This window comes from Sylvia atricapilla, chromosome Z (genome assembly GCF_009819655.1).
Source record: "Sylvia atricapilla isolate bSylAtr1 chromosome Z, bSylAtr1.pri, whole genome shotgun sequence".
Lineage (NCBI taxonomy): Eukaryota > Metazoa > Chordata > Aves > Passeriformes > Sylviidae > Sylvia > Sylvia atricapilla.
Window position 1 is genome coordinate 68,005,208 of NC_089174.1, and position 55,988 is coordinate 68,061,195.

Below are 55,988 nucleotides of genomic sequence, written 5' to 3' on the forward strand. Positions count from 1 at the left end.
GCGGGAGTCACACATAACTCACCACTTCTTATCACTTTTATTAGCAAATCTGGATGGTCTTTCAGGAAAAGGGGCCTGATGCAGCCATCAGAGAGCACTGCCCTGCCAGGTGATATGCTTGGCATTAGCTGTCCAGTCCTATCTTTTTTTCTTCTTGGCTTATGATAAAAATATGGTTTATGTCCTGGTGGAACAAAGTCTGAATTCTTAGAGCCTCTTATTCACATAACTGTGGGTGGTGTTGTTATCCAGCCAAATGTCTTGTCCTACGGAAAGGGGAAAGAACAGGCTATTGCAAATTCTGTTGTGAATTCCTTTATCCTTTCCAAGTCTTATGTTGCAATTTCCTTCACAGTCTAAATAGCAAAATGTCTCCAGTCTCCCTTCACAAAGAACTGTGAAACTTTGGAACTGCAAAGCCTTGAAAGGTCTATTTGCTTGTAATGAAGTACTCATTTTAGAAGCATTAACAGAAGCCACTCTTACTTGCTGCTCATCCTGTTGAAAACTTGCCAAATCGGTGTTTCTGGTGGTTTTTTCTTTGTGCATGTTTATGTGTTCGGGGTTTTTGTGTTGTTATTGTTTGGGGTTTGGTTTTGGTTTTGATTTTTTTTTTGGTGGAAGCTGGCTGAGACTGTAGCAAAAGCAAAAAGCAGTAACGGACATACTCTTTTTTGTATGCCATTCGGTTCGCTGTGAGAGCGTTCTTCACTGGTTAAGCCTGATCATCATGTCACAGTGAGATTTTGGGAATGCTGGACTCAGAATCCAGTCATAATTTTACTTCTGCCTTGTTCCTTGAACTCATAAACATTAGAATGTTTGTGCCTCTTTCAGTGGGATTGGTAAAGAGTTTTGAAGCCAATTCTCTGCTCCCTACAGAGAAGAAAAAAAGTCTCCTGGCAGCCTCAAGCTGTTTTTAAACGAGACAAATGCCCATGGTGCCTGTCTGCCAGAGCCCCCGGCCCCTACGACGAGTCTCTTTTTAGCGCTTCTCCATGCAGCTATATCTGGCTCCAGTTCTTTGCTCGGGGAACGTGACCTCATCGTTGTTTTGATATTTCCAGTGATTCAGCCTGGTCCGGGGCAGGGAGGAGTCATTCCTGGTGCAGGCTGACAGGGTGTTTGTGCGTTTCTGGAATTCCAGAGCAGTGCAGCCTCAGCCCTTCCGCTGCTTTGACAGCTCGGCTGAGGCTGGGCTGGTGTACGGCATTCCTGCTTGGCAAATGGGCTGGGCACAGCTGGTAGAGGGATTGATGCTCGTGCTTTTGAGGGTAATGGAGATCCCAGTCTTTGCAGGGTACCTGCTGTGGTGAGGGTGGAGAAAGCTGCAAGTTGTAGCTTGTATGTCAAGGGAAGCCACAAGGAATCTCTGCCGTATGGGTGGGAAAAGAGTCCCACAGATTGCTCGTTCATGTTTACAGGCTGCCAGCATCCCATGACGCAGTAAACTTTGCAACATCCACAGCAACTTGGTAAGTGTTATGGTCCTTGTTTTTCAGGGGGGTAAACTGAGGCACTGAGCAGGGAAGTGGTCTTCTTGAGGTTTTACACTGCTGAGCTGGAGGTCCCCTGCATCCTTAGAGACTGTGGTTGCTAGAAAACCACACAGACTCCTTGTTCTTCATTTCTGGTTTCACCCAGAGGTCACTGGTATATGTCTGCCTGGCACAGGGCTTATAGGCAGTGCTTGCTGTGCTGTGAAATGTCCTGAAATAGCTCAGTCCCAGTCTTTTCCTAAGATCTCCCAGAGCTTGTTTAAGGGGCAGTGGTTGAAACCTGCAAATCTCTCCTCTACTGCTGATTCTAGTTGAAGGTACAGTGAAGGAAAAGACCCAGAACCCTTTGACACCTTGCTTCTTAACCATGAGATGAGCTCATTTGGTTAGAGCGTGATGCTAATAATGCCAAGGTTGTGGGTTTGATCCCTGAATGGGACATTCACTTAAGGGTTGGACTTGATGGTCCTTATGGGTCCCTTTCAATTCAGAATAGTCTGTGATGCCAACCTGGTCTCTGTCCTCCCTATTTGCTGTAAATTCAGCTATAGTACAGCTTGTAAATTACCCTGAGATGTCAGGGAAATAATGCTGGCAGGAGATACCAAAGACATTAAACTGGGGAGCGGGGTTAAGTGTCAAAGATGTGGAGACCTGGAGCCTGGGGAGAGGGCCTAGACAACAGAGGTGGGTCTGAGCAGGTGAATGGAGCAATGCTCCTACCAGCCTTTCTCCCTGGCGTGGTGGGTTGCTGTCGCACTCTGCACCAGAGAAAGTGTGGGCCTGAGGATGTCTCGTCTGGAGTTCAAGAATGGGGAGTTAGATTGCATTACTGCTAGCACATACTGCATATGGAGCTTAGGATCTGATGGAGAATGTCGAATTGAGAGGTCTCCTCTCGCTGGTGGTCACTTCACCTCATGGCCTCCCCTGGCAGGCAGCTGCCCCCCACCCCCTGTCCGAGCAGGCAGGCAGTGAACCCATCCCGCGCAGCCCTGCCACGCTCTCCCCGCGTTCTGTGCCTGCTGTAAATGGCTCTCTGTAACATGAGCTGCATTTCTGCCATAGCCCTCTCCTGTGCGCATCTGTATTTACACTGGGGCTTTCATTAGCAATCTGGCCATCGGCCTCGCTCCTCTTTCCTGCCCCCATTCTCCCTGAGTGAGACCCTGGCACCTCTGTGCCTGACGCGGGGCAGGTGTCTGGCAGCAGGAGGAATTTCTCAGCCAGCTCTTGTCTGGAAGAAGTGCCTTGTCATCTTGCCTGCTGCCCGCCATCCTGCATCCACCGGGAGCCGGCGGAGACTCCTCGCAGCACGGCTCGCTGATCCCTGAGCCGGCACGGGGACAAGCTGGTTTTGCTTTGGATTATCGCTGGCTCTGCATGCTGTGTTCCTCCTGTGGCTCTCATGCCAGTGCTGCTGCACTGGGCTTCCAGCTGCGGTGACTGAGCCCACGTCCTGGGGTGGTTGTATCTGGCAAGGTAGGAGCTGATCCCTTCTGTTTGTTCTGCTAAAAGTAACATGACCAGTCCTGCCCCTGTCTTTACAGCATATGGCAATTAGTGGGTTTATTTTGCATTGTTCTGTAGCTCTGATAGACAGCCAGTATGCTGCTCAGGCTTTAGCCTTTTTTCTTGCAGAGAAAGAAGATATGTATATATATTTTATTTTACGTACATACTGGAAAAATCAAATTTTGTGTCCTTTTCTGCTTCAAGATGGAGTCTTCTCTGTGTTGTCTGTTCTCATGCAGCATCCTGCACGTTCTTCAGGTCATGTCACCTGCTTCTCCAGGAGATGTGAGAGTAGAGAGCAGTCTGATGTGTCTGGGGAGAAAGGTGGCAGGAGGAGAAACTCACTGAAGACGAAAATCAAGGAAGTTCAGTAGGCTCAGAAATGGCTTTAGAGAAGTTATTTTTAACTGAGAAAATCAGACAAGGGAAGAGCGTCTTTTCCTTGGACAGTTTCAAAAGGGTGGTTTGCTTTTGATTTTTTTTTTTCCTTTCGTGCTTTAGGGCACACTGTTTTGATATGGAAAGGCAAGAGGCTGCTACTGTCCTTAGGGATAAAGGACAGTCAGTCTTGTTAGTTTGGTGCCTCCTTTCCAGTGGACCTTGCTGACATTAGTGCTTTACTACCCCCACCACTGCATACCTTTCCTGCTGTCACATGGGGAAAAGAGGTGATGACCAAGAAACCAAATCCCTGCTGGATTTTCCTGCAGCAGCCAAGGAGAGACAAAATAGGAAGGCATCAGCATTTTCTGTGTCTAGGCACAGCTGTTCTGTTTTTAGTCCACAGCAGCTGGGATGTGTGCTCAGCCATCCATCTTCCCTGAGCATAATGTACCTGGGCTTCCCTCCCATATGGACAAGAATCTGTCTCCTCAGCAGGTTAAACAGGGATACCAGGCCTCCTGCAGGTGATGGCTCACTTCTGAGGTGTACCCCAAACAGCAAACCATGTTTAGGGCCCAGCTATATCCTTGTGAGGAGGATAAAGGGGTGCTGTAGCTTTCCCCAGCATATCCTGCAGTGCTGCCAGTGGGTGTATAAATAGTGCCCACAGTGTACTATTTTGGTGACAAGCTCTTCCCAGGATTCATCCAAAGAGTTATATGAGCAAGTGTTAAAAATAACACCAAGCCCTGCCCAAGTGCTGGCATCATTTCAGCCAAAGTGTTGGGAATCTTCCATGGAGAGCAGCGTTGGACCCTTGGGGGGGGGGGGGGGGGGGGCGGGCAGCAGGAGGGAGTCTAGAACAGCTTCCTGTATTTTCATCCTCTTGATGTCCTGCTGACTGCAGAGGACTGTGACCCTCAGCTTCAGCAGATGTTCTGGTCACCAAGAAGGTGTGAGACTTTGACTTCTAATTAGGTTATTTGCCACTGGCTTTCCCTGTGTATTCTGAGTATTACTGCTGTGTCTAATAAGAGGTACAGGAAATTTATACTAGCTTAAATTTAGACTGCTGCCAGGTCCCTGCTGGTGGCCAGAGCTTGCTGCCTCATTGGAAAGTCATGGGCTGTGGAATGGGATATGGAGGCATTCTGGTTCTTGGTTTGGTTTATTCTGAGGACTGGTAGCTGGAGATTAGTTTAACTGTGGAAAGGATATTGTATCTGTGTGTTGCTTTATGGTGTAGCTCTGGACATTATTTGCATCCATATAAACACAAATGCTATCCCAAAGTTCTGCCCTTTTCATGATGGGTTTGATGTCTAAAACTGAGAGTTGGTCCGCACAGCAGAGAGATCTGGGGGGGCCACACATCTTGAGCTGTGCAGCCAGTGCAGGATGTAGCATCCCACTGTGAAGCTGGAGCTGTGGTTTGTTCCCCTCAGGCTGGGTTTTGCTTGTTGTTGGTCACGTTGTATGCTGCTTATACAATTCAGCTACTATCATGCTGCAGCAGCATCATGCTGTGTGCTGGAAAGCAGGAGACTTCACTGGAAGGCAGCAGACCTCACTTAGTCCTTGTGCTCAGTGTGCGAAGCCCAGAGCTCACAAAAAGGTTCTTGAGGGGTTCGTGCTCAAAGAAGCCCTGTCTGAAGAAAGAGCTAATGCATCTTGCAGATGGATGATGTGGATGCATGCTGGCCTGTTCTCATATGGGATGTAGAAGCCCCTGGGGGAGTAGAGCACGCATTGCTTAATTACACAGCTTAACATGCAAAACCTCGCACATAGGAGAAGAGAAAGAGATGAGATGTCCTCTGGATGCAAACACAGGGGCAAAGCTGGGGCTCACATGTTTGCTGTGAGTTGACAGCAGCAGTATCATGGATGGAGGTGCATCTCTCTCAAATGATGACAGTATAAATCCCCTTATAGTTACTTGCCCCCTGTGTTTGCATACCCTGATACATCAGTTCCAGTTTCTGGCTTTATAGAGGAAGGGCTGGATGGTTACAGCTGGACTTGATGATCTAGAGAATCAACCTAAATGATTCTGTGGTTCTGTAGTCTTTAAACACTTTCAGAAGGGCTGCATTTATTTTAAGCTGAAAGAGAAGGTTGCTGTGAAAGCAGCAGGCATGTGAAAATTGCTAAAAAGGTTGCAAGTGCTGTTGGACTCTATGCTTCACCTCCTCTGAAATGGGATTACTAATTCTGGCAGATGTTCCCAGGGATGAAGAACATGTCTTGTTCGAACATCATGACCAAGCATTTTCCCTGGCTCCTTCATTGAGAACAAGTGGGAGAGCACAGCAGATGCTTGGCTTCTGGCTTGGATTTTTGTATCTCCAGTGCTCCACCATTCTTGCCCTCTCACCTTTTGGTTGGTCCTCTCTTTTCCAGGCTATGTGTGTGCACAGAATGGTGTGCTTTCTTAAGCTTGTATTGAAAGCACAGACTTCAGGATTGTCTGGACATGGAAGTACGTCACGGAGATGAAAAGCACGTTTCTGTTTCTCCAAGGACGTGCTCTGGGCAATCAGTCCTTCATCAGGGGCTTCCTGCTCCTCAGTTATTCTGTTCCTTCCTGCTGCTCCCTCATGTCCAGCCAACAAAGAGCTCTCTGAGTCACCGTGGTGGCTGCTTATTATTAGGCCTCAGCCAAGGCTCTGTGTATCGTCATATATTACAGAGCTCCTGAGGGCTCCTTCAGGGCTCTTCCTACCCTGGCATGCACTTGTTCCTCTGACTGGAATGCATCTGGAGTGTGTGGGGACGTCTTTTGGGTGTCCTTAAACACCTCTTTGCTGGATGTTTCTTGATAATTTTCTAATAGTTCATCTATCTAGAATAGCCTTCTAGACTATTCTTTGGTAGTCTCTGTGGTGCCAGAGCCACACACCAGAGATTCCAGAAATTCCTTAAATGCCAAGATGTCTCCACAGGGGATGTGTAGAGTGGTCTGCCCCAGCTCTTTCCCCTGCCTCACGGGAGCCTGAGCCCTATTTCAGTCTGCCCCACACAATCCAAGCTTGGCAAATTTGTCAGCCATCTCCTGTGACCTGCTTTGCCTTTGTGGCCTGCCTCACCACTGCTGCCTGGGCTTTGACTCTGCCAGCTTTTGTTTTCTATTTTAAAGAACAGGACCGGATTTCCTCCCACACACAGATCCCCTTTATCCCCATAGCATTTCCTTCACTGGGGTCTTTCTCCAGCCTGAGCAAAACCATTGCCCACAGCTAACAAATTTCCCATTTCTGGCTCTGTGTGTCTATCTGCATATAGAATGGCTGCCTGTTGTTTGAACATGACTTTTGGAGGAGGTAGACCTTGCACGATTTGCACAGCAGCTGGGAGCTGTGAGTTAAGATTATTTGTGTTAATTAAATGTACACCGATAAGCACATACAGCCACAGGGTTGCTTAATCATGGGCTGACCTGACATGGAGACCTTGAATACAGCTGACTGATGATCCATGACAGCTTGCCCTGGTAGATGTGAAGATGTTAATAATAACCAGAGAGAAATTTAGAAGGGTTCTCAGCTGTGACCAAGGATCGTCTCCAACAAGACTGAATTCTTGAGCAACAGGTCTCTTCACTGTGGTAGATGAAAGGGTATGAATCCACTTGCTGAAAGCTCACACAAAGCATACTCTGCCTAGGGAAAAGATACATCTGGAGTATGTTTTTAACAGCCAGGTGGATTAGCAGCGAGATCAGCTGACACAGGATGGTTTTCTACTCTCAGCTGCACCTGCACATTTGCTGTGTCTTTCCAGGAGTGTGTTTGTATTTCTCCAGGTATTCTGCCTCACAGAATAAATTGCTCTCAGCTTTTAATCCTCCATTGGAGGCTTCCTGTTTCTCTGAGTCAAACGGGAGTCACATGACAATAAGACCTCCAAAAGCCATGTAATAATCACGTCTCCCTGAGCAGGCACAGTGAACTTGGGATATACCATTCCTTGGGTTTATTTATTTAATCTCTAGAAGCTCCCACTGATCAGGACATTACCTGCTGCATCCTTCATTTTAGCAATCCAATCCCTTCCTTCTGTTGATAGGAATGAGGATGTCTTGTCTGGAGTTCACTGATGCCATGAGTTGACCAAGATGGTAACATGGCCATTTGTTTTGCAGTAAAGTTGGAAAAATACATTGTTTCTAGTTTTTAACAGTAAGGGCGTGTGAAGATTAACAGAGGTGCATGCCTCCAAATAAGTAAAGCAACGAGCTTCTGAGATATATAAGACCATGGAAAATTTAAAGAAAACCAGTTTACCTCGTGACTGTTATGCTTTTTTTGGTGGAATAGTGAATGGTTAGTTTTATCTGTTATACCTATTGTCTAACCTCCACTCCCCTGTGTGGCCCTCGGGAATCCTCTTCTTATTGAGAATGTGAAGAGCAGCTTGTCCACTTGCTCTTGGCAGCAGCCTTTTGTACATCTTGGAACTGCTTTAATATACCCCCTGGTTTTCCCCTGAGATCTAACCCACTTGCTTTGCAGTTTACTCCTTTCTGTCCTTTCTTCCGTGTTGTCTTCAAGCTCTCAACAGTTTGTCCATTTAGGATACGTCCATGAGCTATGTGCCAGTGTGGGCAGAGGGGAAGGATGACTCCAAGTCTTGCACATGCAACACATGGCTGTTCACAGCCCTATGTGTTGTTTGCCTGCTTCAAAGCAAAATGCCATATTGCTCAAGCTCAGCCTGTGATCTGCAGTTACCTCAGAACCCTTTTGAATTAGCAGGCCATGCTCAGTGATTAAGGGTGGAGATATGCAGTCCATGCTGTGTGAGGTGCTATAATGGTTATAATTTATGTCAGTTTGCTGTTTGTGTTTAGGCTTTGTCCCTTTAACTAGCACTGCTTGGACAACACGGGTGAAGAGTAAGAGACAACTGCTCTGTCTGAGAGCCAGCTGGTTAATGTTCAAGTGGTGGACAGGGTCTCAGGAAGTTTTCAGTGGTCCTGTTCCCTCTCCCCTTTGCAGCTTTTCTGGGTGCCTGCTGGAATGTAGGTGTTCAGAAGCCCAGGGAGTCTCTTGTGTAGGTAGCACTGCAGCCCTGTGCCTGCCAATATTGTGCTGTTCTGTTGCTGGTAGGTGGGCATGGAGTGAATCTTCAAGTTTCTTTTCATCACAGAGTGCTTCGCCACTGCCAAGACGCTGCTCTCTTTGCCACTAAAACATAGCCTGCTGGGGCTGGTAACAGTGCAGAGCAGCACTGTGTGTCCAGTTTGAGTGGTAACTGGAGAAACTTAGAGGGAAAATCAGTATAAACAAACATAAAGGGTATCGTGTGTCTCTAATAAATCAGCCAGTGGTTATGTACTCCCTGGGCTTCATTGTAAAGTGGAGTGAGAATTTTTGAGAGCTGGGAGGTCTGTTGGGAACTTTCTGGTTTTTTTGTGGCGAGTTCACAGACATCTCTGTTTGACTTTTGCTGTTGCTCAGAATGAGGAGGGTGAGGAAGGACTTTGGCACGTGCAGAGTGATGTGGGTTTTAATGTGGGTTTTCTGTATGAATCATAGGATCATAGAATGGTTTGGATTGGAAGTGACCTTACAAAGATCATTTAGTTCCAGCCTCCCTGCCCTGGGCAGAACAGTTTTCATATTTACTGTTGCCTTGGAAAACTGAAATGTTTATGTCTCAATCTTCAAGCAAAGAGAGCAGGAGGGTTTTTTCCCGTTCTTGGATGTGGCCTCTTCTGTGTCCAATTGTGATGTTTTTCTTCTCTGCTTGCCCTTTGCCTGCTTCATCCCTTCCACTGCATTTCCTGTGAGCTGGGCCTTGTGTGCTGTGCAGTCACCCTTGCTTTGAGTCAGCCCAGCCATGCCCCTGGAGTGGGAAGAAAATGTCACTTTGCTGCGCATGAAGGGAACCATTAGCAGTCACTGTCCTCAAGCACTGCATGCTGTGTACACAGTGAACCATTTCACGGCTGCAGATTCAGCTCAGCCCTGCAGCTTTTCATCTGCTTAACTGGAAGTACATAATTTTTATTTGAGGTCAGAATGCAGCAGTGCTGTGGATGCCAAGTTCACCAGCCCCAGTGTAATATGTTATGTGGCAACTTAAGGCTTTCCTCATGGCAGTGGGGAACTATTAAGTTATTGTGAAACTAGTTATTTAGGTAAATGGTGCTTTAGGGGCAGCATTGATCTTGCTTTGAAAACTAATTTTAATAGGAGTGAAGTCATAACACTTTAATATCCATTGTTACCATGGCTGCTCAGAGTGATTGTTTGCCAGATTAAAAGGCTTTTTAAAATGTTTTTGTTTGGTTTGGGGGGTTTTTTGATTTTGTTTTTGCTTGTTTTTGTTTTAATATTACCCTTTCTGCTTCTTTTGATGAGGCTTTGACTGGTAAGTTTATATACCCAGTCAGTGTAGCATCAATATCTGAGTGAGTTCTTGAAGAAACAGCTTTGCTCCTAGAGCTGAGCTCCTACTTAGAACACCCTGAAACCTCAGTGTCAGTCAGTTATGTCCAGGATTTTCTGTGCAGCTTGATGAGACTGGTTTGTCTGATTGAAGCTGAGCCTGCAGACCTGATTCAGGAGGTGCTCTGCTGTTTGTGTTCTCATTTCCCTCTGCCTAGAAACATTCAGCTTTTTTTTTTTTTTTTTTGGTGCTCTTGCTTGGGCAGTACTAAGTATTGGGAGTAGAAGATGGGCACTAAGAGTTGGGTTGTAGGGTCATTTCTGCCTTTCACACAGAATTCCAAGTGATTCACATCTCCCTGTTACCCTGTTACCCCAGCCTCCTTCGGGGTACGAACATACTGGACTCCTGGGCTGGAAGGGACTGGAGACAAGATAGCTGGCTGTGGGCACAGTTTGGTTTTCCCACAGATGCCTCAGTAGTGTGGAAGTATGTGGAACAGAGCCCAGCCCTGTGTGGAGCTGTGCCAGCACTAGCTCTGTCTGGGAGTTGTGACTTTTTATGGAGCTTGTGAGGGCCTCTGTTCCTGGGCAGTGAAGCATCAATTGCCAGCACTAGGAAGGATTCGACCTCAGTACTGGAAGTTGGGAATTCAGATGCTGATGGGAGTGGAGGAATCACCTTGCCCAGTATGATTTTTCTAGAAGTGGTTGCAGGTCATCAGCAAAGAGGGGGAGCAGGACATACAAGTACCTCATCCTGTCTGTTTGTTCTGGGATATTTGCTAGTATTTTGTTTGTTTAATAACCTGAAATAAATCTCTCAAGTGCTTGTCCTACCTCCCTTTAGTCTGCATATAGTTTTTCCATTCCTTTGAGATCTATGAGGCAGTAAGCAGACTAGAGGAAGATAACAGGAATGTTGAAAGAGGGACTACTGCTCTGAAGGGAAGTTGTTGATGGAGATCAGCCTCAAAATGGAAGCTGTTCAATACATGAAATAATGCTCTGTGCACCAAGAAGTAAGACTTCAATAGTGATATTTCCTAAAGACACAAAGCTAAGAGAGCCTCATCAGAGACTGTTCACTGTTATTCCATGGGAAGAGCTGAGATTATTCCTTAATGGAACTGAATAGTTCAAAGTTTCATGGTTGTGTGCCTGAGAAATGAGCAGAAAGTTCAGCTCTGTCTGGAAGCTCACTGGGGGAGAGTGGCAGTGGGGGAAAATTCAAGGTCTCAGAGTGGTGTACAGGATAACTGAGCATCTAATGTGATGCAGCCATGGAAAAGATGCGTGTCATCCAATGTGACACATTGGACAAAGCATTTCTATTAGAGATGGGGAAATTTTAGCATATTAAGGTGTGGGAGACCTTGCTGGGAAGACTGTGAACATTTCCAGTCACTCTCTGAAGGCTGTGTGCAAACTGGGTCAGATCCAGAGAAGGAATATGGGTATGATCAAAGAAATGGAAAACCTACCTAATGTGAAGTGATTAGAGAACTCAAATGGTATGACTTTAAACACAGGCTCGATAAATGCTGACGTTAAAGCTCATTTTTGGAACATGAGTGAATAGGGGTGAGCTGTGCATGGATAAAGATAAGCTGGAAATTCAGAGAATGTTCTTAAACATCAGAGGACTGAACTTGGGGAATTAATACTGTTAGAAGACAGCAAGCAACAAGAAATGCCCAACTTTTTTTAAAAACCAGCAACTTCAAAACAGCAAGTGTTCTGAATGCATTTTGTAATTTGGAGGTGTAGCTCTTGGCTTGGGTTGCTAGCCCTGAAGAAATCAGTGCTGCTCTTGTGGGCAGTGGGCTCACCCTGTGGGACACAGGGTCATAATGGTGGGCTGGTGAATTTGGATGTTGAGAATGTGTCTCTGACCGGCAAAACCTCACAGACTCCTGTGCCTCTGTCCTCAATTCCCCTTGGAAGGCAGGCTCAGTGTGGATCAGTTAGTGATCCCCCAGGGAAATGTGAGGGCTAAGGGCAGGCATTTCCACTGTGCTAACATATGTTTTTACCAATCTGCTTGGATTTTCGACCCCTCGTTCAAAAGCTCCTGTATCTGTTCCCACTGAACAGAAAAGGTGTTGAGCATGTGTTGGTAACAATCAGCCTGTATTGATATCTGTGTGTCAGAGAGATGTTGTCTGACCTTGAAGTACAGAACTTGAAGGAATGGGGAATTATTTTAGTTTTCCTTTATGAGAATTTTTATAAAGTTTTATCATCTGCTTTCCTGTTGGCTCCTGTTTTCTGTTTCCCCCTTGCTCCAGTTGAGCAGACCCATGCTCTTAGTTCAACTCTGACCAACATCCTTCTCTCTGGTATTTCCCAAACAGCCTGGATGATGTTGGTGCTAGGTGGGGTTGCCATGAGATTTAGATTTCTGACACAAACAATAAGTAAGCAGGTGAGAAGACACTGAGTTGCTTTTGTGTTGCTCCTGAGTGGTCCAGCACATGGGAAAGAGTGAAGATGTCCCTGTGGCCATGCTGCAGATGTCGCCAGAATGTGTATCCTAGGTGTGTTACTGCTGTTACACCTGCAGAAAGCACAGGTTTTCTGCTGTGATGGAGAGCTTGCTGTTGCTTGTACCACTTTCTGTTTGGTTGAGAGGCGTGGGCACACTGAAGGTAATGAGAGATTGGTCAAAACACCCACCCTTTAGGAGGAGGTAGCAGAAAGCTCCCTTTGCTGGGGTACTGCTGTGAGCTGGAGGCAGCAGCTGGGGCTGTCTGGCAGTTTTGAGGGTGCTCAGGCTGTGCCCCACACCTGATGGTGAGGGATGATTGAAGACCTGTCCTAGCATAGTGCTTGATGTCGGAGCTACAGCCGACAGCTGACTGGAATCTGGGGCTGAGCTGTTTCCAGTTCATGCATCACTGGAGCAGCTTTGCAGCAAACAAGAGGGAGGCTGGGTCAGCTGGTGGGTGATTTTACTGCACAATTGCAGCAAAATTGGAAAGGATTCTTCTTGTTCATGGGCATGTGCTGACCTTAGTAGCCAATTCCTGCATAGTATATGAAGGAAGAAGCCCAAGCTCAAGACTGAAATGTGTTGGTCTTTCTAAGACCCAGCTGATCTGTTTATGACCTAGCTGCTCTCAGGAAGAACTCCAGGTACATATACAGCTCATGTCCAGTGTGAGTGGAGCACCTGTGACACCCCAAAGTGGTGGGCTTTGCTGAGTCCAGGAGTGGGAGGAGGATGTGCCTCCTTACTGGTATTCATAGGTGGGAGATTCTGTTGTGCAATCAGTTCTGACAGCCTTGGAACAAGGGGTAAGGAGGCAAGAAAGCAAAAATCCTGCCCAACACCTGAGGTGCTTGTGGACAGTGAGACTGACATTGATTGAGAAGGAATTTTCTCCTGCCAAGCTACCTACACTGTAGAGTGCTGGAGTCTGTGGGAAGCACCTATCCCTGCCCACCCCGGTGAAGTTAGGTGGGAACCCCTGTTACTGTAGGGGCAGGCATGTGTTGACACCTTCATCTCGCTCACCTTCCTTCTCCAAGGCATACAGTCACCAGCCTGCAGAATCCCTGCTCCCTCCTTGAATCACACCGTGGAGTCAGCCATGCTCCACTTCTTGCACTGACTCATCTCTGTGATCAAATAGAAGTCATCTCTTAGAAGACAGTCTGCAAGAAAGAGCTTTGTTCTCCCTTTTTAGTGCCTGAGATCTTTGCTGCCTGCAAAGCTTTGGGACAGGCCATCAGTTTCTAGTGCTGTTGCTGAGTGAGGCAGACTGGGGAGGGAGATGCAGCAAAGGGATGTGTGCTGCAGAGGGTTGAGGCCATGTGAGTTTGAGATCTGGGGAACATGCAAAAAGTTTGGGGAGGAGGGTACAGGCATTTATGTTGGGAACAGACGTGTAAATAGGAGCCTTTCTTTGGGAACTCCTTGTCTGATTCATTGCTTTGTTTCATTTTAAAGAAAATACCCCCCTAACTGCATCTGCTCTAGTGTGTGTATCTGTACCCCAGACAGGCATTGCTGTCAGTGAATTGGTTAATGCCAGTGTCCTGTGGCAGGGGCGGGGATGAAGGCAAGCTCTCAGCCTGCCAGCATTTATACCTCCTGGCGTCAGCACTGGCAATGCTTGTGGAGGGCTGGGGAGGGCACTGAAATAGTTTCCATTCTCCTCTCTGCTGTGGGAACGAGTCTCCTGGGTAACAAATGCTCCTTGTTTTGCACAGAGCTCCACAGCTGAAACTCTCCGTCTCTTTCCTCGCTGTTGCTCCCTGACTGTCCCAGCTGAAGGGGCTGGAGATGTCTGCTTGGGCCTGCCTTAATTAACACTGACAGTACAATGGGACTGGCCATACGGGGGTCCTGGGGCTGCACATTAATGGGAACACAGTAAATATTCTCGTTTACAGCAGCTTGGTTGGAGCAGAGCCTGCCAGAACTGGCCTTCTGCTTGCTGTAATGGCCAGGCATGGAGGTAGGTCCCTCACTCCTGTATCTTTCTAGGGACTTGTCCCTGCCTCTTGAACAGGACTGGCTAGTGGACTGGGTCCTGACCATCCCAGGAAAGGCAGGCAGTGGGCTGGGGAGCATAAAATGCCACAGATAGGACCAATACATTGACATCTCAGGAAGGACCTGACCTGTGGGACCTGTGGAGCCTGACCTCTGGGACTGGTGGAGGGATCATTCACTGTGATTTAGAGGTGAGTAGCAGAGCTGCATCTGTGATGCTGGCTCCAGTGCATTGCAAACAGTCTGCATAGCCTATAGCCCGAGGGTCTTTCTCTTTTCCCAGTGGGATGGTCTCTTTGTGCTGGGGGGAGTCCTGGACTCCTGCCTCTGAAGCCCTTGGTAGGAACTACCCCCCAGCCACATGGTTTTCTGTCAGAAATCTGATTTCAATGTTACTTGAAGGGATATATTAAAAGTTTGTAGTGTTCTTGGATCTGAGCTAATTGGCAGCCGCTCCCAGTAATAAGTCTAACATTTTTCTGTCATAGATTTTTATGTTGACCTCTCCAGAGGCAGAAGCTTCTGTGAAATGTTATATTGTCTGGGTTGTTGTATTTGTGTTACTTTTTTGTTGCTTTGGGATAATGGCATAAATTAAAAGGTGTTCAGCCATGTGGCAGTTCTTAATTTCTTAGAATTTTGTGTCCATGTGATAATTTTACAGTTTCTCTGCCTTGCTCTGATGGGCTCACTTCCCACAGAGACTCAGTTTAGGAGATTTAGGCTCACAGGTTTGGCCTTTTCCAGTATGGATGCTCCAATTTCTGAGCTGTGCCTGGCTCTACACAGAGCTGTAGGTGCAGGGCTGGATGAGAAGGGGCAGTAATGTGAGTGGTCCCTCCAGGATGGGTGCTGCTCCAGTGCTAGAGGCCTGTGTTGTGCCAGAGCACAGCTAAGTTTCTGGGGTATTAGGTTATGCCCTAGTGGGTAGAAAAGTAAAAGTAGCCACATTTGTACTTTGCACTGCTACTGTGCCCTGTTACGACCTGTACAACTCTGCCTCTCGAGCAAGTTCCGTTACCCGTTCTCACCAGCTGCCTCTGGTGAGAAAAGATATGGACAAATCCTTCCAGATAGCAAGAGAGCCTGAGCTTTGCAGGCGCGACCCCATGTTTCAGGTAGGAAGATCTGCTGTGCATTACTGTGCTGAGATGCTGGGATCTAGTGCAAGTCATGGGCAGCACTTTAATCACAAACTGCGGCTAAGAGTTGGCATGATCTTGGTTTGAGGTCCCCTGTGGAAGCAGGGACTGCAGACATCCTGCCTCTGCCAGGTGGGTTCAGCAGTGTGGGAAGTGCTGGTGGTTGTGTCTTGCTCTGTAGGTGGCTGCATTTCAAGGATGCTGTATAGGTACTGTTGATGAAGCTGTCTAGGACAGGGCACTACAGAAATTTAAAGAAGCTTCAGGAAGCTTCTTGCAGGCATCCCATCCTCCTCCTCCTCTGCTTTGCAGACTGCCATTTTATCTCCAAGGGTTCTAGCTGCCATTATCAGCAGTAGGAACACTCCTGTCCCTTTTGCTTTCCTTTGCAAAGGCAGAATTAAGAGATCAGGCAGCCTGAAAGCACACAACATCTGAAATCCAGTCTCATCACACAATAGGATGCTGCAGCATCCTTTTTATTTCTCCTCATGCTGCCTTCCTGATTTCCCAGTCCACGTAAGAATCAATCCTCCATCATCCCCTCCTTTTCTGCTCCCTCCCATCCCCTGCCTTGTCTGAGGTTCCACAGGGACTGATTGCGAGCTGAAGCGGCAGTGCTGTGGGCATGCTTGCTCCTTCACACGCAGCAACGTCACAGCAGCAGCAGCAGGAGCATTGGAGATGTGATTGCGCAGACCCTCTGCATTGGCAGGGATGCAGCTGTGAAGAAAAAAAAAATTCAGAAAAAAAAATTGACTCTGTGTTTCCCACAGCATCCTGGTGAGAGAGCACGGAGCCTTCTGGAATCTGAGCACTCAGGAGTGCCAGAGCAGTGTGTTCAGTGACAGGCGGCGGGGAACGAAGGATCTGTGGAAAGGTGAGATGGACAAATTATCAGGGTGGGTGTCGGTTGTGCTGTTGGTTTTCAGGCCGCTCGGTGGCCGGTTTGTTTTTGTGGAGGATGCCAGCTAGCCGATGAAGCTAAGGATTTTAGGGTTGCTTTGTCTCTTCAGAGGCGGCATTGCTTTGGAGCTGGCTGTGGCTGTCATGGGCGTGAGCGAGCAAGGAGGCTGTGGCTGCTGCGCAGAATGTGTGTTTGTCCATTGTAGCTGTGAAATAGCAGTTGTCATGTCCGGGGCTGGCTGTGCAGGGGCGAGTCGTGCTTCTCTCTGGCAGTGCCTCCGCGCAGCTCTCCCTTGTGCCTGCCATGACAGCCGAGCCCACACGGATTGTTGTGGTCCCGCCAGCTATCATGCTGTCCGTGCATCCCTGGCGATGATGCTGCTGTGCAGCTCAAAAGCTGCTTTGACAGACAGCGCTTCCATGAAAAGCCAGAGACAAAAGGCTCAGACAGAGAAAAGGTTGCTGTCACTGTGGCTTTTGCCTTCCTTTTTTGGCTTTTTTTTTTTTTTTTTTTTTTTTCCTTCTTCCCCCTCCCCGTCCCCCCAAAATACCGGTGAATAATTTGTTCAAACAGCATTAGGGCAAACATAACGGCGTGTAAAGCGCTGTCCTTCTGCTAAGCGATACATGGGCTCTGTGCAGGCTGGAGTCCTTTGTGTTGCCAGGGTGTGTCTGTGCTGGCGGTGTAGATGGATGCTTTCTCCCTGCCACTTTTTGCAGATGAGATGAGAAGGTTATCTAGGAATGGAGGAATTACTGCTTTTAATTGCTGAAATGAGGGGTCCAGGCTGGGTACCAGTTACTGGAGCTTAATTACATGGTCTTGTTACAGCCAAATCCCTCTTTTCCCTCCCAGCCTTCCTTCTTCTTCCTCCCTCCCCCACCCTCTGCACAAATCCTTCCATTAAATTGCCTCTGCAAATAGGAGAAGGGCTTGAACAAAGAGAAGGATGTATCTGGGATAGGGATGTAGATGCTGGAGGAGCAATGTTCAGCATGACAGTAAGAACAATGAAGCAAAAGTATAAAGAATGGTATATGTGTTTGGTATACGTGTTAAAGTGACGTGGTGGTAGGGGAATGTGCAAACGGGAATGTCATAACAAAAGGAGATAATCAAATAGCAGATTCAGTCTTTTGGAGTTACGGAAAATGCTGAGCGTGTGGGGCAGCAATTACAGGATTTTGGGCGGATGTGAAGTAAATGGGAGTCACAGAGTAACATATCATATAAGGTGTGGATTGATGGGTGTCATAAAGGTGTATTAGAGTACAAGGGAAGTAGAGATCTGCATTTTTATCTTCACACACCTGCAGCTTTTTATACCAGCGTTGCTAAAGAGTGAGCTTGGCAGGTCTAACCTATTCACAAAAATTTTTTGCCATTTGCCAGTGATCCAGGAATCATTCAGACAAAGCTTTTAGGCCTATAAAGAGCAACAGGATGACAGGAAAAATGTAGATAAAATGGTAGATGTTTGGCAGAGCTGCAGAGAAACCGTGGAAAGGAGAGGCAGATGAGAGGCATTGCAGAGCTGGGGGAGCAGGACGTTTGGGTCAGAGACCAGTGGGAGAGTGCACAGAGGGGAAATTCAGGGTTGTCATTGTCAGGGAATGCAAATGCATTGTTTCTGTTGTCATTCTTCAGCCTCTCACTGTGTTCCCCGAGACGCTCAGTGCTGTGTGCAGCCCTGCAGGGTTTGTGGGGGTGGGGGTGATCCTCAGCGTAGCCTTTTCTGCAGTAGTTCTCTGGAGGAACCATTTTGCTGCTGCAGGTTCTCGTTTGGTTGCTCCCTCTCCATCTCTATGGAATGACAAGGCTCCACAGCCTTTGTGGTGGTAATGAAGGCAACCCCAGAGTTTCAGTGCAGGGTGCCACGGGAGAAGGAGAGGGCTTCCAGCAAAATCTCAAAGTGGCATGTTGTCTTCTTCCAGATCGATGACAATGTCCTGGAAGCGCCATAAGGCTTCCTGAACTGCAGCTCCTTCTCTCCCCTGTCTTGCTCTTGGACCTGGGAAAACCTCTCTGTGTCTCCCAGAATCCATCCCTTTCAGGCTGATGGGAGCAGGGAGGGAGATGTCCTGCAGGTGTATACCAGACTGGGTTTGTGGTGCTGCTGCAGAGCAGGTTCCTGTGGGAGATTGGTGGTGGGTAACAGCAGCATGACTGTGTGCAGCACATCATGGGCTGGAGGACAGAATGTGCAACAGAATGTACAGGACACACATGCCTGTATCAGCATGTGGAAGAAAACTCATGTATATAACATTTGTGTCTACAATGCTTGACTAAAGGAATAAAAAGAAGGTGATGCGTCCTCCTTCTCTGTGTGGGGTGGAAATGTCCCCGGGGCATACAGGCTTTGCCTGGCTAGGAGGTATACCACTCTTACAAGAACATCTGTTAAGCAGTGAGAGTGCACAGATAAGCTCTGCCTTGAAACACTTGAAAGATGGGCAAGAGGTTCTGGTGATTGGAGCTGACACAGGATGAAATCATTCTGTGGATGATTTCACAAAGGAGTGTGTCTTCCTCACTGCATCGATGCAGATGATGGAGATAAAGTGCAGCAGGATCTTTAGATATGAGGAACCTGGACCTGCATTGCAGAAAGTGCAGGTGGTCCAGGAGAATATACTGTGAACTCAGGAATGGCCTGCCCACAGCTCCACTCTTGCCTGTCATGTCTCAGAAGCTGTGAGAACAAAGGAGGAACAAATTTTTAGTCCTAGACATCTTTGTTTTCTTTCAGTTCTTGGTGAGTCAAGATCTCGCTCTGGTGTGGTTCCTGTTACCCAGACAATACTTTCGCAACCCTTGTTGTGCTTTGCCCTGTTTTTAATTTATTTCTCTGTCATATTTTTCTTTTCTAGTGTTTTCTAAAAGACTTATGTAATAGTAAGGGAGGTTGATAAATCTCACATGGATCACTTTCCATGCTCTTGCAGAACAGCTACAGACTTTTACCTTTAATATTTGTCAGCCACATGGTTTCACCTTCTTCCTTTCTTTTCTAATGGGTATTTTTATCAATAGTGCAGTTGCCAGCTGCGATCAACCAGCTATTCTTTCATTGTTCTGGGATCAAGAATATCTTGTCCTTCTGACTTGAGTGTTTTCATCTTCTTGAATTTGTTTCCACCCAAAAGCTCATTTCCTTTTCTGCACCTTCTTCCGCATGTATTACCTAACCTGTCATTGATGCAGGTTCAATATTCATCTTGCCAAAACAGCACTGAAGGTGCTGTGTTTCTTACCTCTAATGTCTTTCTTGGTGTGGTTACTCATTCAGGTTAATCAGGAGCCTTTCTCTTCTAATCTTGTCGTCTTTCTTGGTGAGTTCAGATTTTTATTTTACTTAAATTCAAAGTATTTTCTGCAGTGCTTCTCCAAGCTGTTTGTTCTTGTTTGCATTATAATTGTTTATCCTGATGCATCAGAGATCTGCTCTTTAAAAATTAAAAAGGTTTCATTACATCTCTGTTTGCTTTTTAGCATTCTATTTAATATAAACTGGGTCAGTTTGAGATGTTAAATCCAAAGCCACTTCTGTACCATGGGTGCTGTGTGAAAACTCATCTCAGTAGGCATGGTTCTGATAGTTGAACCCAAGAAAACTAAATCCAAAGTAAGAGATGTGGAGATCTCTGCAGGTGGTTGAGACATGGAGGATTGGAGGTGGAGGTACTTTCCTGTCAGCTGTGGAATCAAGGACCATACTGGACAAGATTTTGTACTCATCCTTGTGGAAACCATTCAAATCTGACTGGTAGTGGAAAACCTCACTTGTCTCCTACCCCGGCTGCTTCATGGGTAGTGTTCTGATGCGGATAAAATGCTTCTGGCTGTCCAGTCCATAAGGCCAAAAGAGCCAGAAGCCCACCAGCACATTCCAGGTGTGTGAGAGGCTGCTGGATGAGGCTTGAAGAAGCTGAGAGAGTTTGGCTGACGGGGGTGAAATCTGTATCAATGATCAGTGACAGTTATATTGGTAACAAGCCTTAGCAGGGATTTGCCATTATTATTACCTGCCAGGTAGGTTCCCTGCATGCCCTCACACTCATCTCTTTAGTTGGTTACTCTCCAATAAGAAAGAAAAGGGCTGTCAAAATACCCCTGGTCCCTGATTCTGCTCCAGTTTTCTCTCTTGATGAAGAGGATTTTAATATTCATTTTCTGAAAAAAGTGGGTCAAAGCCAGAACATACATGTTAAGATGAGCACAAAAGCAGGTTGGTCCACAAGCTCCTTCTCTCCTCACCACGGCTGTGTTGCATCCTCAGGACCATATAGACAGTATTTTTTCCTACCCCTCAAGCACGTGCAAGTACTTTTTACTGGGCAAGGCTGATGGTTGCTAAATTTACAGATACTGGGATAAAAAACCCAAACAAAACCCACTGTGTTTGTTATTTGCTGTAAATGGGATGGAGGTGGAAGGCAGAGCTGTACTGTAGGTGAGTTGCCATAAGGTGGCTGATGGCAACTTCTCACTCAGGCTCAAGTTCTGAGTTTGGACTCTTGGAAGAGAGACTGTGTGTTGGTCTTTGGGCAGTGCTGAGGCTGTGGGCTGGCAGTACCTTTGAGTGATAAATAATCAATATTTAAGTGATGTTAGCAAAGTTTTGTACTCACCCTTGGCAAGTAAAAGGAAACTGGCCTTGTCACCAAACTGCCACTCTCTGCTCCGACACAAAATGCTCTCTGGAAGCAGAGAACAAGTGTCAGTCCTATTGCGCTTTTGAGGCCAGTGTCAGAGACATCTCAGTGTTCGAATGCTAGCAGTTCCTTCTGGGAAGAGGGGAGTTTCTGTTCCAAGAGTTATAGGGGAAAAATTGTCAGTTAGAGCCTATATGGAAAACCCTGGCAAATAGCAGGTTTTCACCTGATACTTGCCTTAGACCCACGGTTACCACAGACGAGTCATTGCTCTGTACCAAATTATACTAATCTCATCCAGAACCACACCTTATTTATAAACTCACAGTAGCTGCCATTGCTTCTGGAAGAACATGCCCTAAATGCTTTCAGTGGGCTCATTCTTCTCTGTTATGGTCTGTCTGCACTGGTGCAGGACTAGCCACATGGCTACTTTGCCTCCTCTTGCCTATATGCCCAATTCACCTGGGCTGTTTAACAAAATAACTTCTTTTGGTCCCTCTCTGGGGTTCTCATGGCAAACAGCAGGGATGTGTGCCTTGGGCTCCACTGTCATGTGTAAGCTCAGATAGTGTAGCTGTACTCCCAGATGCCCTTCTTAGCAGGAAGAATGACCTGTCTTGATTATTGTGCTAGTGCAATTTTCTGCTCTTAGCAGGCTGGTTCATTACAGTGTTTGGTTACTTAGCATTTTTCCCTGTAGTCCTACTCTCAAACCTTTTCCAGTAACTCAGGTGGCAGAATGATAACCCCACACAAGGAGAAGATCTAATGGAAGGAGTAAATATTTCATATCTCTGGTCCCAAGATGCTGTTGGCCCACACAGTGTGTCTTCCTTGGCTTTGCCTAATTCATTCTGATGATGAATACCTGGAGTGACATGTGTGCCTGGGGTTAGGCTTACTCCAGTTGACCTCTCCTTCACCACTTGCTCTCATGTGAGTTGCTCTAGTGGCTTTTAAGGGATTTCTTGCCAAAGTGTATCTTAACCTGAGCAGCGATTGTAGCTCCCTTCAGGAAACCAACAAGAGGATTTCAGGATACATCTGCACTTAGCCATCTCCTACTGGTTAACAAGCTGTTCTCACTTGTCCGCAGTCAGTGGCACCTAACTCACCCAACTGCTGAGATTTGTCCTCCAACTGCAGGTTTTAGTGCTTGGAATGGTGTTGAGAGCATTGTCCTTACCCAGATGTCTCCTCCTGCCTTCAGCTCCTTGCCATATGCCTCATTTTCATTTCCATAGGCACCTGCTATTTATAATTACTGTCTTTATAAAGCACTCTGAAGGTGGTGAGTCCTTATTACAGTAAGCCTGGCAGCCTGTTTGTTCCTATGTGCTCCACAGAGTGACTGTTTTTGGTGGAGCACTGGGTCAGAGGAGAGGTGAGGCAGCATGGAGCGCAGGGTGACCTTAGGCATCCCTGACCCTGGTCAGGAGGGATAGCCAGTCCAAAGCATGATAGGAGAAGAGGAGGGGGGAAACTGCAGGAAAGCAGGTGTGTCCTGGCACTGACAGGCAATGGCATGGGGGTGGTTAATGCACAAAGGTGGCAGTGCTCCAGCCACAGCAATTCAATTTATACTTGGCCATATCTGGTTAAGATGCCAGGAGTCAATTTTGATCCACTGGGGTTTCTCTAATCTCTGGTTTTCTTGCTGACTTTGCAGAAGTTTTGGAGACTGCATAGAATATTTCCATCTCTGGAGCCCTGACCTCTCCCAGGCTTTGTGCTGGCAACATGATTTGGTACCCCAAGGTAGAGAAACACCCCAAACTGAACTGATGCATTTGTAGTTGTTTAAGAGGCAGTGGGGAGTTACTCTGCTCTGTAGCAGAGCACATTCAACAGCCAGGATTTTGGTCCAGTGCCTTGTTCTGCTTTCCCCTTGGCATGAGCTGAGGTTGAAAAGAAATACCACAACAACCTCTCAGCCTGCAAATCAAAATGAAAAGGGAATCTTCTTTCAGTGGTGCAGGCCACTAGATCTCACTGCTTTAAGTGAGGCAAATTCACAATGGAGAAACATCCCTCAGCCCAGACCCTAGTAAGGCTTTGAGGATCCTTTTGTCTCTTGGGGGGGCCTCAAAGAGAAATTGCATGTTGACATGCTGCAAATTTATGCAGCCTGAGAGAGCAAGTTCCAAACCCCATACTCCAGAGGTGAGGGAAAAGAAACTCCTTTCTTCAGAGAGCGGGTATGTTAAAAAAAATTGCCCTGATTTCTCCTAGGCTAGTCTTGTTGTAAACCTTGCAATCTTTTAGCTTGATGCTATGTTACATAAGTGTGTGTAAGGGAAGATAGTCACAAAGTACACTTTGTCAGATTCCAAATGATTAAAATTATTTAAAATGATTAAATGCATTCCAGCTCATTAAACTGATGTCATTAAACTGCAAAAAGTAACTGGTCATTGCCCTGGTCATAAGGGAGGTTACGTGGTAGGCATGTATATATGGATGTTAAGGTACATAAGAAATGGAATGGAAAATTATTTTACAGCTTCTAATCCCAGTGCCAATTGGAAAACTGTGTGAAACTGAGCTAGTCACCCTAGCTCAGAAGCATGAATGCATAGCTGGAGGGAATTGAGAAACTGCCTAGGAAACTGAACAAGTCCCTGGGAAATGTTCCTAAGAGGAGAGATTGAAAAAATGGGTGTTTCTTGAGGTCAATGGGAAACTATAGGGTTTGTGATATGAAATAATAAGCAATCTAGAGAAAGAAAATAATGATTTATGAGGTGCCCTGATTGTAACACGAAAGCACTCCGGGAAATTAAGGAGGATTATTTGAAACTGATAATACGAATACTTTTCACATACTGTGATTAATTAGTCCGTGAATCTTGCTTTCAAACTTCAAAGCCCAGCAGTATTCCCAAATGGCTTGACATTCTTGTGAATAAGACTACCCAGTGTATTTATAGTACATGTTCAGAAGTTGCAGAGTTTTAAAACCTTGTGGTTTTGTTAAGGACCATCTCAGTGCAAGGGCTTAACACTGGCAAAGGTTTGTCTCAGCTCCATTGTCTTCTCTGAGACTAATGGTCCAGAAGGGATGCTACAGCTTCAAGAAAGAAGATGTTCAAATGTGAACATGTCCTATCTGCAAAGATCTGTGAGCCTGCAGTCTTAAGACTCAGTTCTCTCAAACACTCTTGAAGTGATTAAAAGCAGACTGCTCACAGAACCATAGGATAGTGTGGGTTGGAAAGGACCCCAAAGTTCTCATCTCATTCCACGCCCCTGCATGCACAGGGGCACTTTCCTCTAGACCAGATTGCTCAAAGCCCTGTCCAACCTGGCCATCTTTTCAGTTGACTTGGTGGGTCTCCTGAAACTCTAACTGCTTCCCAGTACAGAGCCAAGGATCATCCCTGTTTGCCCTCTTTTTTTTTTTCCCGTGTCAATGGCCCAACATCATCAGCAGAAGACCTTGGTTAATCCAGGGTTATCAGATTTAGTTTACCCTTAATGCTCTGTTGAGCCCAGTCATTCCAAGCCTAATTAGCACATGAGTTGTCTTGTGGAGTGATATCCTAAAATAAACTGTCCTGAATAGAGCTTTACAAACTGAGCTTGGTTTGGGTTGCCAGCCCCTACAAGGGGTATGTCTCCCTCTCAGAAGGAAGGTATGTGTAATCATTAGGAGTGCCTGGTCTGCTTCATAAGTATTTTATTAAGATTCTGGCTAGCCTTTTGTTAGTTCTGCTGCATGGAAAATATTCTGTTATATAAACTGATGCTGTGGTTTCATCCAGATCCTCTTGCGTTCTGCCTTGCTGCCAGCCATGTGAACGTACAAACACACACACATCAGGAGGACACTTGGGGAGAGGTTGGTAATCAGGCCAAGGATCTGGGAATACTCTTGTACATGAGCAGAATGAAAATCTTGGCACTGAAGGTTGGCAAATGGCATAGAAAATATGATCCTCTCTCTGCCCTAGCCCAAGGACAAGTAATGAATTTAAATATTTAAATGACAAGTAATGAATTTAAATCACTATGTTCAAAAGTACTGACAGATAACTATTAGTGTGGCATGTAATTTGGTGTGAAGGCACTGGTTCAGGAAGTTACAAGCTCTAAAATTTTTTAACAATTCCAAAAAAAACCCAAAATGAGGGATGATTGTATAGTCTCCTAAATTTCTATGGGCAGGTTATGAAACTTGCTCTGCCATGTAAACTACTCCCAAATGAAGGAGGCTGCCTGTGACTTGGTAGTTCCATGATGGCCCAAGGATTTGTTCCTACATCAGACATTTCTTATCTCATCCCAGGAATCATTCTGCCTTTTTTATTTTTACCCACACTGAAATGACACTTAGACATGATTGCAGAAGACCTGTTTATTCAGGAACCTGGCCAAGAAATGCACATTCTTAACAGTAACCAGGCAATTTCCATTTTCAGATATGGGCGCTCAATAATCTTTTCCTCCAGCTGCCTTCAAGGGCTTGTAAAATCCAGCCTGTGGTCTAAAAGCATTTGGGTATCAGTGTTGTTATCATATCTACATCCATGTATTAATACATTATCTAAATAATATTTTTCTATGTATTATTACATATGGTCATGTAAATAGTAAGATATAATGTAATGTAATATTATATAATAATTTATAATATAATTAATATATACAATAATTAACTTACATATGTGGTCTTAATGTCCTTCAGAAAGCAGGATAAATTTAATGTATTAACTCCTCAGGTGCTGCTTTTATTGGGCTGCACAGCTTTTTTGCCTTGTACAATGCTGTCATCCCCATATCAGGGAGTTGCCAGCCTCCAGACCTGCCTTGAAGACACAGAAAATGTCTTCCTGTACATTCCTTCTGGTCTTGGTATAACAGCCCAGGGCTAGAATGGGTTAAAGTCTCCTGCAGCCTTAGCAGAAGTCAGGTGTTGGTCACAGCTGCTGATCGAAAAACCATGTAGATGTGCAGTGTGGAAGAGGAACATTGAGTAAAAGCAGGCTGCTGCTGGGATGTGTTCTGTTTGTGGCTGATTTTGGTGCTCCTGATTTGTTTGCATGCAGTGTGCATTAAATTCCATGTAGGATTGCATCATTTAATACAGCTTTTCAGATGCAGGCGTTCAGGCTGCCTGGCAGATCCAATGTCCATCACTCCTAGGTAATGCCATACCTGCACTGCTTCTCCTTTTTGCTGGGATGTGGTAGCAAACCATTGCAGCACTGCTGTGTTCCAGTCTGAAAATAGCTTTTTGACACTGCTAGCTGCTTTATTTACAGTGGGGTGATATTTTGTTATTTCAAGAGCTTGCCCTGGCTGTGGTCTTAGTGACTCTCCTGGAGCCACTTTTGCTGTCTGTTCTGTTTCTGCTGTTGTGATGCATAAGGTTGTACATCTGTAACCTGCCGTCTCAGAAATGTTTGTTTTTCACTTAATAGTGAGTGATTCCTACATATGTGGCACTCTGGGCTGAAGAGACAGTAAACATCATTTTACAGCCTCTTTTTACTGAGTTATCTTAAGGCTGAGTTCCTTATTTGTCAGGCTTTTTTCAAGTGGTCAGTAATGCTTTTGTCATGCAGGGAGAGTTTTTGTTCTTGCAGGGATTGCTTGGCAGCTGTGATTACTGCAATGCATAGTCTGAACAGAAGTGCAACGGCTGGTTTTAATCTGCACGGAAAGGAAGCAATAGGGAAGATATGCAGCCACTCTGCAGATATGCAGAGTGGCTGGAGTCTATGTGGATGTGATGAGCTGTACTGCAGCAAGATCTTGTTCACAGTGAAGACAGACTTTCTTTGTCCATTTTGGGCCTTAGCTCATCTTTTTTCCCCAAGTCATGAATGTAGTAAAGGATATAGGACTACTTGAGGTAGAGCTGGCCTTGTGTGCTTTTTTTGTGCAGATGAAGATTGCTCCTGAAATGATCCTCCCATAAGCTTTGGATAAGTAGGTCATCTGCTTTGCCATGTTCTGGCCAACACTATGTTGCCTGAAGCCAGATTCCAGTAAAGGTTAGGGAAGAAAATCCAATGCAAGTGATTTGTCACTTCTCTTTGAGAGGTCTTTCCAAAGGGTGGTGCAGGATTTTGTGAACCGATAGATGCAAGTAACCAAGGCGACCACAATCCACAGCTGAAGTGCAAAGTGTAGATTTATCCTGTCACCTCGTTGTCTTTCAAAAACAGATGGGGACACATACCCTGCTAAGCTTATTCCATTTTAGCACGGACCAAAAGCATGTGGGCCTGTTCCCTGGCCTCCACATCTCAAAGGGCCTGGCCCATGTGCAGCACTTCACAATTCTGTGCTTTCTGTGACCTCTTGCCACTCTTTCTACCAGTGGGGAGGCCCAAGCCTGTGAAGAGCGAGGTTTAAGTCATTGACAGCATTCTGTTGTCTTCTACAGAAATTCAGTTTTTCAGGACAGACAGAAAACAACACAAAGCAAACACACTACTTGAAATTTCCCATACTGAATATTCTTACCATCCCTCAGCTGCCAGGTCATCTTGAGTGAAAGCAACTCTTTTTTCCTCCTCACTCAATTTTCTACTTTCAAGCCTTTTCTCCTGCAGTGGTATGATTCTTGGGGTGCTTTATGCAGGGCCAGGAATTAGACTTGATTATCCGATAGGTCCCTTCCAACTCAGCATATTCTGTGGTTTTAATCCCTAATTATAGGGATGCTACAGATCCCCAGCAAGACCAGCAATCTCTAGTGCTGTTGAGACGATCATGTCTTCTCCACTTCTTGATGTCATCTTAGGAGCCTTCACCCCTGCAGTGGACACTTAAATAAGAACAGCTGCCCATTCACCACTGCATGTAGCCCTATGACAGACTTAGGGAACAGTTTTGCCACGCTGTGCAGGCACAGGTCAGAAAGTTGGCCTTGATTCCTGCAGCTGAGATGAGTTTGATGTCTGACTCTCTCAGCCAGATACTCCATTCCCTGCCTCCTGCAGCTGTTGTGGCAGAAAAGTTTTGAGCTCGCAGCTCCCAGGCATAGAAGGTGGTGCAAAAACCTTCAGTGGAGATTTGTGCTGGCTTTGACTCAAGTTCACCCACAGCTGATTGCTGTGGTTTTGCCCCCACTCAGCTGCAGCTGCTGGTTCATGAGGTCCTCAGTTGGGCAGGTCAGTAGAAGGAGCAGGTTGATGAGGCAGCCAGCTGACAGCCCTGCTTTGCACGAATTATAGAATCATACAATGGCTTGGGTTGGAAGAAACCTTAAAAATCATCTAGTTCCTACCCCCTTATCATGGACAGGGAAGCCACCCTTTATTAGGTCAGGATCAGTAAGCCCTGACCGAAGCTGTGAAGTTAGGAAGGATAGTCTTGGCATCTTTGAATACTGAGTGTGCCTAGAAATTCCATATGCTTATAGGATATTCTGTCTTTCTGTGTGGGTTCTTGAGTGCTCTGGTGACCCTGCAAACCCAGGCTCCAGCACCTAGGCAGATCTGCACTTCAGAATGGAATTGTGTGATTTCTGCTGTTGTAAGATCTTCAGGAAGCTTTCAGAGTGCTTAGGCAAAAAGATGCTATACAAGCATAGTCCCTCCTGCTGCTGCTGCATTAGTGTCTGTGATAAGAAAGGATTTACTGTGTCTGCAGTTTAATTCAGCAGCAATTTCTGTGTGATATGAACAGCTAGAAACATCAGTCTTTTTCTTCTCTGCGGATTTGCATAAAGTAATTAGGAGCATATGTGCTGGGGGCTGGGGCAGGGAGGAGGAGGAGGAGCAGGTTCCATCCCAGAGCACCTCAGTGGATGCTCTGAGTCATGGCCTGTAAATGGCTCTTGCCGAGTGCCACATGCCAGATGATGAGTCACAGAGCAAGGGATCACAGAAATGGGAGAAACTGGTTCGGTCACAGTCCTGGCTCCTGTGCTAGCTAGTACAGATCTGCTGCTTGAGCTATTTCTGATGTCTTGTGTAACTCTAAATGCACAGAGCAGCTGGGGCTTTTGTCCTCTGGCTGGGAGGCACTACCTGCCTCACGCTGCTAAAGTCATCATCGGGAATACATACACACACTACACCCATTGCTTAGTTTTGTGTGTGCTGGTAGCCCTTGGCCCATATAGCTCCTTTCTGCCAGCAGCACAAGGGCTGTGACTGACTGTCACATGCTGTGGTTTCCATTTGGAACACATCATAATACTGTATGGGATGTAATGATACATTAATCATGGTCTTAGTCAAGCTGTCCTGAAAACCACTGGAAAAAGCCCTGGCAAAGGCAGGGCTTTGTGGAAAGAAAAGGGAAGTGGTCTTTTCAGGAGTCAGTACACAGCAGCACAAGAGGAATCAGCCTGAGCAGAGGCAGAATTTTAGTAATTATTTAGTCTTTCTATTTTACTGCAGCTCCCTTTATATGTAAAATGCTGGGATATTCACCCTGGGAGTATGCAGACCACCCTGACTATGCTCCCTGTCCCGTGAAGCAGGGAAGGAGAGCTGGAGGTTTAGGATGAGTCAAACAATTAGCATTTCCTTTTACACCTTTTTTTTTTTTTTTTTTTTTTTTTTTTTTTTTTTTTTTTTTTTCATTAAACACACTGGATGATTTAATAAAGCATTTAATGAAGGTGTGAATTCAACAGAGATTAGCTGGCAAGAAAGGAACAGGTGTCCGAACAAATACCACTAACTAGACTCATCCTGCAACAATTTACAGTCTTCCTCAGTCTCCACCCTCTGCACCCTCCACCCTCATTCCCGTGGTTCAGACCCACCCCCAGGCCACTCACCCTGAGCCACTCATCCTCCATCCTCTTTTCTGATGCTGCTCCCTGAATGCCCTCCAGTTTTCTGGAATTTTCCTAATAAGTGTTTGTTTGAAACTATTTAGTGCTTTCTGGCAGCTTTTGGAGTGGCAGAGGTGGGGCAGGGATGAACTGCAGCGTTGATGCTGGTTATAGTGAGACCCCAGATCCCCCACGCTGTCTGAAGGGTGGCTTTCAGTTTGGATTAATCTCTCAGCCCTTTTGCCTGGAGATAGACATACAGGGAGTAAACTGAAAATATCTCTCCCTGTGGAGCAAAGAGGAGATGTCTGTATTGTGCCTTTGTCTGCAAGATCACACAAACAGTTGCTTTTTGCAGCATTTCTGCTGGTGTTTGTTTTGTAGAACTGTGTGTTTCCTTCAGGCATGTTAATGCAAATGCACTGTAGGAGTCGGGTTCATATGGAACAACCTTTAAAGAACAAGCAGCTCTAGTACAAAAATTTTTTTTTCCTGTTTCTTCTATGAAACTGAATGCCTAGCTTTTAACCCTATTTTTGCGTATTTTACCTTTAAACAACATGATGAATTTTGGTCTGCCTGGGGAAGGTGATGATGGCAGTGAAACCATAGCCATACGTAAGGAGTCAGCAATAACCCTCACAGTTAAAGGTTTCCTCTGGACGCTCAATTTCATGGATGAAGTGACTGAGGTTTGTAGAAACAGTGATCTGTTCAGAAAAGCCATCCTCCAGAAAGCCGGCATTGCCTCCAGCTGACAGTTCTGATGAAGTAGTTTCTGCTTCCTCATCCTCTGTGCTCTATGTGCAGTCTTTTTACATTAAAATCATATTTATCTCTCCTATCTCTGCATGCCTTCTCCAGTGCATTACATTTTATGGGGAAGCCTGTGTTACTGTGAGCTGAATGCTGTCACCCCCGGTGTGTGCAGGGGACAGCGCTGAGCAGAGCAGAGTATTAAGGGTTCAGCACTAGTAGAACTCCAAATCTGCCTGGGGGTGTGCAGCCACCACACATAACTCATTAGCCCTTGGAGGCAATTGCAGCCAGGTCTGGTTGCTTCTGCATCTTCTCAGCAGTGTTGCAGAGGCAGGAGTTTGTACCCGAGGAGGCATGAGGCTGCACCGACCACCTTTGAATTGGCACAGTGTCCTCAGTCTTAGGGGTATGACAGGAGACGTATTTGAGGGCCTCTGTGTAGTGGTCAGCAAGGACTCAAAAGGCACTGAGTGCAGAGTGCAAAGTATTTTACAGGCTCCTGTTACTTGCAGCATGCTGCCTCCTCTCTAAAGCTCAGACATGACCTGAGAGGCAGCTCGCAGATCAGTGCTGAACCATCCTTTGTTGTCAGCACTCACCTGCTTTTTACCTAGAGCACTGCTGCAGCTAAGGAGCTTTTATTGTGTATGTTTATTTCCGTGGAGATACAATCATTCATGAGCAGTTCCATACCAAATGTGGGCGTCTTACAAAAAGCCATTCTTCCTGCTCTGTATTTTTCCTGTTTGGAATGAAGCATCCACAGTGGCATCCTCACCTTCTCTGGGTAACCCTTAGCACCACAAGGAAGAGTTCCCTGAATAAACAACCCGTATCTGCCATGTGGCAGCAGATGGTGTCAGTATGGAGAAGGCAAGAATTCTGACATTTGAAAATAAAATGGCTGACATGCAGACATCTGTAGAGTTGTGGTGCTGCCTGCATGTCTCCCTGCCTTGTGCTGCCATTACGTGCTGTTCTAGGCAGGAATCAGTGCTGGATGCTGTATTTGCTCTTGTGTGTGTAGCATTGAGCAGGATTCAGCACAATGATAAGAATGAACTGATTGGCAAAAAATGTTCAAGTATGAACTGCCTATCCCCATCTGTAAATTTCCTGTTGTAAAAGCGGAGTGAGGGCTTTATGAAGAGCTGATCAAAACCAATAAAATCTGAAAGTGGTCTGCTTACTGCATTTTATTCCCCATTGTCAATCCTAGCATAGCAGATCCCAAGTAGGAAGAGGAAGGATGCTTCTACAGTCTTGCAGAATACAGAAGAGTCAACTAATGATGTGTCCAAGGAGGATGCTCTGGTGTTGGAAACTGGATAATCCTTTTGCTGGCAGTGCCATTGCCTACCTCTCTGCCCCCCCAAGTCCAAGGGAAGCCAGGAGAGGTTACAAGGGAGAAAAAAGGAGTAGCTATGGCACAAAATGTCATGCCTATCCCTAGAGAAGCCGTCAGAATGTCTCCAGGCAGGAGCTGTCTGCATGTCACCTGTGATCCTGCATTTCAGAGCCTGGCACTGGAAGCAGGTTGTGGGTGCAGGCAGGATGGGTGTCCGTCTGCTGCAGCATCTCTGGCAGCCAGTGAATCCTAGCCCACCCGGGGAGCCTGTGCTGCTGCTGGAGCCAGAGACCTGGGCAGAGCCGGGTGTTGCAGCCTGAGCACCGGAGAGACAGATGGGAAATGGCTGTGTGTCAGCTCTGACATTTTGCAGTCAAATGTCAAAGTGTGTCTGTGCAAGCCTTGTCCTCCCACAGCAGCTTCCGTGCTGACGTGAATTGTGTGCTGCTCAGCAGGGCTTGTCAGCAGATGGGTGCTGATGCTGGGAGTCTGCTCCAAGCAGCCATTTCCCAGAGGCAGCAGAGACCATGACCTTCAGCAGTCAAGTGTACTGCCATCATTGTCCGTATCCTCAAAATTATGCTTTTCAGGTGGTTGCATTGTGGCAGCGCTTGAAATACAGCAAAGCCTGGTGGAGAAATGTGATCTGAGCATTACAGTCAGATACAAGATCAGTAACAAAGGTGGCATGGGCTGCATGAGTAGGTAGGCACTGGGAGACCAGCTTTTTACCCAAAATGCTTGTGAGGTGAGGGGAGGAAGACAGGGTAAGTGTCTGCTGAGTTCAATAGAAGTAAACTTAGATAAATCCAGAGTTCCTGCTGTGCCATCAGTGGTGCACAAGGTCCAAATTGGGGCACAAACCCACTCCAGCAAGTAAGAGAGTGTTTGTGTGTATGTATGTGTGCTCTAAGCTCAGGGTCAGGAGCTGCTGTTATTCACAATGGCTCTTGAGCAATGGGGTCTTAGGAATCCTTGATGAAGAAAATCTGCCCTCCAGGATCTGGGCTGAGTAGAGATCAGCCTCTGTGGCAGCAGCGTGGGAAAGGAGCCAAAGGCTTGTAAGACAGAGAAATCACTGAAAGCGATGTAAAGGCTGATAGAGGTTCTAGAGAGACTGCAGGTGAGGGAGACTTTATGGGTTGCACAGTTAGTATTCCAATTGGATGTCCAGTACCTGGTCCAAGTGGTCTAGGTGGTTTCTCTTCTTCAGAGCCTAAACCTGAATGAAACATCTCAGGAGAAGCAGACATGTAGGTGAGTGTCCCAGCCATGTAAGTCTCTGGTAGCATCTACCAGAAGGTCTGTCTGTTCTCTGACACTGGTGTTAGCATTAACTTTTGCATTATTGGGTGTTTACTGCAAACAATAGCTCTGTTTCCATGTTTGTGTTTTTATTTCCCGCCAGCATCATCCTGTGCCTGTGAGAAGCACTGCTGCATGGGAGGAAAGTACTTCTTTTGATCATTTTTATCATCTTCTAATTGCTATTCTTACACCTTGAGGCTGTAAGAAGTGAAGTTCCTGATGTTTCTGTGTAGCTGTCTCATTGTTCATGCTCTTGTTCTATCTTCATTCAGCCCACATTTCTCACTTTCCCTTCTGTGCCCCCATGTCCCTTGTAGGTCTACTTCAAATCCATTATCACCCCACAGTCACAAATGATGGGGTAAGGTAGGCAGAAGCCGCTGTGAATACCACTTTCTGGAGTCTGAAGGTCAGTGGTGGGAGCCCTGGAGTCCAGAGCAGGATCCCAGGAGGCAATTTTCAGGATGCAGTGGTCACTGAGGATGCCTGGATGAGTTGTGGTCAATAATGCTGACCAAGAGTGCTTGGGCCAAGGTTTTCAGAACAAGTGGTAGATCTGTGAGAGCATTAGGTAATTTTTCAGTCTCTCAAACTCATCCTGGATCACTGCTGTCTTTTGTGGTTTCTGCCTCTCCTTGCTGCCTTAGCTTGCCTGCCCATGCACTTGTCTGTGTTGGATTAGCTGACCTGTAGAAGGGAAGGCAAGAGGAAAACCCCTCCAGACTTGTGCTGGAGATACTTGTAGGCTGCATCTGTGGGTTGGGTGAGGAGGGAGAAATGGATTTGTCCTTTGTTCTCCCATGTCAAAAGCTGGTGAACATCTACAAGAAAAATGAAGAGAGACTTTTGACTCAAGTGGAGAGTGATGGGACAAGGGGGGAAAGCTTTTAACTGAAAGATGGCATGTTTAAATTAGATGTTAGGAAGAAATTCTTTTTTGTGAGGGTGGAGAGGCACTGGAATGGATTACTCGGAGAAATTGTTGATGCCCCATCCCTGGGAGTGCTCAAGGCCAGGTCAGGTGGGGCTTTGAGCAGCCTGGTCCGAGGGAAGGTATCCCTGCCCATGGCAGGAGGGTTGGAACAAGATGTTCTTTAAGGTTCTTTCAGCTGAAACCATTTTGTTATTCCTCTGGCTCTCTAAGAACCTGCTCTTAGAGGGAGAGCACAGGGAGAGTGGGGCTCTTAGTGTCCTGCCTGTGCAGTGCCCTGCCTGTATGGCTCCTGGGACTGTGGTAGTCACTTTGTTGTGGAGTGCAGCAGGTAATAAGCAGGTAAATGCCACAGATAATGTGGCAGAGAGATATGATCTCCCAGATGACAGTACGGACCAATTTGGGCTGAAGTTTCACCATCAGCAAAAGGTTAGCAAAAGCCAGTGTGCTGTATGGGACCTATTTGACCAACGCTAGTGGCTCCCTGGGCCCTGCTGAAGTCATCCAGTCCTTTTCACTGGAGAGACCCTTGTGTACATAAGTAATTGCATACCTTGGCATATTCCCCTGGCACCATTAAAAGGGCTCAGGACTTCATGGGGTCTCCTGGATTTGGAGAGGAATGACTGTTGCTGCTTATCTGTTCCAGTCTGCTCTTGCTTTCCATTCTCTTCCTGGATGTGTGTGTGTGTCTGTTGCAAGACCTTGCCATGTTTGGTTCTTGAAGGAAAGTTCAATGTATCTAAAAGGAAGCAAAGATGTTCAATCCAGTGTGAGAAGACAGACTGCTCTTACTGGAGTGCAGTGCTTCACTTCAGACCCTGTGCTGTTTTCCTGTGAGCACACAGTGCCATCTGCAGTGAGGTTTTTGTTTGGCCCAAATCCTGTACAGCCCTTTGGCCACTTAACTAAAATTAGTTACTCTCTTCAGATAACTTTGAGAGGGGTCAGGTGGAATCACAAGTGTTGTCCCGGGAGCCTGCATGGAGGGTGTTTGTTTTACCTTGCAATGGTTTGTTTCCCAGAAGAAGGACCTTGTGGTCAGGTACTTGTGCTGTCAAGGAACCAGTCAGTTTGATCCTTGTCAACACATGAAATCTTCAGTCAAACCAAGGATGCTTTAAATAGTCACTGCCTTTCCCAAGAGGTGACTTCCTTTGTGATTTTGTCTCTCTGTAGGTGTCTGAATTCCCTCATGAGAAGTGTCCTCCCTGCCTCTCATGTGCAACCCTACCTGTTTATGGGTGGTACCAGCTTCACTGATGCCCTGAAGAGTATTTCTCACCATGGATAGTCCACCCAAACTGACTGGTGAGACGCTGATTGTCCATCACATTCCCCTGGTGCATTGCCAGGTCCCTGATAGACAGTGCTGCTCCGTGAGCAAAAGGACCAACCCCTTCTGCCAGCCAGAGCTCAGCACTACACGGACCTCTGCCCTTCCAGACAGAGACCTCTCACAGACTGACTCCTTGGTGTACAGCAGCTTTCTCCAGACCTCTGAAACCTCAGCAGAGGCCTCAGACAACAAAGAAAGAAAAGCAAGGGATCTGATAGTCCCTAGTGTCAGTAAGCGACACAACCCTTTCCTGCTGAGCGAGGGTGAAGACCTCAGTATTTTTGGGGATGACTTGGGTCAAAAATCTTTCCATCTTCACAACTCACTTGTCGATGGCAAACCTCCCTTCAGTCTGCAGGATCTGGCCTTGCCCCCTTTCCACCTCCATGACTCCAGCCACATTGTGAAATCCTGGAACATGGCCAGCCGGTCCGGTGTGGTGGATGGGCAGGAGGACAAACTCAGCAGTGACAACATCCAGAAGAGGAACAATGCAAACAGGTGCCATCAGTCCACGGAACGCATGGAGCTGGATGAATGCAGCTGCCAGCGTGGCAGCTCCTCCAACTTCTCCTTTGACAGTGGTGACCAGGAGTGGAACCAGAACACAGGTGAGCCGCTGAGGAATCAGGATGCCCTGCACAGGACATGCAGTTGTTCCAGCTCAGATATCCAGCACTGTCGCTGCTACAGTTCATCAAGTCAGTCTGAAGTGATTGACCAACAGATGGGCTACATCAGTGACTCTTCTTGCAACAGTTCTGATGGGGTCCTAGTAAACTTCAGTGCTCTCTACAACAAAATGAATGGTCAGTCTCAATCCAACCTGAATTCAGCTAACCTGTCCTGTGACTCTTCCTTCTGCAGTCACTCAGACACAGGAGCTTTTTACCTTGATTTACATTCATCACCCACTGAATCCAAGATGTCTTGCGAGTCGCATAACCCAGAAAGTTCGGGGAAGGTGTGTGGGTGTCAACACTCCTCCTCACCTGTCCTTGATGCTAACTGCAACTCCTACCACCTCCACTGTGAGCCTTGCACATCAGAGAGCTCAGACCTCACTGCCTGCTTCCAGAGCCAAGCACGGCTTGTTGTGGCTACTCAGAATTACTATAAGTTAGTCACATGTGACTTGTCTTCCCAGTCATCCCCCAGCCCTGCAGGGTCTTCCATAACTAGCTGCTCAGAAGACCAGACCAAGGGTAGTCCAGCCCAGCCCACAGAATACTATCTGTTCAGAAGGCCCGACCTGAGACAAGAAGAAAGCAATGTAGAGTGCAGTGAAGAGGAGCCAAAGAGAGAATCCAGCCACAATATGATTGAGGGTCAGGTGTATGTCAACGTGTCACCACCAAACCTCAACACAAGCCGGCAGCGCTCCAGGAGCTATGACCAGAACCTGGACAGGAGTCCTGGCAGCAGGCTGGGCTCCTTGGAGCGCATGGTGAGTTGTCCAGTCAAGCTGAGTGAAAGTCCAGCAATACCCATTCAGAGCTCTCCCCCCAAGAGGGTGACATCATTTGCTGAACTAGCTAAAGGGCGGAAAAAGAACGGCACCTCCCCACCGCTCCGCTCTAGTGGTGATTCTTCCCTGGAGTTCTCTCCTATTCCTGAGACTCAGCGGGATTGCCCAACCTTCCTTGAAGAAAGAGCTCGGCGCAGCCAGAGTCTTCCACCCATGCCCTTCATCCACGGCCTGAACCGGAGCTGTGAGGGCTTCTGTTTGAATCATGCTTTTGGGGACAGCCAGGCTTTGTGTTCCACCAAAGACTCGGTCTCCAGTGAGAAGGTCCCCAGTGGGCGTGGGGCAGGTGAGCAAGCCTCTCTCTCCCTGCTGAAGGAGGCAGATGCCAGCTTCTCAGGTGGCTCTGCCAGTGGCCACGGACAAAAAGATGTTAGAGCCCAAGCAGACGGTAAGGAGCCAAACTAGGTGGAAAAGTGAAGTAAAATGGAAGGCAGCCTCTTGGGGTATGAGGGAAACCTGCATGGTGATAAGAGACCAGTGCCAGGGCAGTTTGGTTCCTAGTCTGCCAGTCCCTGGGACAAAGCCTTGCTGTGCTTTGTCTCAAAAGCCTTTCAGTCTCATAATCAGTGCAAGTGTCTTGTCCTTGTATTTGTAAAGCCTCCTGAGGTTTTGTTCAAACCTCTCATGTCATGTTAGCAAGGACATGGCATTAATACCGAGGGTCTGTGCAGCTTGAAGGGTTGTATCCCTTCCAGGGTATCTACAGTGCTTGTCCATGACAATCACCAGCCCTTAGGTCCAAAGACTGAGATGTGAAGATGCTTAGCAGAGTCATAGTCACAGCCTTTCTCTTTTGGAGTTATGTGGGGCAGAGGTGGAAAGGGGAGAGGCTTAGCCAGCAGTCTCTTTTCCATTCAGGTCCTAGAAGCTCACACAGTTTCTGCTAAGACTTAACAGTGAGTCCTGCAGAGTCTAATCTGTATGACTCTGCTGGAATATCCTGGTCATGTCCTCCACAGTGCTGTAGATTGCAGCAAATGTTCCCAGCCACTGTCACAGTTACCTCTGTAGGGAAGCCTGCAAAATGTGAGTTGTTTTCCACCTTGATATTGCTGTCACTTGTCCTCATGAGAAAGCTGTGTGACACTCCCTTTGGAAGTATGGCCGATGCCTTGAGAAGGCTGACCTGGAACAGAGACTGGACTGAGCTAAGAGAATAAAGTAGGTATTTACTGAAAGGCCTTTAAGGATGCACCTTGGGCAGGACAAGAGCCTGGTCAGGGCTATACCCAGGATGGACCCTAAATGGTCACAAAATGGACAACTCATCACAAGATCTCACACTTTTATAAGTTTGTTGTTGTTTTTTTTTTAATTTGAATATTTGGGTTAATTGTTCAATTACAGTTTCAGATTATGAAGTCCCATCCTTCTTCTTTTCTCTCTTCAGTCCACCATTGTTTATGCTTTTGGGCCTGAAACTTTGGGTTTCCTTGATCTCAGGCTAGAAAGGGATTATTTGTCTACCTACTCTGGGAAGAGAGTTTACTAACACTTAATATGAGGCTCAGAACTATGCACCTAGGCAGCACAGAATCTGAAAAATACGAAAGCTGAAACTTAAGGCGTCATGGCCATTTCTCCAGCATTGTGAGAGACTTCTGTCTCTGCCCTAGACAGGTATTTTACATGCTTTGCAGGTAGAAGCCCTTCCAAAATGCCTCTTAACCAGACCACTGCAGTAAATAGCCCCTCCTATGTAAAAAATCTATGATGCCTTAACAGACTGTCTCCACTTAATGTTCTGAAAATATCTGGCAGGAGGTAAGAATATGTGGTTTATTGCCATGGCAGGGGTGGGAGAGATTTTGGCTTTCAGAGAAAAAGTTTTTTAGTTATTGTCCTGTTTGTTTATTGAGCCTTGAATGTGTGCTTGGTGTGGGCTGGCAGTGAACGCAGGTCTCTGCTGGGAGAGGGCAGCGTGGCAGCAGCCCTCTCAGCTTCAGAGGGAGGGCTTGGAAGGAGCAGGCCCTGCTCAGGGAGGAGGGGGCAGATGGGAGCTTTCATGGTAATATATCCCAGCAGTTGCTGCCCACCGCCCTGTGGGGCCCCTCCTTATGCACTGTGACAGCAAGGCAGACATCAGGGCTCTGCAAGAAGCTCCTGCCTGCAGCTGGAGAGGGAGGTATATCTGCCTTGCTCCAGCCCAGAGCAACATGCAAGTCTAGAGGGGCTGAGAGGGGCTAGAGGGAAAGCAAGCCCTGCTGGAAGCTGTCTACATGGAGAAAGGTCTGGAACACCCAATAGGCAGCAGGTAACACCAGGGCTGATCAGGGATCTCAGTCAGCCCCACAGGTGCACCCAGTGCAGTGTGTGTTTTGCACTGAAAGCACAGTGTGTCACACTTCAGATGTGTCCCTTAGGATTTTTGTGGCCCCATCAGGAGCTGGAGGCATCTACACATGTACATCAGCCCACCACACTCCTGCAGGACATCCTAGTACATCATATGCTGGAGCAGACTCATGCTTTCCAGGGTTGGGAATGTCCTGTTTAAACAGGGGGATGAGGGAAGCTCTGTGTTTCAAAGTGGGAACAGTTACAGGGAAAAGAAGAGGGAGGGAGAAAGGGAAGCAGGCAGCCTTTGCAACAGTACCAATATATTGCAATATGGGGTGCAGAGCTGCCGTGCTATTGCATGTAACGCTTGTGCTGGGCTGTGTGAGTCCACAGTGCATGTGGGGGGGAAAAGTCCTTTGTGATAAGAAATCTGATTGTACCACAGAGTGTGGAGCCTTGACTTTGTGGTACTGCTTGGGCAGAGGCAGCTCAAGGGCAGGCACCTGACCCCATAGTTTGTGCTGTCCAGAGGGCAAGAGATTGGGAAAGGATGTGAGGCTGGTGACCCTACCAGGACAGACAAGGTCCTGGTGCAGTGCTCTGCTCTTCCAGACAGCTGGATACTCTGTACTTGGGGGCCACATAGCTTTTATCTTGCCAGCTCTTGATGTGTGTATCCAGTTCAGACTTGAACCGCTTTGTAACTGGCCTCTAGCTCATCCTCTTCCTCCTACAGCAGAGAGGACATTCCCTTTTGCCTGTATTCAGCTTGTCTGAGGATGATTGTTGCTCTGCCCATCCTCACACTTTCTTCCCCTTTCTCTCCCTGAAGGTGGTGGCACAGACAGCAAGCCTGTGGTACGCTACAGCAAGGACCAGCGTCCCACAACTCTGCCCATCCAGCCCTTTGTTTTTCAGCACCATTTCAGCAAGCCACCCAAGGCACGTGCCCTGCACAGCCATTTTGCCTCCAGCCTTTCCCAGCTCTACAGCTTGTCCAGCAACCGGCCTGCCAGCCAGCAGATCTCCAGCTCCCAGTCCTCAGCCTGGGCCACCTCGGCAGAGCAGGCAGCGGTGGCGGGGAGCCAAGCCCATGGCACGCTCCTGACCCAGCGCTCAGCAGATGGAGCTGCCTCACGCAGTGATGGAGGCATCAAAAAGCCTGGCCCCGAAACAACACGTCCATCCCCACTGGGCAGTTACTCCCCTGTGCGTTGCAACGTGCCTTTCTTCCAAAGCGTGGACTCCTCTTCCTCGCCCACCGCAGAGAGAGCTGAAGACAGCCAGCCCCCTAGAAGCCGGTCCTGCCCCATCTCTGCTAACTTGCTTCCTATGAGGTCATCACCTGCTGTCAGTGCCATGCAGCCCTCAAAAGCCATCAAAGCTGACTCCCTGAGGCAAAAGGAGAACCCCAAGCTGATTCCCAAGAAGGAGGCCCCCCTGGAGCCAAGCCCACTGCTCTCTGAATACCGACTCCACAGTGGGTCCCTCACACCTCTCTCAATGGGTGGCATGTCCATGAGCAGAGTAGGAGGCCACGCAGATTCACACTGGAGAAGTGGCAGTGAGACCAGCAGCTCTGGTCCCCTGAGCAGCATGGGAATACGGCCTGTCAATGGTAGGTACCTGTCCTCCAGGACCTGCTAGTCTGGAGTATCTACAGCCTCCTGTAGCCGTGGCTGCTCCTTACAATACCACCATTTCCTATAGTCACAGATCAGAATAAAATGGCATTTGGATACTGCAGGAAGACCTACACTAAGAGCATGTCCCTCCAGTCCCAACCCCTACACTGTGTCTTCAGAGAGGGCAGTGTGTGTAACCTTCTTACAGCACCCCATGACAGGTGCTTGCACCTCAAACCTGCTGCCTCTGTGCCTGCAGCCACAAGGGCACCAAAGTTCCTGCCCTGCTTGGCCAGGCAGCAACCTCCACCTGTCTCCATGTGCATGTGCTAGTGCCCTGAAATGCTGCTAGATCTCTGAGTAATGTGCTGTCTCTCTTTCTCTGTCCTCCATCTTTCTCTTCCTCTCCCTTCCTGTTTGCCTTCCACATCCTCCTGTGTGCTCTCGTCATCCTGTCTGGTGCTCACTGCCCGCGCATCCCAGCGAACCACCTCTCCCCCCAAGCGCTGAAGTGGCGAGAGTACAGGCGGAGGAACCCCCTGGGTCTGGACCGTGTTTCAGGGCTGCCCAGCTTAGCAGGCAGCCTGGACAGGAGGCAGCAAGAGCCTCGGCTGAACCGGGGCAACCCCGTCTTTGAGCTCCCTGGCGCTCTCAGCACCAGCCATTTCCACTGCAAGCTGAACGGTGCGCACCACCTCTCTGCTGGGGAATCTTGGGAGGTGGCCTTGGGACTCAGCCTCTGTTTCCTTGAGGCTCAGGTTAAGTTTGGATTCATCACTGCTCTGCCTGCTCAGAGTGGGAGGGATGATACATCTGTTCAGAGTAGGGTTGGAGGGTTCAAGACGAAGGTGAAAATTCCTTCACTGGTTCAAACCTTTGTGGAGCCTTCCTTCTCCATGAGTTGAGAGCAACAGCACTAACAGCTCTGAGCTGGATTGAAGGGCAAAGTGAATGGCCTAAGAGCTTGCTTAGACCTCAGTAAGTGCTTCTGGACTGTGGTTAGCTTGTAGTTTGTCTCAGACAAGAATTGGGACCCTCAGAGATATCAGATCTGTGCCCTATAGTGCCTCACCATCTGCCTCAGCCCAGACAATGTCTTGGGTACTGAACTGTAGATTTCATGAGGCAGCTGACAGCACTAAAGATCTTCATGGGACTCTTATCTTCTCCAGGATTTGCCCTTAAGGTCTTCCCTGTCCTCCAAAACCTGTGCAGGAAGGGCTGACAGGGGCAGACTGCATTTGAACCTCCAAGACTTCTGTGGGGAGAGCAGTATGGTCTGTGAGAGGAAGAGCGTTCTACAGGCTAGCCTCAAACAATGAAGGGAATTCCTCAAAGCCTTATACCTCACTCTGCCAACCCACCAGTTTCTCTGTCTTTCTTCAAGGGAAAATGCATAGCACAAGAGTCAAACGGATGGAAGTAAAGCACCATGGTAGGGTCATACATGGGAGAACTATGGATCTCACCCCTTGGAACCAGAGGCCATCCCAAAGAACAAGCAGCAAACATGTAGTTTGTTGTCTGTGGATGCCAGTGTGTGACTTTCTCTGTGCTGACTTTTAACCCTGCTTGCAGCAGCATGGGGAGTCTGGTGCAGCAAGGTTTCCCTTAGCCCTATCCCATGAGAGTGAACCTACCACAGCATCTTTGAGAGCCCGTGGGCCCCCAGTCAAGCTGGAGGTGGATATTTGGTAGGCAATGGGGATCAGTTGTGCAGGCACACATTGCAAACCACTGCTGGGGTAGGAACAAGCCTGTAGCTTTGCTGTCTCAGCAGAGGACAGGCAGTCATGAAGACTGCTGTTGGTGCAGGTTGCTTCTGGGAAAAGCAGACAACATGGAAGAAGCTTTGGTGTGCGAGATTAGGGCTGATCTTTGTCCCCTCTGTCTTGTCCCTGCAGGACAGTCTGTGAGGCAACTCCAGCTTACCTACAATGACTTTTTCCCTGACTACTTCTCCTTAGCAGAGAAACCCCCTGCTGAGTTCTGCCTCTCCCCAGATGGCAACACAGAGTCCATCTCCATCGACTTGCTGCAGAAGAAGGGTGAGTCCATGCATCTCTTGTGGACCCTGCAATGTGCCACAGAGTGTGCTTGAGCTGCTTGTCGCAGGAAATATGATTAGAAGGGATCTTAGATCTCTGCACAAGAATGGGCAGAGGGAGTAGACAGGCACGGGAGTATGACCCAAAGGGAGGGCATGCTGCCACCCCAAGCTCTATATACAAAGGTAGACACGTGTGTATCTGATTGATGTTGCAGATGTGCTAACCTGAGATTTTGCAATTTAGGTAAAAAGTCTGCTCAGCCCTACATAAGTAATATAATATTGTATAAATTATATAAAAAAGTAGGGAGAAAGGACTCCAGATGAGGACAAGATACAGCTGTGATAGGATCTGTGCCAGAGGCAAGGTTGGCAGGATTTGACAGCTGATTTGTTACCATTTCAGAGGCAAGGGATCTGCGGAAAGGTCCCCATGCCTTTACCAACTATGTGTTCATGATTACCAGGTAGCAGTTTTCCCTTCTGTTTCAGTTCTGTTCTCAGATTATCCTGGTGCAGATGACAGATTACACACCACTGGCTTGTTACTGAAAAGTCATGATAAAACCTGCCAAACGCAAGGCTTCTGCCCTGCCGCCGTGTGGCATCAAGGCAGCAAAAGGCATGCTGCCTCAGATCCTACCTCTGCTGCCTCAGGGCGTGAGGTGTGGAAGTGATGGTCCCTGTCACTTGGGAATATTGACAGGTTGTCTTACTGGCAGGCTGATAGATGAATGCTGGAACCAGCAGGGAGAGTTTTGGTGAGGATTTAGGAGAGTCTGCATGTTTTTTGGCAGAGAGTGCTTGTGTCTAGACATGGGCTTGCAGTGCCCCTAGCTGATTACTTCAAGGAGTGTTTTGTTAGTTTGTCCCAGCAGCCCCTCAGGCAGCTCTTTGACTTCTTGTTTTCCTTTAGGTCTGGTGAAGGCTATCAACACTGCTGTTGACCTGATTGTGGCTCACTTTGGAACCAGCAGGGATCCAGGGGTGAAGGTATGTCTTGCATCTAACTCCATTCTGAGTGGCACAGCGAGTACAGGGCAGGATTGCCTCTCCATTCTCTTCCAGTTAAAAACTGCAGGTTATCTAATAAAGGCAGGAGTACTAAGAACAAATCAAACAAATGTGATGACACACTGTGCAGCAGATAGTAAATCTGTGACAATTCCTACTGCATGATGCAGTAAGTACATGTATTTAAAGGAAGATCAGAAAAACACAGTGAAGGGAAATTCACTGATGTTTACTAAACACACAGGAATAATATCCAGCTTAGTCTTTGAGTTGGAAGCAGTTGTAGGCTGTGGAAGTATAAAGGGCAAATATTATGTATGTTTATTCTGGCTTGACTCTTTCTTATGTACTTACTATGGCTTTTTTTAAGAAAAAACACCAGACTAGCTGCCCTTCTGGTCTGATGCAGCACACCAGCTCTTTTTTCTCATTCAGTGGAGAGATGTGTCTCCCTCCTCCACAAGTCCCATGAGTCTGGCCTGGCACTGGTGCCAGGGCACAGTGCAGTGTTCCCCATCCCTCTGCAGCTCACAGGGCTTAATAATGATTAAAAAGTGCATCAGACTTCTCCCATCTGGGGCAGTTGGTCACCCTTACCATGAATAGCGTAGAGTATTTAGAGTACATCTAAGGGACTGGCTGTCTTAGGCCTGTGCTCACCTCATTTCCCAATTCCAGAATAACACAGAAGTGCATCTGGGTTGCTCTGGGGCTGGCTGTCTTTAGCCTGTGCTCCCTCATCCCTCACTTCTGGAACAACACAGAAGCAGAGCAATTTTGCTTCTGTTTGTACCAGGCAGTCTTGTGACAGCATGTTTGTGGTGCCTCCTCTCAATGCTGAATGCTTGGCTTCAGTTAGGCGACTCTGGGCAGCTATGTGACACTATCTGGACATGACAACTCCCCTGGCATGCCGTCCCTGAGGAGGAATCTGACTGGGACAGATTCCAAAACCATTCAATCTTATCTCAGAGCCCAGTGTAGTTTTCTCCTAATTACAGCTGTTGCTGATGCAGAGATTGCTGTGCAGCATAACTGGAGCAGTCGAGATTCCCATGCTTTTAGGACTTCACTGTGAATTTCCAATTATTGCAGTGTAGGTTTGGGGAATAATTGCAGCATTCCCCTGTTACTTTGTTTATCAGACAGTTCTGTGGTTTTCACCTTGGGTTTCTTTATGCATCAGTGTGCCAGGGACTGAGCATTCACCTGTCAAAAGGCAGCATCCATCCCTGCTGCTGCTGTGCTCAGTGGATCTGACAGGATTATTCCTGAGCCACGTTCAGTTTCAGTTCAGTGCTTTTGTGAACCTGTGCCAATTGGTCAGTATAATTCCAGCTCAGCTGGTAAAATCTGTGCCCTGAACACCAGTGCCTGACCCATTTGGCTAGACCCCTTGGCAGCTTAAGGACTGTAAGCAGCAGAATGTGTCCCTGCTCTGCTGGTGCTCAGCTCTTAGATGCTTCTTCTTCACCTCAGTCTGAGCTCTGGCCATCCATTTTGCCCTTGTCTGTTTATTTATAGTAATCTCTAGGAGTTAGAGCTTTATATGTCACTGAGTTAAGTGTTCCTTATCCCCTCAGTGCTGGTTGTTCTGTGGGGCTTGGTGCTTCCTGCTCCAGAATTAGCTACAAGAAAATCTACAGCAATAGGAATATCCCCACCTCTTCCTCTGGCAGGAGAGCCTTGTTATCCCTTTTGGGAAAATCAGACGTGCTTTTTAATTGGGATATCCTCTTCCCAAGCTAGGATATTCTTTTTTTCAAGTTATTGCCTCTTCTCAGTCTGGGGAAGAGCTTGCAGAGAGCAATCCAGAACTGGTGTATAAGGCATCAGAAGTGAAAGCAAAGACACTGCATGTTCAAGGAGCTGCTGAGCTTGGATATTGCTTGCTGGGTGTCTCTAGTAGGCAAGTGGAGCTGAACTGTTTCCATGCATCTGTACGTTGAAAACAGTTACCAACACTCTCCCTGTTGCCTGTTGTCCACTAGGCCAAACTTGGGAACAGCTCTGTGAGCCCAAATGTGGGGCATCTCATCCTGAAATACCTGTGCCCAGCTGTCCGGGACATTCTGAGTGATGGGCTCAAGGCTTATGTCCTGGACATGATCATTGGCCAGAGGAGGAACATCCCCTGGAGCGTGGTGGAGGCATCCACCCAGCTAGGTATGGATGTTGTGCAGCAGTGCCTGTGGTAGTTTTGGTTGGGAGGTGCTGGAAAAGATTAGCTGTAAGGATGGGAGTGCAAAACACCCATTTTCCTGCATGGAACAGCGTGCATATTGACTATCTCTTTCAAGAAGGGAGAGACACTGCACTATTCTGCCCAAGTATTTATTGTCATTTCCCCTGAAATTTGCAAATTCTTCCGTAACAGACCAAACTGATAAAAAAAAAGGATAAAAAACTCCCAACAGAATTATTCTACATTGGTTTCTGCATCATACTGGGGAGCATCATAGCCTGATTACGGATGCAGACACCCCAAATTATAATTACACATCACAATATTCTCTTTATGTGCTCACTTTGAGCCAATGGCTGCAATTGTCACTGAAGTGTGGGAGGCACATCTTTGTGGAAATGAAACTCTACCAGAGTTTTGGAGTGGTGGTCTGGGATGGATCACAGCCTATCTGCCATGTGTAGTCTAAGTGTTGATACAGAGTGAGCTCACATTGCCATGGTGGAGAGGCAATGCACATACAGATGTGGAACCCAGACAACATCTGTCTTGCCTTGATGCTCCATGCTGTGGTGAAGTTTTGGCTTTGCTCACCACAGCTAACCTCAGCAATTTGCTTCTCTCCACAGGCCCCTCTACAAAGTTGCTGCACAGCCTCTACAGCAAGATCAGCCAGTACACAGAGCTCACCAACCACACCATGAGGTTCAATGCATTCATCTTTGGCCTCCTCAAGTAAGCAGGACCTCTGGGGTGGCTGCATGTCCCTATCCAGGGCTGGCAGCAGCTGTTGGTCCTTGACTGCAGGCAGGCACAGCTGATCGTGAAAAAACCCTTAAGAATCTGGGAAGCCACGTCCCAGAAGTAGGCAAGAGAAGGAATAAGCTGTAAGCCTCAGGGAACTCCTTCTAGGTTAGGACTGAGAACAAGTGGCTGTAGTCAACCAAAGAACAGGGCGAGTCTGTTTTAGATGCAAAACATTAGGTGAGAAGTCTCTCCCTGTTCTGCTTCATATGAGGTTAGACATAATATATGCATTGATTACTCTTGGAAATTCCTCTTTAAATGACTGTTTCCTGGAGCTGCAGTGGAACCCAAGGCATGAGGCTCTGAAGGAGAAATTGCCCTGACCCAAGACTCTAGACTGGCCCTTCTAGTTTGGATATGGAGTGTGCACACTCTGCTGTGTTTAACAGAGGAAGGCAGTTGTGGGTGAAGGGATAAGCACTGCTAGGATAGTGTTTCCCTACTTCTCAGATAGTGTTTCCCTACTTCTCTCTGGTGGTCAGCAGGAGCCCTAGCAGTGGTAACAGAGTTCCCAAGATCTCCAGATGTTGTAGAACTCCTCTAGTCAGGAACAACCTCTGCCCTGCTCTCCCCACACAGGGTGACCCAGCTCTCCTCCACTGGCACAGGGTACTGGCATAATTTGGGCTGAGCCACCAGCACTGGTCTTAGTTTTGTAGATTATTTGCTTCTTCCAGAGCAGCCTCTTCTCAGCAAAACAAAGCTTTATCAAGGACATAGGAGCAGAACAGTGAGGAATCTTGCTCCATACATGGTTGTTTGGGGTTACAGTTGCACATGTAAGGCCATATAGATATTTGGTGATGGGCCAGGTCTCTGTGATCAGGCATGCTGATGGAACCGAGCCACTGTCCTTTCCCTGAGGTTCACAAGCCCATGCTTTGTAAATGTCCTTTTCCAGCCACACTTCTTGTGGCAGAACAGTGAGGATGAATGGGGTGAATAGATTCTCACGGTTACTTTCTTACCCTGCTGATTTTCCATTCCTGCAGTATCCGGTCCTTGGAGTTCTGGTTCAACCACCTTTACAACCATGAAGGTAAGAGCCTGAAGGCTGTGGGCTGTAGTGGGAGCCAAACCCCGCACACAAATAGAGCATGAGATGGAAATGTGTTTCTCTTTTGCTCTCTCAGCTTGGGATGCTCTTCTCTGCCCTGAGGTGAAGGACTAAGCCATACGCAGTCTCAATGTAGCAGGGGAAATCCCAAATGAAAGTTCAAGCACCATGCAGCTCCTTCCACCTGAACCTGGACTTCCATTCCTCGTCCCACCTGCAGCTAGTACCCAAGGCTATCAGTGCAAATCCCTCAAGTCTATCTGCAGGAGATCAGATTTAAGCCTTCCTAAATTTCTGTTCCTTGTGCAGTGCCTGAGAGTTTTGTGTGCCTGGAGATATGCACACTTTCCTGACACTTTTTAGGCATGGAAAATAGGAAGGAATGGAAAGGAAAACCTGACATTAAAAAAGCAAGTTTTACTGGATGGATTTGTTTTATAGCAGAATAGACTAGACTAGACTAGACTAGACTAGGGTCTATGCTTATCCTGGCTTTCTGAAGCAGAAAAGTAGTTTCAAGCCGTCATTAACAGCTGGAAGTGTGAGCAAAAGCTGGGACTGTCAGGGTGATGAGAGCTGAGTGGAGGGTTTGGAGGTAAGTTGAAAGTCCTATTGTGGTGTAGAGTTGTTATCTTTCTGGGCTTAGGCCACAAATTCCATTCCCAGCTGTCTCCTGGTAGTGAGATCAGACAATAAAGCAGGACAGAGGAGTAGTGCAAATGTGGTCAAGTCAAGTGAACAACTAGTGCTGCAGATAGAAATGCTAATTCATTCTTCTAAGACCCACAGTTCAGCCCTGACTGGTCCCTGGAAACTGTATTTAGTTGTCCCTGACATTTCTGTCTACAGGAGACTGGTACTGGCCATATCTGCAGCTCCTTGTTCATCTCTAGAAGCTGAAGAATAGGATTTTCACCAAAGAGGCAACTCTTTGGTGCTCTTTATTCCCATACTATTTCCATGGCATTTGGTGGCAGAGGTCATCTGGGTTGATAGTCTGCCAGGCAAGTCCTGGCTGCAGGCACAAGTGGAAATGTCCGTCTGGGCCAGTTTGCTGAGAGGTCACAGAGCATCTGGTGCTCCCTGACCCAGGCCTGAGCCTCACACTGCAACTAAAAACTGGTGTCCACCTCCTTTCCTCCTAGCTTCAGCAGCTTTGTGGTGGCTTGGCAGTGGTGGCAAGAGCATCTAATTAATGTCTGTTTTCCTACAGATATCATCCTGGCACATTACCAGCCAGTGGGCTTCTTGTGCCTGTCTCACAGTGTGTGCCAGCCTCTTTTCGAGGAGCTCCTGCTCCTGCTCCAGCCTCTCTCCCTGCTGCCCTTCAACCTAGACCTCCTCTTTGAGCACCACTTGATGCAGATGGGCAAAGAGCAGCAGCAGCAAAAGGAGCTGCTGCGCGTGAAGCAGGACCTACTGCTTTCTGTGCACTCGACCCTGCAGCTGATGAGGACCCGAGGCAGCAGTGAGGATCCTGACGGCTGCAGCACTGCCCCTGAAACATGCCAAGGGAGTGCCAGAGATGGTGACATCTCACCAGGTCACAGCCCACAGCAGCCTGTGAGTGAGAAGAGGGTCAAGGGAGTGGGGGCCTCCTGTGGAGAAGGTGACAGGGAGGAAGAGCAGAGCAAGATGCAAGAGAGTACATGGGAGGGGAAGAAGGACAAGCAGGCTGGCTGGTGGTACCAGCTCATGCAGACCTCTCAGATTTACATTGAGAGCTCAGCCGAAGGCTCAAAGTTCATCCGCTCTGAGAAGAAGGCGGCGGCTTTGAATCCTGCACGCAGGTCAGTGGAGACTCACAAGGCACCACCTCCCCGAGAAGGGGTGGTGGAGGGTGCAGAGGCTTGTCCCATTGCTGAGGGCACCTTGGAAGAGAGGCCCAAGGTGGCCAGCAAGCCAAGTCCTGAAGCCATGGAAGAGCCCTTGGATAAGCCCCAGCAGGTAGTGGTCAGCGAAGAGGTAAAGGAACGGAACTGGCCCTTCTGGATGGGCAGCCCCCCAGACTCTGTGCTTACAGAGCTAAAGCGCAGCAAGGAGAAGGAAGCTCAGCAAAGAGTGGGAGCAACAGCAGCAGCAGCCCCCCAAGAGGACAGCAGCACCAGTGCATCAGAGGGCAGTCAGCCCATCAAGTGGGGACACTTGTTTGGGTCCAGGAAGGTACAAAAAGAGCCCAGGCAACCAAACAGGTAAGGGCAGGGATGGTGTGGGGCTGAGAAGGGCTGGTTAACCTGGAGTATGGCAGTACAGGTGGAAGTCAGACCAAGAGCTTGGCTACACTGCAGTGGTACATCAAGGGTCTGTAACCCTGCTGAGTCCTGCCAGCCTGCCTTAATTCCTCCCACACCCTTGCTCAGTCCATCTCATAGGCTTTCCTCTTCTGCCTAAGCTCTACCTCTGCCTTTGCATCTAAAGCCTGCTACGTGGCTCCATCATCACCTCATCCCTCCCAAAACCACGTGTTGAGAGCCATCAACATGGAGCCATCCCTGTTGTTCACAGCAGGTGAGGGGGAGGCGTGAAGTTGCCCCCAGTAGCTGAGACCTCTCTCCACTGCCTCTCCCTCTATACACCCTTACTGCTCCTGAAAATCACCACTGCTAATGTCCTTCCCAGTAAGGCTATGGTGTTATATCTAAGCCCTCATCGCCTGGAGGCTTGGGACAAAGCCTAGCAGTGCACTCTGTGCGTGAAGCCAACCCTTTAAGGTGTGACCTTGCCATGAGAGCAGCTGCTGGGTGCACTTTCCTGTCACTGTCTGCTTCTGTCTTCTCCTTCCAGGTTGCCCTCCGGCTGGCTGAGCTTGGACAAGTCTGTGTTCCAGCTGGTGGCCCAGACAGTTGGGGCTAGCATGTGGCGTGAAGCAGCCCCAGAGCCAGACCCCCCCCATCCAGAATCACCCGAGGCACCTGCTGTGGCACGACCAGCCCGGGGGATATCTCCTCACCCTGCTTGGTGAGTGACCCAAGTGGACAATCCTGCAGGTGCTGGAATGTGTTAGGTTGAGGGTGGCATGGCTCTTACTTGTTGCAGTTTGCTTGGCCCCCTTCATAGTCATGGACCAGAGGATGATTTGGGGCAGTGATGCAGCTTATGCATCCATCCACCACAACTCCACAGTCTGCAGGTGATGGGGAGCTGGGGAGGCTGCTGGGGGAGCCTTGCTGGGTAGGGAAGTGGGGAGTGTTTTCCTCTCTCCTCTGGGCCTGTGGTGGACCCTGGGTGGGGTGACTGTCCTGAGGTGAGCTAACCCTACTTTCCTTCTGCCTGCAGTGAGGTGAAAGCTCTTTGCCATCACATTGCCACTGAGGCAGGACAACTGAGCTTCAACAAAGGGGATATTCTGCAGGTCATCTCCAAGGTGGATGGTGACTGGCTGCAGTGCAGCCTTGGCTCCGAGAAGGGACTGGTGCCCATCATGTATGTCACCCACCCCGAGGACGAGGACTATTGACACATTTAGAAGGCCAAGCACAGTTCCCTGGGCTGCTGAGGCTCCTCTGGGGTAGCCTACCCTGCCAGAGGAACAAACACAGCTTCTTGCTAGTTTCTTACCTTTCCTGCCATTACAGAATACAGTAACTGTAGGTGGTTCCTTCTTGCTCCTCCTTGTGCAGCTGCCAAAGGCCAACTTAGCCCCCTGGGGTCTTCTGAGAGCTGCACCTCATATTGCCAGGCATCACCATGCATGCAGCAACACCAGGGACCGCCTGACCCCCCCTCCGCCCCACACTGTCTCCAGCACCCACAGGCCATGGACTTGTACATTACAGGAACCCCAGCAGTCCCTGCCAGGGCAGCGCTGCCTCGCTGTCCAGCTGCTGGATGCTGCAGGGTGCAGGATGCTGGCCATCCCCTCCCTGGGGGTGGCAGTGCAGTCTGCAGCCTCCAGCATCCCCGGCATCCTCAGGGAGCACCCTGCATTGGCTGGGTCCCTGTGAGGCTAGGCTGATGGGTTGTGTTTATTGGGGCACTGCAAGGTGGGCTCCCTCACACTGGAGCATCCCTGTCCTAGTGTACTGTAGTGGTTCCTGCTGGGTTGTACTGGGACAAGTGGCCTGGCAGTGCCACGCGGCAGTGCTGCGGCTGTGCGTGGCCACAGCCAGGGGAGGGGGGTACGTGTGTGAGTGTGGAGCAAAGGGTGTGTGGGGTTGTGAGGAAGGCACGGGGTTTTTCAGTGTTATATAGGTCCAGGATGGGTAGTGCTACACTGTGCACAGACAGGTGCTTTGTGGGGAGGCCCTGTGCCCTCCACACTGAGCATGGAACCAGGGCCTAGGAAGCCCTGGGATGCTCAGTGGAGGGGTGCTGGAGGGGAGGGAATGAGGGCAGGGTCCCTGACTGGGCTAGGGATTTGGGGACAGTGCTCCCAGCAAGTAGATTGGGGGTGCTCCTAGAGGGAGCTGGGGAGGGAGGGGTGATGCTCCCTTTGGCACAGGGTTTCTGGTCTTGCTGAGCAGTGCCATGGGGTGGGGGGGATAAGTGTTGTGCACAAACACAAGGGGATACTGGAGGTCCTGGGGTCCTTGGTAGAGGCAATTCCAGTCTACCCCTTCCTTGCCATGTTCATGCCGCCTGCTGTAGTGGGGATCTTCACCTGCCTGTCAGGTGGGGAACAGTGTTAATGAAAGGCCATGCCAGTATTTGGTGCCATGGCCGGCTTGACGCTGTTCACAGCATCGTGCCTGGGCTGGCTTCACCATGGCAAGGGGCCCTGGTCTTGCTAGGTTACCTCCTGCTTGTATATGGCTTAGCGGATGTCGCACCGTATTTAATTTGTATTTCCCTGTTAGAATGAGGTGTCTCGCCTTTATTTATTTCTTTATTTATGATGCATATTAATAAAAAAGGTGCTGATTGAGCTCTCTGCTACCCAGAGTTATCATTTCAGCGCAGCCCTGTGAAATGTCTGTGGGTTACTTGTGCTGGGACACTGCACTGCAGGCTTCATCCTGCATTTACTACAGCCTCCACCAGACCTTCGGGAGGACGTAGGTTGCCCCCAGCAGTGAGACCTGTCAGTTCAGGCCTGAGAGGTGGGGGCAGTGAGCACCACAGATGGTGATGTGTCTTGTTTGGGGTTCCTTGTGCATTGCTTGCAGGGACCCAGGCAGGTTTCAGACAGGAGATCATATCATCTCAGCCTGGAATTGCTTCTCCTGGGTCAAGGGAAGGTGAAGGTAAAGGAGAGGTTGTGGGCTGGGACCCATAGCCTGGGACAGCCTGTCCATGAGTTTCAGTGGCTGTGGGTCACTCACAAGGATTCTAAACTTAGACTCAAACATTGGGCCTCCAAGTCCCCTGTGAACCCCAAGAGCCACCTCTTCTCTTTACCTCTTCAGCAGCTCAAAAGGAGAAGGGAAGAACTCTGCTTGTGACTCCAGCGTTCGCTGCAAGAGCACCACTCAGCAGTTTGTTGCATCCATGTGGACAAATGATCTGCACATGTGCAGTGCATCAAAACTGCTGAAAAAATCCACAACTGAAGCATCGTATACCCCTGTTCTGACTGGGGGCAGCACAGAGCAGCCAGCACCTGTACACAGCTGCTTTCATTAAGCCTTTAGAGGGGGCAGTGGTCAGGACTGTTCACAAGTTCCATGGAGCCAGGCTACTCTCCCTGCATGCACTGGCTGGCCCAAATGAGGAAGGGGACCATGTGCTGGAACAGCCCCCCCAGAGTGCTGAGTCAGCCCTGGGGCAGGAAAATGGATTTCCAGCTGCCTGCATTGTGGGCACAGACACTGAGCAGCTCCCTGGATGCTTGCTGCTGGGGCAACCTTGGATGCAGGGGAGGCACAGAGGGGTGGTTAAGGTGTCAGAGGCTGGATTTGGGATTGCTGCTATGGAACCTGCAGCTGCTGAGATCTTCTTTGGGGTCATTTGGCTAAGGTCAGGCAGATCCAGGTTGGTGGCTGTTAAATAGCCTGTGCCAACAAGGAACTGGCCACGTGGCACAAGGCCCATGAATCCTGCAAGGCTGGAAGCACACAGCAATGTGAATGGAACATTTGGACATTATGGGACAGTACTGGAGCTGTGACCAGGTGGCCCTGCTTGGTGGCCTGGTCCTGGAGGGTCAGCTACAGGATCCTGATGGGGACATGGGCCTATGAGCTCTGTCAGGGTCATGCCAAGCAGGAAGAAGAGACACTGGGTGTCTATAGATAATCATCGTGGGGGCTCTGCTCTCTGGGGACACTGCTCATCCAGGCCCCTCATTCTGTCTTGAGGTGCAGAAACGGGCCAGGGGCAGTTCTGGACCAGCACCAAGTCCTGCCTGTCTCATGACACCTCAGCAGCAGCAGTGTCCTCCTCTCCTGCTCCTTGCAGGTATCTTTGAGCTGCTTCTCAGCCAGGTTGCTCCTGGCTTCCTTTCAGATCTCAAAGCAGATCTTAGCAAAGAAGTTCTAGGCTCTGTAGGTGAACTATGGGAGCAGAGATTCATCATGTGGGAAGCAAAAACGAGCCCAGTTTCATGGTACAGGAATCTGCTCTGCATGGTACAGAAGCTGTGGAGGGATGACACATGACTGTGGGACTCAGTGCTGGAAGGAGTAAAGTCATGGGGTGAAAGCAGGGCTGGGGCAGATTTAGGGTGCAGTGGGAGTGCAGAAGTGCATGACAACTTGAGAAGATTGGATAGTGCTCTCTGGCACATGGCGTAACTCTTGGGTAAGTCCTGTGCACAGCAAAAATTTGGGCTCAATAATCCATGCCGGTCCTTTCCAACTCAGCTCATTCTGTGATTCTGTGATTCTCCAAGGTATGGCCACAGGACCCCTGCTTCAGAGGAGGGATGCAGAGCTCTATGCACCATGGATACACCTTTGGGAACAGAAATCCCAAAGAAAAGAAAAGAGTAGGGTATAGTGCTACTGCTGTTGGCCTTCAAGCACTCTTATGACTGGTTTGCAATACCAGGCAGAAGCAAGCAAGGTGTCAGTGTGTGGCCTTCCACATGCACCATGGGACTGGGAGGAAGATGAGGAACTGAGCTTTGTGCAGGAAATACGGGCCAAGCATGTTCCCAGGAAAGGGCTGCCTGCTGGTGACAGCCACAACATGCTTTGTTTTCATGACATTGTACAATTACCAAATACTGAAAAGCCCAGGGATATCTTAATCAGCATAAAAAAGGGGAAATATGAGGAAATGAGGAAACAGATAAAGCAGCATGGTCTTGCAATTCTGCAGAGAGTTAAGGCAGCCCTTCAGAGCTCCTGGTATCAAAAGGTGGAGACAAAGCAGCAGAAATAACCACCAGGGCCAGAGGTTATTCAAAACAGAGAGATTCCTTCAAAGAGAAGAAGTCATGTCTAGAGAACAAAAATAGTATCACACAGATAAGACATAAATTCTTGATAAGGCAAACAAAAAAGTGAGCAAAGAACAGCCTGTAGAAGCAGCTAGCAGCCCTTTTTGCAAACACTTCAAGAAGTACAGATCTGCCACAACGTCTGTAGGGTTGACAGGAGAATATGTCCTCACAGCAGAGTGACGTCCCTGGGGTGACATGATTGCTGCAAAATGTGGCTCCAGTGCCAGAGCCCTGCAAGGTTTGCAGTGAAATGGGACACACTCCTGGCAGCATGCCTGGACCCTGGCATTGCAGCAGGACGGAGCTCCTTGCTTACACCTGCTGAGATCCAGCCTGTCCATCCACCCAGCTCAGCCAGATGTGCTGGGTGCAGCTGTCTGCATGGCTTTTGGTTTGCCTGGTGTGACCAGAAGAGGTTGGACCCTCTGGAGAAAGAACTGTCTCGCAACACTGGTTCACTCTCCCTGACACTCAAAACTGAATTTTTGGGATGTGGACAGGGGGAAGTGTGAAGAATTAGAAAGCTTCCTAACAACTGTTTGGACCACACTTTGCCAGTTTTTGAGGTTTCATGTGGGGCCATGAAGGATCTTCAGAGATGCCAAATACTGGTAACATAGGAGCTGAGAGCCATTGTTCTGCTGGGAGTGGTGCAGAGTGGGACCAGGGATGTGATTTTT

At 48.1% G+C, this 55,988-nt stretch overlaps 1 protein-coding gene across 4 annotated transcripts; it reads left to right on the forward strand.

The window, feature by feature from the left end:
* The first annotated feature begins 1,164 nt into the window (after positions 1 to 1,164).
* On the forward strand, positions 1,165 to 52,848 carry RUSC2 (RUN and SH3 domain containing 2). 4 transcript variants are annotated; one of them, XM_066339481.1, is made up of 13 exons: positions 1,165 to 1,475; positions 16,216 to 16,319; positions 35,279 to 37,354; positions 40,079 to 40,864; positions 41,355 to 41,555; positions 42,776 to 42,919; positions 43,838 to 43,914; positions 45,927 to 46,101; positions 46,750 to 46,855; positions 47,920 to 47,966; positions 49,198 to 50,176; positions 50,769 to 50,942; positions 51,261 to 52,848. In XM_066339481.1, the coding sequence occupies exons 3-13, from the start codon at positions 35,386 to 35,388 to the stop codon at positions 51,439 to 51,441; spliced, it is 4,839 nt and encodes a 1,612-aa protein (XP_066195578.1). In that variant the 5' UTR covers positions 1,165 to 1,475; positions 16,216 to 16,319; positions 35,279 to 35,385; the 3' UTR covers positions 51,442 to 52,848. The 4 variants fall into 4 exon arrangements, with proteins under 4 accessions (XP_066195578.1, XP_066195577.1, XP_066195579.1 ...); XM_066339480.1 differs by lacking the exon at positions 1,165 to 1,475 and adding an exon at positions 13,845 to 14,488; XM_066339482.1 differs by lacking the exon at positions 1,165 to 1,475 and having other exon boundaries at positions 16,039 to 16,319; positions 35,279 to 37,252.
* The last annotated feature ends 3,140 nt before the right edge of the window (positions 52,849 to 55,988 follow it).

Coding starts and splice junctions, on each gene's coding strand:
- RUSC2 (XM_066339481.1), top strand. CDS start 35,386: ATGGATAGTCCACCCAAACTGACTGGTGAGACGCTGATTGTCCATCAC. Junction 40,865..41,354: donor GGGAATACGGCCTGTCAATG/GTAGGTACCTGT, acceptor CGCGCATCCCAG/CGAACCACCTCTCCCCCCAA. Junction 46,856..47,919: donor TTCATCTTTGGCCTCCTCAA/GTAAGCAGGACC, acceptor CCATTCCTGCAG/TATCCGGTCCTTGGAGTTCT.